General features: G+C 42.4%; 1 protein-coding gene and 1 pseudogene across 1 annotated transcript; both read right to left on the bottom strand.

Moving 5' to 3' along the window:
- Positions 1 to 27,806: 27,806 nt before the first annotated feature.
- On the bottom strand, positions 27,807 to 35,429 carry LOC103345346 (syncytin-2). Its single transcript, XM_017338022.4, has 2 exons — positions 35,121 to 35,429; positions 27,807 to 29,607 (listed from the first exon to the last, which is right to left on the bottom strand). The coding sequence occupies exons 1-2, from the start codon at positions 35,131 to 35,133 to the stop codon at positions 28,400 to 28,402; spliced, it is 1,221 nt and encodes a 406-aa protein (XP_017193511.2). The 5' UTR covers positions 35,134 to 35,429; the 3' UTR covers positions 27,807 to 28,399.
- ORYCUNV1R-PS1646 (vomeronasal 1 receptor oryCunV1R-ps1646 pseudogene) lies at positions 60,405 to 61,277 on the bottom strand (annotated as a pseudogene).

Raw genomic sequence — 67,156 nt, 5'->3', positions numbered from 1 at the left:
TCCCAGCTCACACTGTGACTGACCTCAAAGGACCAAGCACTTCTTTATCTCAGCAGCCTTGCTTTAGCTCAGACCTCCAAGCTCCTTCCCACCACTTTGTGCTATATAAAGCTCTAGTCTGTAAGACAGGGGGTTCTCTCTTTGCTGTGTGTTTGCTGGGAACTCTCTGCCATGCATTCACCTTGGAGTGAATCAACCTTCTGAATAAACCTGGTCTGCCTGTGGCTCCATGCTCTGTCTCCTCTTTCTTGGCACACAGCTTGTCTTGTTTCATGGACTCATGCATGGAGATTTAAGTTTACTACCTCAATCCCCGACCATTTAAAAGCTAATTTATAAACAAGGACTTGGAATGTGGCTCCATTAATGTGCATCTGTGATCTTAGAAATTCTTTTGGCTGCTTTTATTGAGAAGTGACTGTCAGGAAATGAACTGCTCAGAAGAGATTTCTCTCTCCAACTTGAAATTTCTAAAGAGGACTTCATTTAAATGTTTTAGGATTGATGTTTTCAGAAGAAAATACAAAGAACTACCCTTTATTCTTTGACTTAGCTGAACTTAGTTGTGAGAAGGAAGGGGAATGTGGAACCCAGTGACTGTTGATATCTGGAGACCTAAGCTCCTAATAGCTACTCCCATGATTTCCTACAGCTTTTATATCTGAGTGAAATCAGGTGAGAAACTCCAGTGTGTAAGCAAAACACTCTGACAATCAATATGCTGTCCACAGTAGAGACTAGGTACATGAGGAGTCAATATAGTCATTTTTCAGCATGGCAATTGCCTTAGAGCCATGAGCTTCAGCCCCCTGGGTGTAAGAAATTCCCAACTTTTGGGTCCCCCAAATCCAGAGAGGATTCCTTACAGCTTATGACAAGAAAAGCTATGACCAAACATGTGAAGCCTTTTTGGCATTCTTGATAGGATTTCTCAGGATCAAGGTTCTAAGCATTTTGACCTTGAGATTTCTAGCTGGACCCTTGGATATGTCAAAGAGGTAATAGCTACTTAGTCTATTTGGATTTTATATAAAGCTCTGTTATACAAAATTATGCTAAATGTTGTTATATTAACATGGATATGTTATTGATATAAATGTCATAGAAATTATATAGAAGTGAGGCTGGCACTGTGGCATAGCAGGTAAAGCCTCTGCCTGCAGTGCCAGCATCCCATATGGGCACAGGTTTGAGTCCCAGCTGCTCCACTTCTGATCCAGCTCTCTGCTATTGCCTGGGAAAGCAGTAGAAGATGGTCCACTCATCTTGCCATGAGACCCCTCTGGGACACATATATGTGAATAATCATGACATTCAACAAGTGTGTACTAGCAGGCTGGATCTAACAAATGTCCCTTTAGTAGGAATAGGGAACATCCATTCTGTAGGCCATAAAAAGCCCATGAAATCACTTGGTCTGACCCTGCTAAGGCAACTGCAAATGGGATTTGAAATTCAACAAACATATAGCAGGCTAAATCTTTTTTTTAAAAGATTTATTTATTTATTTGAAAGGTAAGGGGAGAGAGAGAGGCCTTCTATCCACTGTTTTACTCCCCACATGGCTGCAATGCAAGAGCTGGGCCAATCCAAAGTCATGACTCAGCAGCTTCTTTCGGGTCTCCTGAGCAGGTGCAGGGGCCCAGGGATTTGGATCATCTTTTACTGCTTTCCCAGGCCATTACAGAGAGCTGAGTCAGAAGTGGAGCAGCCAGGACTTGAAACAGTGACCATATGGGATGTTGGCACTTCAGGCAGCAGCTTTACCCACTACACCACAGTGCTGGCCCCCAGGCTAAATCTTAAGTTGATAATTTTGTATGGCCTGTGAATGATATTACAGATATACAGATGGCCCTTGGAAGAAACATCATTTGCTTTAAAAACTACAGACCAGAAACAATCATGGGTGGAAACAACTTCACAGACAAGAATCACGTGCTGAATGTGCAGCAGTAAGTCCCTAGGAAACTTTGGAAGGAATAGCATTGCTACAATGTATCTTAGCACAGAATGCCAAACTCAAAGCCCTCACCCATGCCTATGTCTAAGAGAAAGTAAGAGTCACAATTTACACTGACTTGAGTTAGAAAAGAGGGATGTTGATGGTTTGAATATTGATTAAAGACATACTTTGGGCCTTCCCTAGGTTCAAGAAAGATGGAAAAGGTATACAGAAATCTGTGTTACCCAAACTTTCTTTGTAGCTAGTCCATATCTCTGTTCCATTCATATGAAAACTAGCTATTCATCTTTGTTCTATAGATAAGACTGGAGAGTGTGATTTTTTCACATTAAGACACCCACAAAGTGTATTCAACATGTCTTAAAATGATATGTCTGGACCAACTCTAAGGGTTTTTTTTTTTTTAATAAAAAGATTCATTTATTTGCATGCAAAACAGAGTTACAAAGAGAGAGAGAGGCAGAAATATCTTCCATCTTCTGGTTCATTCCCCAAATGACTGCAACAGCCGAGCTGGGCTGACCTGAAGTCAGGAGCCTGGAATTTCTTCCAGGTCTCCCAAGTTGGTGCAGGGGACCAAGCACTTAGGCCAACCTCTGCTCTATTCCCAGGTATCTTAGCAGGGAGATGGATCAGATGTGGAGCAGCTGAAACTTGAACCTGTGCCCATATAGGACACAGGCTGGTGAAGCAGGTGGTGCTTTACCCTCCACACGATAGTGCCAACCCAACCACACTAAGCCTGAATTTGTAACTCTACTCCTGGTTTGGACTGGAAGTTTTCAGGCAGAAAGATTATTAATGTCTCTGGCTTTCATTATAGGTATAGAAATAGTAGTGTGTTCTTGGTTTCATTGATATACAATGGTGATGCATCTGCAGGATAAAGCTGTGCAGAGGTGCTGGCACTGTGGCATAGTGGGTAAAGCTGCCACCTGCAATACCATCATCCCATATAGGCACTGGTTTGAGTCCCAGCTGCTCCACTTCCAAACCAGGTCTCTGCTATGGCCTGGAGAGCAGAGGAAGATGGCCTACATACATGGGCCCCTGCACCTTTATTGGAGACCTGGAAGAAGCTCCAAGGCTCATGGCTTTGAATCAGCTCAGCTTTGGCCATTGTGGCCATCTGGGGAGTGAACCAGCAGATGGAAGACCTCTCGCTGCTTCTGCCTCTCTATAACTCTGCCTTTCACATAAATAAATAAATCTTAAAAAAAAATCTGTGCAGAAACTGGCAGTTCAACACTTAACAATGCAGAGGATCTCTACAGCTAAACCCAAGACTAGGAACTTTATTTAAAGAAATGCCTACAGGGGCTGGTGTTGTGGTGTACCAGGTACAACTGCCATCTCTGTGACTCAGCATCCTATACGAGTGCTCGTTTGAGTCACAACTGCTCCACTTCTGATCCAGCTCCCTGCTAATAGCCTTGGAGAGCAATAGAAGATGGCCCAAGTTTTTAGGCCTCTGCATCCAAATGGGAGGAAGATTTTGGCTCCTGGCTTCAGATCAGCACAGCTCTGGTCATTGTGACCAATTGGGGAGTGAACCAGAGGGTGGAAAACCTCTCTCTCTCTCTGTCTTTCCTTCTCTCTCTGTGTAACTCTTTCAAATAAATAAATAAATAAATCTTTTTAAAAAGGTTAAAAGAGTTGTATACATATTTATTTCAGAAATAAGTGATCAGTTTGATCACCTAATGAATATTTATAAAATTCATAAAATAAAAATCAGATTTATAATTTATACAAATTTATAAAATCATCAGATATGAGTAAATCTGGTTTATAACTGGTTGAATCACACTAAGTGGATGGGTGTTATTTCAAAATTAATAGGGAGCTTATTTTAAACCCCTTTGGCATCCCTAACAGATTTCTCAGAATCAAGGTTCTAAATTTTTTCACTTTGAGATTTCCAGCAGGAATCCTTGATGTTTCAAAGGATATATCCTATCTTGTAGAGGTAATACCTGATTATGCAATTTAGATTGTACATAAAAGACTGTCATGAAATTATGCTCGATTTTAAATTATATTAATATAGATATACCATTGATATAAATTTCCTAAAAGTTATTTAAGTTTTAAAATCTGGTAGTCCTGTTGTGCTGTATTCAGTCATGATGGTTATCTTGATAAAAAGGAGACCCAGAGGCCTAAGGGGGACAATAGGTTTGTAAAATCATTCAGTTTCTTTCTTTCCTTTTTAAAGATTTATCTATTTATTTGAAAGACAGAATTCCAGAGAAGAGACAGAGAGAGGGAGAGAGATCTTCTCTTGGTTCACACCCCAAAGGGCCACAATGGCCATGGATGGGCCAGGCTTCGGTGATCATGTCTGCTTTATTAACAACCATGTATTCTTTTTAAAGGGCAGGCAGAGGGAGCATAACTAATTCAGGGCAATACAAATTCTATCGGATGAAGCTGACATTGGCACTGCTATGCTTCTCCATTCAGCTTATAGAGTAGATTTCCAGGTGGGCCTGGGCCACACCCAGGAGCAATTTACCTGATTGGTGGTAGTTGGGGGAAATGTGCCCATGGATCCCATTGCCTGCCAGTAGTGAGGCCATGGGGTCCCTCCCGGGAGGCATGGAGCACCATGCCCTTTCAACCTCCTGCATGGGCAAGGCAGGCAGTCTGACGGGATCACCCATATCTCCCAAATGGGTGCAGGAGCCCAAACACTTGGCCATTTTCTGCTGCTTTCCCAGGTGCATTAGCAGGGAGCTGGATCAGAGTGGAGCAACCAGGACTCGCAGTATAACCCATACGGGATGCCGGCATCATAGGTGGCAGCTTAACATGCTATGCCACAATGCTGGCTCCCTCTATAGTTGCTTTGTAACATGCTGTATGAAATGAACGTAAGTGGCTATGTCAATTAATCAATTTCATAATTTTAACCATGTATATTTAAAGACTTGTGCCATCCATAATTTTGTATTCTCTAAAAACACTTGAAATCAGTTTAATAGAAAATATTCTTAAATACAGATCTTGGGCTACTTTAGACAATAATTTCCAGAACTCTGAGGGAAAGAAAAAACTAAAAACCCCATTAAACTGCTAGTAGAGGGGCCAGTGCTGTGGCACAGTGGGTTAAAGACCTGGCTTGAAGCTCCAGCATTCCATATGGGCACCAGTTTGAGTCCTGGGAGCTCCACTGTTGATCTAGCTCCCTATTAATGTTCCTGAGAAAGCAACAGCGGATGGCTCAGGTCCTTGGGCCTCTACATCCACATGGAAGACCCAGAAGAAGCTCCTGGATCCTAGCTTCAGATCAGCTCAGCTCCAACTGTTTCAGCCATTTGGGGAGTGAACTAACAAATGGAAGTGCTTTCTCTCTGTCTCTGTCTCTCTCTGTAACCGTCTCTCAAATAAATAAAATAATTCTTTTAAAAAACCTGCTAGTGGAATTTAAACAAGAATTAGTTAAATGAGATTGATTTAATCACATTTATGGATTTCTATGCTTTTATTTAAAAATTTTTTGTTCTGCATTTCAGTGTTTCATCTAGATTCAGGAACATTTTTATAATTTCCATTGGTTACTATACTTTAGTATAGTTTTGTAAACAGATGGAAGTGTTTACCTTTCCACATACTTAATTCCTCTAAAATGCAAAACTTTTATGATTTCTTGTGGCAACGTTATTATATGAGCTCAGTAAGAATCCATTATAAGGGCTGGCACAGTGGCACAGCAGGCAAAGTCGCTACCTGCAGTACTGGCATGCATATGGGCAATGATTCAGGTCCTGGCTGCTCCACTTCTGATCTGGCTCTCTGGTATGGCCTGGGAAAGCAATGGAAGGTGGCCTAAGCCCTGGGGCCCCTGCACCAGTGTGGGAGAACCAGAAGAAGCTTCTGGCTTCAGATCAGCCCAGCTCTGGCCATTGTGGCCATTTGGGGAGTGAACAAGTGGATGGAAAACATCTTTCTCTCCCTCTCTGCCTCTGCATCTTTGTAACTCTGGCTTTCAAGTAAAAATAAATAAATTAAAAAAGAATCTACTATCATTATACCACAATATCCTTGAAAACACTAGCATACACAAAAATTATGCACAGAATATCTGGCATCATGAACTCCTAGCCTTGCAATTAGTGAATAGTGTTGTCACTGCTTAGTGAACCCCAAAACTTGAAAATACCAGACACTGCAGTTAAAAAAGAAAATATAAGCCTGTCTTGGATTCGATTTTTAACTTTCAGAATTTTTGGATCAGATATTATACATATTTAATGTAAGTAGTTAGCAAACTGCAATACCTCTTCTTTCAGATCACAACTCTCTTCATTGTTTTTGTTTTATTTTAAGGATTTAGCTTTTCATTTATTTGAAAGGCAGAATTACAGACAAAGAGGGAGAGACAGAGAAAGAGAGGTCTTCCATCCATGGTATACTCCACAAATGGCTGCAATATATGAAATGGGACAAGGCTGAAGCCAGGAATCAGGAACTTCATCTGAGTCTTCCCTATGGGTGACAGGGGTCCAAGCACTTATATCATCTTCTACTGCTTTCCCAGGTCCATTAGCAGGGAGTCAAATCAGAAGTGACTCAAATTGGCACTCATATGGGATGTAGGCATCAAAGATGGCAACTTAACCACTGGGCCACAATACCACCCCATGTTCATGGGCCTGAAAACTTTCACTGAGGTTAATAGTCATTTCTTGTGTAGTTATATGATGTTAATTATGGTATTCTGCTATTCACCTGTAGCCTTGTTCATTGTTTTAATATGTAACTTCTGCACAGCTTATATGCATAGATGTAACTCAATTTGTAAAATTTGTAATCATCTTGTTGGTTTTCTTTTTGGTAATTTTTATTTAATGAATATAAATTTCCAAAGTACAGCTTATAGAGTACAATGGCTTCCCCCCCATAACTTCCATCCCACCTGCAACCCTCCCCTTTCCTGCTTCCTCTCCCCTTCCATTGACATCAAGATTCATTTTCAATTCTCTTTATATACAGAAGATCAGTTTAGCATATATTAAGGAAAGATTTCAACAGTTTGCACCCACACAGAAACACAAAGTGAAGAATACTGTTTGAGTACTAGTTATAGCATTAAATCATACTGTACAGCACATTAAGGACAGAGATCCTACATGAGGAGTAAGTGCACAGTGACTCCTGTTGTTGACTTAACAAATTGACACTCTTGTTTATGGCATCAGTAATCACCCTAGGCTCTTGTCATGAGTTGCCAAGGCTATGGAAGCCTTTTGAGTTCACTGACTCTGATCATATTTAGACAAGGTTGTAGTCAGAATGGAAGTTCTCTCCTCAATTAAGAAAAAGGTACCTCCTTCTTTGATGACCTGTTATTTCCACTGGGATCTCACTTGCGGAAATATTTCATTTAGGTCATTTTTTTTTTTTTGCCAGAGTGTCTTGGCTTTCCATGCCTGAAATACTCTCATGGGCTTTTCAGCTGGATCCACATGCCTTAAGGGCTGATTCTGAGGCCAGAGTGCTGTTTAGGACATCTGCCATTCTATGAGCCTGCTGTGTATCTCACTTCCCATGTTGGATCATTCTCTCCCTTTTTTATTCTATCAGTTAGTATTTGCAGACACTAGTCTTGTTTATGTGCTCCCTTTGGTTCTTAGTCCTATCATTATGTTCAATTGTGAACAGAAATTGATCACTGGGACTAGTGAGATGGCATCAGTACATGCCACTTTGATGGGATTGAATTGGAATACCCTGGTATGTTTCTAACTCTACCGTTTGGGGCAAGTCAGCTTGAGCATGTCCCGAATTGCACATTTCTTCCCTCTCTTATTCCCACTCGGATTTAACAGGAATCACTTTTCAGTTAAGTTTCAGCACTTAAGAAGAATTGTGTATTGATTACAGTATTCAACCAAAAGTATTAAGTAGAACAAACAAACAAAAATACTAAAAGGGATAACGTATTAAGTTGTTCATCAACAGTCAGGGTAAGGGCTGATTAAGTCATCGTTTCTCATAGTGTTCATTTCACTTTAACAGGTTTCCTTTTTGGTGCTCAGTTAGTTGTCACCGATCAGGGAGAACATATGATATTTGTCCCTTTGGGACTGGCTTATTTCACTCAGCATAATGTTTTCCAAATTCCTAACAGGTATCACTTTTCAGTTGAAATTTAAACACCTAAGAATAATTGTGTGTTAATTACAGAGTTCAACCAATAGTACTAGAACAAAAAAATATTAATATGGATAAAGTATTACATTGTACATCAACAGTCAGGACAACAGCTGATCAAGTCACTGTTTCTCATAGTGTCCATTTCACTTCAACAGGTTTCCCCTTTGTTGCTCAGTTAGTTGTCGCTGATCAGGGAGACCATATAATATTTGTCCCTTTGGGACTGGCTTAATTCACTCAGCATGATGTTTTCCAGACCCCTCCATCTTGTTGCAAATGACTGGATTTCATTGTTTTTGACTGCTGTGTAGTATTCTATAGAGTACATGTCCCATAATTTCTTTATCCAGTCTACCGTTGATGGGCATTTGGGTTGGTTCCAGGTCTTAGCTATTGTGAATTGAGCTGCAATAAACATTAAGGTGCAGACAGCTTATGTGTTTGCCAATTTAATTTCCTTTGGGTAAATTCCAAGGAGTGGGATGGCTGGGTTGAATGGTAGGGTTATATTCAGGTTTCTGAGGAGTCTCCAGACTGACCTCCATAGTGGCTTAACCACTTTGCATTCCCACCAACAGTGGGTTAATGTCCCTTTTTCCCCACATCCTCGCCAGCATCTGTTGTTGATAGATTTCTGTATGTGAGCCATTCTAACCGGGGTGAGGTGAAACCTCATTGTGCTTTTGATTTGCATTTCCCTGATTGCTAGTGATCTTGAACATTTTTTCATGTGCCTGTCAGCCATTTGGATTTCCTCTTTTGAAAAATGTCTATTGAAGTCCTTGGCCCATCTCTTAAGTGGGTTGTTTGTTTTGATGTTGTGGATTTTCTTGATCTCATTGTAGTTTCTGGTTATCAACCCTTTATCTGTTGCATAGTTTGCAAATATTTTTTCCCATTCTGTCGGTTGTCTCTTCACTCTCCTTACTGTTTCTTTTGAAGTACAGAAACCTCAGTTTGATGCAATCCCAAATGATAATTTTGGCTCTGACTGCCTGTGCTTTTGGGGTATTTTCCAAGAAGTCTTTGCCAGTACATATATCTTGCAGGCTTTCTCCAATGCTCTCTAATAATTTGATGGTGTCAGGTCATAGATTTAAGTCTTTAATCCATTTTGAGTGAATTTTTGTGTAAGGTGAAAGGTAGGGGTCTTGCTTCATGATTCTGCACATGGAAATCCAATTTTCCCAGCACCATTAATTGAGTAGACTGTCCTTACTCCAGGGTTGGTTTTGGATTCTTGATCAAATATAAGTTGGCTGTAGATGTTTGGATTGATTTCTGGTGCTTCTATTCTGTTCCATTGGTCTATCCATCTATTTCTGTACCAGTACCATGCTGTTTTGATTTCTTATACACTTTTCTTTTGAATGTTGGGCCTATTGAATGGCATATGTCTATGAAGTACAATTCCCAGCAAAATAATCCTGGCTAGGTACTTTGGGATGGACTTCTGTATATGGAACAGATAGATCTAAGTTTAACAATGGACTACAGATAAATTTAGCCTGAAGACCACTCCTAAATCTACATTGTTAATCAATTGTGACTAAAAACATTTACACTGACATCTTCTCATCAAATGTTTCTATCTTGACATGGGTCTTCAGGAAAACCAGGTCAAATACAACTTTGCATCAAGACACAGATGGAACATGATTGATCAGCTGTGATTTCAGAAATAGATCTTGATCACAAGGAAGAAACAAAAGTCAAGATGTGGTGAGTCACTGATGTGAACTCTAAACCAAATTAGATAAAGCAAAGAAATTATAAATAAAGATTTTTAATGAATGATTGATAGTAACTGCCACAAAAAGACTCTGCTAGCACTATAATCTCTAGAGTACTCTCCCATTTTGAAAAAGAGATGGGTACTGGATATGATACTTAATAATCTCACACTTAATGCTAGAATCTATATGTTATTTAAAACAATTGTTATTCGGGGCTGGCGCCATGGCTCACTTGGTTAATCCTCTGCCTGCAGCACTGGCATCCAATATGGGCACCAGGTTCTAGTCCTGGTTGCTCCTCTTCCAATCCAGTTCTCTGCTGTGGCCCAGGAAGGCAGTGGAGGATGGCCCAAGTGCTTGGGCCCCTGCACCACATGGGAGACCAGGAAGAAATACCTGGCTCCTGGCTTCAGATCGGCATAGTGCCAGCCGTAGCAGCCATTGGGGGGGGGTGGTGAACCAATGGAAGGAAGACCTTTTTCTCTATCTCTCTCTCTCACTAACTCTGTCAAATAAATAAAAATAAAAATAAAACAATTGTCATTCTATGAGTCTGCTGTATGGACTTCTTCCAAACTCAACATGTCTTAAAATGCAATGTCTGGCCTCATTCTAAGTCTTGTTTATTTTTGCTAAATATTTATTTATTTATTTATTTGAAAGATAGCATTACAAAGAGAGAGAGGGAGAGACAAAGAGATCTTCCATCTGCTGGTTCACTCCCCAAATTCCTTCAACAGCCAGAGATAGGCCCATCCAAAGTCAAGAGCCAAGAGCTTGCCAGCACCATGGCTCAATAGGCTAATCCTCCACCTGTGGTGCCGGCACACCATATTATAGTCTTAGTCGGAGAGCTGGATTCTGTCCTCATCACTCTTCTTTCTGTCCAGCTCTCTGCTGTGGCCCGGGAGTGCAGTGGGCCCTGCACTCTCATGGGAGTCTGTCTTTCTCTCTTTCTCTCTCTCACTATCCACTCTGCCTGTCAAAATAAATAAATAAATAAAGACTTTGTGTGCATGGGGCTTCCACATAGATAAAGCCACTGCTTGCCTCGGCAGCATCATATGCACATGGGTTTGAGTCCCAGCTGCTCTACTTCTGATCCATCTTTCTGATAATGCACCTGGGAAATGAGTAGAGGATGGCCCAATCATTGGACTCCTGCAACCACTTGGGAGACCTGGAAGAAGCTCTTCACTCTTTTTTTTTTTTTTTTTTTGACAGGCAGAATGGACAGTGAGAGAGACAGAGAGCAAGGTCTTCCTTTTCTGTTGGTTCACCCCGCAGTGGCCACTGCGGCTGGCACGCTGTGGCTGGTGCACCACGCTGATCCGAAGGCAGGAGCCAGGTTCTTCTCCTGGTTTCCCATGGGGTGCAGGGCCCAAGCACTTGGGCCATCCTCCACTGCCTTCCCTGGCCACAGCAGAAAGCTGGCCTGGAAGAGGGGCAACCGGGAAAGAAGGGAAAGAATCCGGCATCCCGACCAGGACTTGAACCCAGTGTGCCGGTGCCGCCAGGTGGAGGATTAGCCTATTGAGCCGTGGCGCTGGCCACACACAAAGTCTTAATCAGTGACTATTAATGGTTTTAAAATGAAAGTTTTCTGGCAGAAAAATCACTAATTTCTCTGGTTTCATTTGAGGTACAGAAATATTAGCATGTTGCTTTTATTACTGCTGTAGAATGTTGATGCACCTGCAAGATAAAGCTATGCAGGAACTGGCTGTGTAAACTTTCTATTTATGAAGATCACTACAGCTAAACTCAGAACTAGGAAGTTTCTTCTTTTTTTTCTGCCAGGCAGAGTTAGACAGTGAAAGAGAGAGACACAGAGAGAGTTCCAGACAGTGAGAGAGAGACAGAGAGAAAGGTCTTCCTTCCATTGGTTCTTTCTCCTAATGGCCGCCACAGCTGGCACTGCACTGATCTGAAGCCAGGAGCCAGGTGCTTCCTCCCAGTCTCCCATGCAGGTGCAGGGACCCAAGCACTTGGGCCATCCTCCTCTGCCCTCCCAGGCCACAGCAGAGAGCTGTACTGTAAAAGGAGCAACCAGGAACTGTACCTGGTGCCCCAACCGGGACTAGAACCCGGGGTGCTGGCACTTCAGGTGGAGGATGAAGGAAGTTTCTTCTTAAACAAATACCTACAGCAGCTGCTGTTATGGCGTAATAGGTAAAACTGCCAACTATGACTCCAGCATCCCATATGAGTATTGGTTTGATGACCCAAGTACTTGTGCCCCAGTCACCCATGCAGGAGACCATGAAGAAGCTCCTGGCTCCTGGATTTGGCATGATCAAGCCCTGGCTGATGCAGCTATCTGGGGAAGTGAAACAGCAGGTGGAAGATGTCTGTGTGTGTGTGTGTGTGTGTGTGTTAATTAATAAGTAAGCAAATAAAGAAATGCCTACAACCTCCTCTCCTTTCATCCTTAAAATACCCCCATATTACCCTATAAATTTCATGAAACACTCTAGGCTCTCTCTCTCTCTTTCTTTCTTTTTTTTTTTTTTTGACAGGCAGAGTGGACAGTGAGAGACAGAGACAGAGAGAAAGGTCTTCCTTTTCTGTTGGTTCACCCTCCAATGGCTGTTGCAGCCAGTGCGCTGCATCTGGCGCAAGGCACTGATGCAAAGCCAGGAGCCAGGTTCTTCTCCTGGTTTCCCATGGGGTGCAGGGCCCAAGCACTTGGGCCATCCTCCACTGCACTCCCGGGCCACAGCAGAGAGCTGGCCTGGAAGAGGGGCAACCGGGACAGAATCTGGCACCCTGAACAGGACTAGAACCCGGTGTGCCGGTGCCACAAGGCGGAGGATTAGCCTAGTGAGCCATGGTGCTGGCCTCTAGGCTCTCTTGATGTTATCTGGATAATTTCTCTTCAAATGAAAAAAGAATTGTTTGACTTTTCCAAACATCTTATGTTGAAGAGACTACTCTTAATCATTATATAGTGTCCCTCTTTGTCTCTCTTAACAGTTTTTGTATTAAAGTTTATTTTGTCTGATGTTAATATGGCTACACCTGCTTTTTTTTGGTTTCTGTTGGCATGGAATATCTTTTTGCAACCTTTCACTTTCAGTCTGCATTGGCCACTATATAATGATTAAGGGTTCAATTCAACCGGAAGATGTAACTATTATAAATGTATATGCACCTAATTACAGGGCACCGGTCTATTTAAAAGATATGTTAAGGGACTTAAAGGGAGATTTAGATTCCAATACAATAGTACTGGGGGACTTCAATACTCCACTCTCAGAAATAGACAGATCATCCGGACAGAAGATCAACAAGGAAACAGCAGATTTAATTGACACTATTGCCCAAATGGATCTAACAGATATCTACAGAACTTTCAACCCTACATCTACAGACTTCACATTCTTCTCAGCAGTGCATGGAACCTTCTCTAGGATTGATCACATACTAGGCCATAAAGCAAGTCTCAGCAAATTTTAAAGAATTAGAATCATACCATGCAGCTTCTCAGACCACAGCAGAATGAAGCTGGAAATTAGCAACTCAGGAAACCCCAGAAAGTATGCAAACACATGGAGACTGAACAACATGCTCCTGAATGAACACTGGGTTATTCAAGAAATCAAAAGAGAAATCAAAAAATTTCTGGAAGTAAATGAAGACAACAACACAACATATCAAAACTTATGGGATACAGCAAAAGCAGTATTGAGAGGCAAAGTTATAGCAATAGGTGCCTATATCAAGAAATTGGAAAGGTACCAAATAAATGAGCTTTCAGCGCACCTCAAGGACCTAGAAAAACTGCAGCAAACCAAACCCAAATCTAGTAGGAGAAGAGAAATAATTAAAACCAGAGAAGAAATTAACAGGATCGAATCCAAAAAAAATTACAAAAAATCAGCCAAGCGAGAAGCTGGTTTTTTGAAAAAATAAACAAAATTGACACCCCATTGGCCCAACTAACTAAAAAAAGAAGAGAAAAGACCCAAATCAATAAAATCAGAGATGAAAAAGGAAACGTAACAACAGACACCACAGAAATAAAAAGAATCATCAGAAATTACTACAAGGACCTGTATGCCAGCAAACAGGAAAACCTATCAGAAATGGATAGATTCCTGGACACATGCAATCTACCAAAATTGAACCATGAAGACATAGAAAACCTAAATAGACCCATAACTGAAACAGAAATTGAAACAGTAATTAAGGCCCTCCCAACAAAGAAAAGCCCAGGACCAGATGGATTCACTGCTGAATTCTACCAGACATTTAAAGAAGAACTAATCCCATTTCTTCTCAAACTATTCAGAACAATCGAAAAAGAGGGAATCCTCCCAAATTCTTTCTATGAAGCCAGCATCACCTTAATCCCTAAGCCAGAGAAAGATGCAGCACTGAAAGAAAATTACAGACCAATATCCCTGATGAACATAGACGCAAAAATCCTCAATAAAATTCTGGCCAACAGAGTACAACAACACATCAGGAAAATCATCCACCCAGACCACGTGGGATTCATCCCTGGTATGCAGGGATGGTTCAACATTCGCAAATCAATCAATGTGATTCACCACATTAACAGACTGCAGAAGAAAAACCATATGATTATCTCAATTGATGCAGAGAAAGCATTTGATAAAATTCAACACCCTTTCATGATGAAAACTCTAAGCAAATTGGGTATAGAAGGAACATTCCTCAATATAATCAAAGCAATTAATTAAAAAACCACAGCCAGCATCCTATTGAATGGGGAAAAGTTGGAAGCATTTCCACTGAAATCTGGCACCAGGCAGGGATGCCCACTCTCACCACTGCCATTTAACATAGTTCTGGAAGTTTTAGCCAGAGCCATCAGACAAGAAAAAGAAATCAAAGGAATACAAATCAAGAAGGAAGAAGTCAAACTATCCCTCTTTGCAGACGATATGATTCTGTACTTAGAGGATCCAAAGAACTCTACTAAGAGACTATTGGAACTCATAGAAGAGTTTGGCAAAGTGGCAGGATATAAAATCAATGCACAAAAATCAACAGCCTTTGTATACACAAGCAATGCCATGACTGAGAAAGAACTGCTAAGATCAATCCCATTCACAATAGCTACAAAAATAATCAAATACCTTGGAATAAACTTAACCAAGGACGTTAAAGATCTCTACGATGAGAATTACAAAACCTTCAAGAAAGAAATAGAAGAGGATACCAAGAAATGGAAAAATCTTCCATGCTCATGGATTGGAAGAATCAACATCATCAAAATGTCCATTCTCCCAAAAGCAATTTATAGATTCAATGCAATCCCAATCAAGATACCAAAGACATTCTTCGCAGATCTAGAAAAAATGATGCTGAAATTTATATGGAGGCACAAGAGACCTTGAATAGCTAAAGCAATCTTGTACAACAAAAACAAAGCCGGAGGCATCACAATACCAGATTTCAGGACATACTACAGGGCAGTTGTAATCAAAACAGCATGGTACTGGTACAGAAACAGATGGATAGACCAATGGAACAGAATTGAAACACCAGAAATCAACCCACACATCTACAGCCAACTTATATTTGATCAAGGATCTAAAACCAATTCCTGGAGCAAGGACAGTCTATTCAATAAATGGTGCTGGGAAAACTGGATTTCCACGTGCAGAAGCATGAAGCAAGACCCATACCTTACACCTTACACAAAAATCCACTCAACGTGGATTAAAGACCTAAATCTACTTCCTGACACCATTAAGTTATTAGAGAACATTGGAGAAACCCTTCAAGATATTGGCACAGGCAAAGAATTTCTGGAAAAGACCCGGGAGGCACAGACAGTCAAAGCCAAAATCAACTATTGGGATTGCATCAAATAGAGAAGTTTCTGTACTGCAAAAGAAACAGTCAGGAGAGTGAAGAGACAACCGACAGAATGGGAAAAAATATTTGCAAACTATGCAACAGATAAAGGGTTAATAACCAGAATCTACAAAGAGATCAAGAAACTCCACAAAAACAAAACCAACAACCCACTTAAGAGATGGGCCAAGGACTTCAATAGACATTTTTCAAAAGAGGAAATCCAAATGGCCAACAGGCACATGAAAAAATGTTCAAGGTCACTAGCAATCAGGGAAATGCAAATCAAAACCACAATGAGGTTTCACCTCACCCCGGTTAGAATGGCTCACATACAGAAATCTACCAACAACAGATGCTGGCAAGGATGTGGGGAAAAAGGGACACTAACCCACTGTTGGTGGGAATGCAAACTGGTCAAGCCACTATGGAAATCAGTCTGGAGATTCCTCAGAAACCTGAAGATAACCCTACCGTTCGACCCAGCCATCCCACTCCTTGGAATTTACCCAAAGGAATTTAAATTGGCAAACAAAAAAGCGGTCTGCACCCTAATGTTTATTGCAGCACAATTCACAATAGCCAAGACCTGGAACCAACCTAAATGCCCATCAACGGTAGACTGGATAAAGAAATTATTGGATATGTATTCTTTAGAATACTATACCGCAGTAAGAAACAATGAAATCCAGTCATTTGCAACAAAATGGAGGAATCTGGAACACATCATGCTGAGTGAATTAAGCCAGTCCCAAAGGGACAAATACCATATGTTCTCCCTGATCGGTGACAACTGACTGAACACCAAAAAGGAAACCTCCTGAAGTGAAATGGACAGTATGAGAAATGGTGACTTGATCAGCATAGCCCTGACTGTTAATGGACAACTTAATACATTATCCCTCTTAATATTTTTTTTTGTCTGTTCTACTTAATATGACTGGTTTAATTCTGTAATTATCACACGGTTATTCTTAAGTGTTGAAAATTAACTGAAATGTGATCCCTGTTAAACATAAGAGTGGGAATAAGAGGGAAGAGATGTATAATTTGGGGCATGCTCGGGCTGACTTGCCCCAATTGGTAGAGTTGGAAACATACCAGGGGATTCCAGTTCAATCCCATCAAGGTGGCATGTACCAATGCCATCTCACTATTCCAAGTGATCAATTTCAGTTCACAATTGATCATAATGAAAGGACTAAGAGTCAAAGGGAGCACATAAACAAGTCTAGTACCTGCTAACACTAACCGATAGAATAAATAAAGGGGAGAGTGATCCAACATGGGAAGTGAGATACTCATAGAATGGCGGATGTCCTAAATAGCACTCTGACCTCAGAATCAGCCCTAAAGGCACTCGGATCTGGCTGAAAAGCCCATGAGAGTATTTCAGGCATGGAAAGCCAAGACACTCTGGCAAAAAGATCTCTGTGAGTGAGATCCCAGTGGAAAGAACAGGTCTTCAAAGAGGGAGGTGCCTTTCTCTGAAGGGAGGAGAGAACCTCCACTTTGACTATGACCGTGTCTAAACAAGATAAGAGTCGGAGAACTCAAGGGGCTTCCATAGCCTTGGAAACTCATGACTGGTGCATAGGGAGATTACTGATGCCATAAACAGGAGTGTCAATTTGTTAAGTCAACAACAGGAGTCACTGTGCACTTACTCCTCATGTAGGATCTCTGTCCTTAATGTGCTGTACATTGAGGCTTAATGCTATAACGAGTACTCAAACAGTATATTTCACTTTGTGTTTCTATGGGGGTGCAAACGATTGAAATCTTTACTTAATGTACACTAAACTGATCTTCTGTAAAAAAAAAAAAAAAAGAAAAGAAAAGAAATTATCAATTCCCAACTTGACTCTCACTGGGATTAAACATGACAATAGTTCTGATCTGATTTCATCATGATTTAAAAAAAAATCATCTATTATTTTTCACTTTATGTTTCTGTGTGGGAGCAAACTGTTGAAATCCTTACTTAAGGTATACTAAGCTGATCTTCTGTATATTAAGATAATCGAAAATGAATCTTGATGTGAATGGAAGGGGAGAGGGAGTGGGAAAGGGGAGGGTTGTGGGTGGGAGGGACGGTATGGGGGGGGGAAGCCATTGTAACCCATGAGTCGTACTTTGGAAATTTATATTCATTAAATAAAAGATTAAAAAAAAAGGAAGAGACTACTCATTTTTCATCATCTGTTCTAGACACCATAAAAATCAATTGATTATAGGTTAATGACTTGTTCTCTATTCTGCCCCATTGGTTAATGTATCTGGTTTAATGCCAGTGATATGCTATTTTGATTACTATAGCTTTGTAAAATATATTAAGTAGTGTGACCACTCCGGCATTCTTCTTTTACTTCAAAATTGACTTGACTGTTTATTATCCTTTACAGTTCTGTACAATTTCTGGGATTTTAAAATATTTTGTTAATGAGGGGCTGGCTGGCACTCTGGTTTAGTAGGTAGAACCACCATCTGCAGTACCAGCATCCCATAAGGGTGCCAGTTCAAGTCCTTGGAGACCTGGAAGAAATCCTGTTTCCTGGCTTTGGATCAGCAACCTCCCCCCCAGCCTTTGTGGCCATCTGGGGAGTGAACCAGTGGATGGAACCCTTCATTCTCTGTCTCTCTCTGCAATTCTTTTAAATAAATAAATCTTAAAAAATATTTCATTAAAGAATAACATATCTTAATACTATTCTATTTTTTTTTTTTTTTTGACAGGCAGAGTTAGACAGTGAGAGAGAGAGACATAGAGAAAGGTCTTCCTTCCATTGGTTCATCCCCAAATGGCCACTACGGTCTGGTGCGCTGTGCCGATCCAAAGCCAGGAGCCAGGTGCTTCCTCCTGGTCTCCCATAAGAGTTCAGGGCCCAAGCACTTGGGCCATCCTCCACTTCCTTCCTGGACCACAGCAGAGAGCTGGACTGGAAAAGGAGCAACTGGGACAGAATCCGGCACCCCAACCGGGACTAGAACCCAGTGTGCCAGTGCCACAGGTGGAGGATTAACCTAGTGAGCCATGGTGCCGGCCAATACTATTCTAATTTATGAACTTGAGTAATGTTTCAATTATTTCTGTTGTATTCAATTTCTTTTATGAACATTATATAATTTTAAGCATTCAGGTAATTATCTTCCTAGATTAAATTCACTCCTATGTATTTATTTTTTCTGCTAGAATTTGTTTTTCAGAAAATTGGTTATATAAATTCTCTTAATTTTGTATTCTATAACAGTTGCAAAAAAAGCATCTGGCAAAAACCAACCCAAAGTCATTATTTAAAAAATTCAAGAGACTGGTCCAGGGGCTGACACTGTGGCACAGCAGGTTAATGCCCTGGCCTGAAGTGCTGGCATCCCATATGGGCACCGGTTCAAGAACCAGTGCCAATCCAGTTCTCTGCTATGGCCTGGGAAAGCAGTAGAAGATGGTCCAAGTCCCTGGGACCTTGCACCCAAGTGGGGACCTGGAAGAAGCTCCTGGCTCCTGGCTTTGACCTAGCCCAACACTCCTGTCAGTTGGGCAGTCATTTGGGGAGTTGAATTAGTGAATGGAAGATCTCTGTCTGTCTCTCCTTCTCTCTGTAATTCTGCCTTGTAAATGAAGTATATAAACTTAAAAAAAAAAGCCTATAAAAACTGCAAGAGAGTCAGCATTGTACAAAGCAGTTAAAACTGCTGCCTGTGATGCCAGAATCCCACATGGTGCTGATTCACATCCCAGCTACAACACTTCAGCTATCACCTTCATGGGACACAACAAAGAACCTCCTGGTTTCAGCCTTTAGCCTGGCCTAGCCCTGGCCATTTTGGCCACTGGGGAATGAATCAGTGGAGGAAAGGTTTCTTTTTCTCTCTCTCTATGCTTCTCTCATAACCTTGCCTTTTAAATAATTAAATAAATCATTAAGAAAAGAAAGAAATTAGGTATAGAAAAATATACCTTATTATAATAGAAGCCAGAAATGACAAGGCTAAAGGTAACACTGTACTTGGTGAAAAGTATCCCTCAAAGTTCAAGAACAAGGTAAAGATACACTCTCACAATTGCTGAATCTAACACTTAGATTCACATCAAATCAATTGAATAAGAAAGTAAAACTTGCAAATAAAAGGGCTAATTTTCTGCTTAGTGATAATATGATCTTAAACATATGAAAAATAAAAGGATCATTTACCACAACTTTTATTTATAAAATGCAAGCACATTTCAAGATATACAAATCAATAAGTGTGATGCGGGGCCGGTGCTGTGGCACAGCAGGTTATATCCCTGGCCTGAAGTGTCGGCATCCCATATGGGTGCAGGTTCTAGTCCTGGCTGCTCCTCTACCATTCCAGCTCTCTGCTATGGCCTGGGATAGCAGTGGAAGATGGCCCAAGTCTGTGGGGAATCCCACAGGAGTCTAAAAAAGAGTCACAAATCACCACTTACCTGGAAAGGAGGTGAACTGTGGAAACTCCAGAGTAAAACATTAAGTTAAAAAGTTACCACTAGCCTGCGCCAGCCACAGTGCGCCAGCCGCGCCGGCCATTGGAGGGTGAACCAACGGAAAAGGAAGACCTTTCTCTCTGTCTCTCTCTCTCACTGTCCACTCTGCCTGTCAAAAAATAAAAATAAATAAATAAATAAATAAATAGTTATCACTAGCCACAAAATAAAAAGTAAAGTGGAGTTGTTGATAATAAGTCAGGAGCTGATGCAATACCTAACGACTGTTAGGGAGTCGCTCCTAATCATACCAAGCAGACATCTCTGGTCAGATAACAGTGCGCTACAGGCAATACCCTCCTACCCATGCAGACTGGACTGTTCAAACATAAGTAAGGAGGAAACAGCATTGACTGGACAAGTCGGAGGATGGCAAGCTGGAGGACTGCCAGAAAATGGGGATAAAAGGGGGAGCCCTTGCACTGCTCTCCATCCTTTTAAGGATCATGGCCCGGTATGTGTAAATCACCGGGAGTGGAAGAAAGAAGAGTGGAGCTGAGACTAGCTGCCACTGAAGAGAGCTGACCCGAGCGGGAAGAGCTGGCCTCCCGAGCCGCAGCTTCCTGAGCTGCACCCATTCTAGAGCCATTCCAGCCACAGTTTCCTGAGCGGCCTTAGCCACATGAGCTGCCCTGTTCCTGTCTAGTTCCTGTCTAATAAGAGTTGCTGTAACACTTTCAGCTTTGCTGCCGAACCAAGGGCCCAGTGTGTGTGAACCTGTGGATCTCCCCACATCCAGAGCTGAAGCCAGAGCACAAGCCAACCTGCAGAGCTGTCCCTGAGCCATAACACCCACTGTCTGTGTGTATGGGGGGGGGGGGGGGCACGGTGCATGTGAACCTCTGGATCTCCTTGCACTTGGAGCCAAAGAGCCAGGCCACTAGCTCTCTTGCTACGCAGCACAAGGCGATGAAGGGATCAAGAGGCCAGTGAGGCTGCTGCATTGCCACCATGCCTGCCCAGTGAAGCCGTCACCTCACTGCCTCACTGCCTCGCCATCTTGCAAGAGTAGCAGAGCTGTCATCGTGTTACCCGAGTCATCGTGCTACCCGAGTCATCGCCTCATCTCACCACCTCACCATCTCATTGCCTACCCATCGCCTCACACTTCCCTGTTTGTCCGAGGACTCCAGGCCTGCTGCCTGTAAGTGACTGATCCAAGATCCTTCCCTGCTGGGATGTTGAACCCTGGACACTGGACACTCCCCACAGGAGAAACACATTTGTGACAGTGATGCAAGCCTAGATATGTAGCAAACCAATGTTATGTATTGAATCGTTTGCTGTGCTTGTGTTGTTCATTGTGATAGTACTTGAGATTACTTTAATAGTGCTTGTTGTGACTTGTGGTATAAGAATATTGATTTTCTGGCCAATAAGTGATATTGTTAAGTTAGGTATATATTAAGATAAGTCGTTATGTTAAGCTAAGTAATTCAGCAAGTGTGTTAAGTCAGCTGTAAGTTATGCTAAGTGATATTATTGATAGTGATATTAGTTATATTGATAAGTGTGTTAAGTAGTTATGTTAACTTAGGTGATCAGGCCAAGTAGTTATGTTAAGTACTTATATTAAGAATGTTAAATGGAAAAATTGATAAGTATAGTGATATAGATGAGTATATTGATTAGTAACTAAGCAGTGGAATAATGTAATAAACCCCAGTGTGTCCCCAGTGTGTAAACAATAAAAATCATTTATACGAAAGGCAATCTTGTGTCAGTGTGTTCCTTTCTTCCCCATGACTGACAGGTCATACATCGCACTTGCTACTGTCGAGCTACGTGACAGTAGGTGCTCATGACAAAGTCCTTGGGCCCCTACATCTGCATGGGAGACCAAGAAGGGGCTTCTGGCTCCTGGCTTCTGATTGGTGCAGCTCTGGCCATTGTGGCTATCTGGAGAGTGAACTAGTGGATGGAAGACCTCTCTCTCTGTATCTACCTCTCTCTGTAACTCTTTCAAATAAATAAATCTTTAAAAAAAGTGATGCAACATGGATGTATTACATCTACATGTGAACTGCATATTGCAAAGTGTTAAAAATTATTAAATCTTGGGGCCAGTTGCCAACTGCAGTGACAGCGTTTCATGTAAGTGCCTGCTGCACCACTTTTGACATAGCTCTCTACTATGGCTTGGGAAAGTAGTAAAAGATGGCCCAACCTCTTGGGCCCCTGCACCTATGTGGGACACCTGGAAGAAGCTCCTGGCTCCTAGTGTTGAATCAGTCCAGCTCTGGCCATTATGGCCATTTGGGGAATGAACCAGTGGATGAAAGATCTCTCTTTTTCTCTCTGCCTCTGCCTCTTGGTAAATCTGATTTTTAAATAAATAAATATTTTTTAAAATTAATTGAAAATAATTCGTAAATGGAAAAAACGTGATCATGCCAATTGATGCAAAAATAGCATTTGATTAAATTCCTGTTTTCATGACAAAAAAAAAAAAACTGTCAAGAGATTAAGTGTACAAGAAATGTATCTCAGGGGCCAGCACAGTGGCACAGCAGGTTAACACCCTGGCCTGAAGCACTGACATCCCATATGGGTACTGGTTGGAGTCCTAGCTGCTCCACTTCCTATCCAGCTCTCTGCTATGGCATATGGGCCCCTGCATCTGTGTGGGAGACCTAGAAGAAGTTCCTGGATGCTGGATTTGGATTGGCACAGCTCAGGCCATTGTGGCCATCTGGGAAGTGAACCAGCGGATGGAAAACCTCTCTCTCTCTTTCTCTCTCTCTGCCTCTCCTCTCTCTGTGTAACTCTGCCTTTCAAATAATAAATAAATATTAAAAAAAGAAATGTATCTCAATAAAATAAAGGCCATAAATGACAAGCTCACAGCTAACACCACAGTCAACAGTGAAAATTTGAAAACTTTTCTTCTCAGGCAGACATTGTGGAATACTGGGTAAAGTCACCATCTATATGCCAACCTCTCATATGGAAGACACCCTCCCTGCCTCTCCTCTTTCTGTGTAACTCTAACTTTGAAATAAATAAATAAATCTTAAAAAAAGAAAATAAAAACATTTCCTATAACAACAAAAAATACAAGGATGTCTACTCTCATCACTTCAATTGTGTATAGGACTGAAACATCTAGTGGGAGCAATTAGTGACAAAAAGAAATAAAACTGGAACTTAGATATTTAGAAACCCTAATGATTCCATGAGAGAAAGCTATTCAGTGTCCTGGATTGTGTAGCATGTCAAGCCATTGTTTGTGTTGTCAGCTTTCCATTTCAGAGCACCAGCTCTAATCCCAGCTGCTTTGTTTCTGATCCAGTTTCTTGCTAATATGCCTGGGAAAGCAGCAGAGGATGGTCCAAGCCTTATGTGCTTGATACCCAATGTAAGAGACAATGATGTATTTTCTGGCTGCTGGCTTCAGCCTGCCCCAGATCTGGCTGTTGTAACCATTTAAAAAATAAACTCTCTCTCACTCTCACTCTCTCTCCTCATCTGTCTCTGCCTATTTCAGAGTCTCCTGCTTTTAAGACAAACAGGGACCAGCACTGTGGCAGAGGAGGTTACGTGGCCTCCTGGAATGACAGCATCTCATATGGATACCAGTGTGGGTTCCATCTGCTCAGCTTCCATTCCAGTTCTCAGGTAATACACCTGGGTTAAGCAAAGGTCCAAGTGTCTGGGCCCCTGAAACCATGGGAGAGACCTGGAAGAAGCTCCTAGCTCCTGGCTTTGGCCTGTCCCAGCCCTGGTTATTGCAGTTCATGTGAGAAGTGAACCAGCAGATGGAAGAACTGATTCTCTCTCTCTGTAACTGCCTTTCAAATAAATAAATCTTATAGCAAGCAAACATAGCAAACAAATATTTTTCAAGATTTATTTCATTTATTTGAAAGGCAGAATTATAGGGAAATAGAGAGAGAGAGAGATCTTTGATTCTGGTTCAGTGCCCAAATGTCTACAGTGGCATGGCTGGGGAGCCAGAAGTATAGGTTGCAGAGGCCCAAGCACCTGAACCATCTTCCATTGATTTTTCCAGTGCATTAGCAAGAAGCTGAATAGGAAGTAGAGGAGCCAGGACTCTCTAACCAGTGCACACATGGTATGTCCAAATGGCAGGTGGTGGCTGGACTATAATAGATATATCTTTAAAAAGAAAAATAAAAACATTAAATCAAAAAATGAATTCCATAGAGTTGCAGGATACAAAATCAACCAGTAATTCTGCTACATCAAAAATGTTTGAAGCAATGCAGATTTATCTTGGAGAAAGACAGACTGAAAGATTAATGCCTTACTAGTGAATAAATGTGGAATCTGATGTTTCAGAGTAAAAAATGGAAGCATTTGAATGTGTATTATTTCCTAGGCTGCCATAAAAAAATAGGTGACTTAAAATAACAAAAATGGTTTGGGCATTTAGCCAAGCATTTTTCTGCCTCCTACATCAGTGGGACTAGTCTTAAGTCCAGGCTCCACTATCACATCATATCCAACTTCCTGCTGATGTGCATCCCTGGGGGCAGCAAGTGAGGCTGGATCTTGCTACCTATGTGGGAAACCAAGATTGACTTGCAAGCTCGTGGCTTTGACCTGGCCCAGCCATGGCTACTGTGCGTTTAGGGAGTAAATCAGAGGATGGTTTCTCCCTCTCATTCTCTACCCCTCTACCCTTCTCCCTCCCTCCTTTTCCCCTTTCAAAATTAAATAAATATATAAAAATATGGAATAAAAATATATTCTTTTTCTCTTCTGGAGGCCGGAAGTCTGATATCAGGGTGTCAGCAGGGCCATGTTCCTTCTAATGGCTCTGGAGAAGAATGCCTCCTTGCCTCTTTCTAGCTTTTGATGATTGCCTGCAAGCATTGGCATTCAGTGGCTAGAAGCTGTATCTCTCTAATTTCTGCCCCTGTTGTCATTCTCCTTTCTGTGTATCTTCATAGGGCTTTCCTTTTTTTAATATTTTATTTTATTTATTTGATGGGTAGAGTTACAGACAGTGAGAACCAGAGACAGAGAGAAATATCTTCTCTTCCATCTGCTGGTTCACTCCCCAAATGGTGGCAATGCCAGAGCTGGGCTGATTTGAAGCCAGGAGTCAGGAGCTTCCTCCAAGTCTCCCACATGGGTGCAGGGGCCCAAGGACTTGGGCCATCTTCTACTGCTTTCCCAGGCCACCAGCAGAGAGCTGGATTGGAAGAGGAGCAGCCGGGACTAGAACTGGTGCCCCTCTGGGATGCCAGTGCCACAGGTGAAGATTAAACTTCTGTGCCACAGCACTGGCCCCTATATGACCTGCTTAAAAAAACAATACATATTGGGGGCCAGCACTGTGGTGTAGCAGGTAAGGCTCCCACCTGCAGTGCCAGCATCCCTTATGAGCACCACTTCAAGTTCTGGCTGCTCCACTTTTGATCCAGCTCTCTGCTGTGGCCTAGGAAAGCAGTAGAAAATTACCCAGGTCCTTGGGCTCCTGCCCCCATGTGGGAGACCTGGAAGAAGCTCCTGGCTCCTGGCTTTGGATCAGCAGAGTTCTGGCCATTGTGGCCATCTGGGGAGTAAACCAGAAGATGGAAGACCTCTCTCTCTCTCTCCCTCTGTCTCTCTGTAACTGTGCCTTTCTATTAAATAAAAAATATTTTAAAAATACACATTAAATTTAGGGCCCATTCTGATCTTGGATGATCTTGGCTTAGCTACTTACATATGCAAAGATTCTATTTCAGAATAAAATCACATTCTGAAATTCCAGGTATATTTGAGGGAAATAATATTTAACCCAGCAGAGTTTAATTTGCAAATCCAAACAACAAACAAACCAATTTAAGAAACAATAAGAAAGACAACATGACACCCCCAAAAGAACAGCATTTCAGTACTAGATTGTGAAGATGATGAGATGGAAGAAAATCAAGAAATGGAATTCCAAAAATTGATCATAAGATTACACAGAAGTAATCAGAAGCAAATGCTGGTTTTTTGAAAAAATAAACAAAATTGATACACCATTGGACCAACTAACCGAAAAAAAAAAAAAAGAGAAGACTCCAATCACTAAAATTAGAGATGAGAAAGGAATTGTAACAACAGACACACAAAAATAAAAAGAATCATCAGAAATTACTACCAAGAGCTGTATGCCAACAAACTGGGAAACCTTGAAAATGAACAGATTCCTGGACACAACAAACCTACCTAAATTGAGCCATGAAGACATAGAAAACTGAAACAGACCCATAACGAAGACAGAAATTGAATCAGTTATAAAGGCCCTCCCAAAAAAGAAAAGCCCAGGACTGGATGGCTTTGTTGTAGGCAGAGAGAGAGAGAGAGAGAGAGAGAGAGAGAGAGAGAAAGGTCTTCCATCTGCTATTTCACTCCCTAAATGGCCTCAATGGCCAGAGTTGAGTCACTTAGAAGCCAGGAGCCATGAGCTCCTTCAAGCTCTCCCATGTAGGTGCATGTCCCAAGCATTTGGGTCATCTTCCACTATTTTCTCAGGACACAAACAGAGAGTTGGATTAGAAGATAAGCAGTCAGGACACAAATGGGAACCCATATGGGATGCTGGCATAACATGCAGAGACTTAGCCTATGTCACATCACCAACCCCCAAAAGATTTGCATTTTAAGAGCCAAACTCTGGAAGGAGAATAGAGACATAGAGAGGAAGAACTAGAGGAGAATTAAAAAAAGAGACCTGACTATTAACTATTAGACAGAGTAGTAAGAATACTGAACAGAAAAGACAGGAAACAAGAACACAATTCAGTACTAATTGGTTGGGCAAAAGATCAAAAGTAGAGTTCAATTCCATGATGTATGCACAAAAGACTGCGTAGACACTGGCACAGGATATTGAAATTGGGGAAAAAGTCAACAAGAATATGATGAAAAGAAGTGAGACTGAAATTGGACACATTGTGTTTGAAGTCTCTGTTGTTAATTATGTCAGGATCAACAACGGGCAAGTAGAAATGTGAGGTAGAGCTCAGTGTAGAGATCAAAGTAACAGAATTTCAGTGATCAGAGTGAATGAAACATCATAAAGAACAAGATAATATACAGTGGAAAAGGAATGTGAACAGGATCTGAGGAAACTCTGACATCTACGGGTAGGGAAGGACATAATAAGAAAAGGACAGGAAAGAAGGAATTTTAATGTTATTCCAGGGATAATGAAAATCTCAATATTAAAAAATCTGGGGCAGCTATGTGGCATAGTGGGTAAAGCCACTGCCTGCAGTGCCAGCATCTTGTGTGGGTGCTGGTTCAAGTCCCGACTGCTCCACTTCCAATACAGCTCTCTGATCTGCACTGGGAAAGCAGTGGAAGATGGTCAAGTCATTGGGGCCCTGCACCCACATGGGACACCTGGAAGATTTCCTAGCCCCTGAGTTCAGATTGATCCAGGTCTTGCCCTTGTGGACATTTGGGGAGTGAACCAGTGGATGGAAGACTTCCCTTTCCTCTACCTCTGCCTCTCTGTAACTCTTGTGTTTCAAATAAATAAATCTTTTAAAAAAAATTTATTGGGTACCCCGGCCCGTGGGGTAATTAACTAGGACACGAGGAGGGCAGACCTGAATGGAGAGACAAACCAGACACGAGAAGGGAGACCAAGACAGTATTCTGATCAAGGTCCCACTTTATTGGAGAAGGAGGCAGCTTATATAGTACAAGGCAAGGATTGTGGCAGTCGAGGGCAAGCAGGGGTCATTTTACAACATAGTTTGAAGGAATGGTTTTACAGGAGTTTTAAATCAACATCAGCTTGACAAGGGGAGTTACCGTGGGGTTTTACAGCCACCAAATACACTTATCAAGATACAAGAGGTCATGAGGTCAGGGGGCACTGAAGCCAGAAGGCCAAGTGCCAACCATTATCAGTGATCTGTACAAATGGAGCTTTCTAGTGATTTGTAGTTGAAGGTTAATCTAAACAGAGGTGTATACAGGGAAACCAGCACAGTGACTCCCAACATCTTCCCCTTCTTTGTATATAGCAAGGTGAGGTTACATGTCATTAGCGCTATACCGCTACGTTTTTGTGAGCGGTGCTGTTTTTTATTTATAATGAAGCAAACAATGGTGCCTGTCTTAGGTTGTGGGATTTACCAGCACATTCTTACCCATCATCAGAATCCATTGTTATTGATGAATCCCTGTCTTAGGTTGATACGTGCGGCAACCCATTTTACCCGTCATTGACTACCCACCATCTTATCTTCTGAGGGAATTCCAATGCCTAGTCAGAAAATACACAAAACACCTGCCGACAAGACCAGCTGTAAGGAGGTGTATGAGGAAGATTACAATCCCCACAAACAGTTCTTTAAGCCAGGAGAAATTTGGCAGCCAGGATGTAAGCCAATTAAATAAGCTCTCGGACCCTTTGTCTTGAGTAAAGTGAGAAGCAAGTTCTGTGAGTTTTTGGATTTCAACAGCAATACTATGAGAGTTATCAGTAAGATTAAAACAACACATATTTTTAACTTGATTGCATTTTTTGTGATGTAATAAGAGAAGATAATCAATGGCTGCACGATTATCTAGAATACCTTGCTGTAATACTTGTTGTTCTTCGTTTAACAAAGACAAGGCTGTTGAGGTACTATTAATATTTTTTACCATAGTGCATGCAAGTTTTGTAACAGTATTATAAGCACCTAAAGCTAAACCAGGAACCCCTACTAATGAAAAGGCTAGAGCGTCTACTTCTTCCTTTGAGAGCAGATTTACTGCATCATCACAGGATGGATCTAATTGGTGTAAAGATTGACTCTTATGCCGATTACGTGTGGTATTCTTATAGTCTAACATCTCAGGGGAAGGAAGAAAGACAGTTAGTCTGCTAAGGCAACAATGAGTCCCATCAGAAATGTTAGCAGGGATATAATTAAAAGTAAAATTACCGCAGGAGAAAAACCAACCTTCTGGCAACAGAATATGTCCAGTGCCATAAGATATTTTTTGAGTCTTATTACAATGTAATCCATTACCCAATTTTTTACATTTTGTGGTACAATTTTTTATCACTGCACAAGTGTCATTTTTTGACACAGCCACATGAGGCGTCATTAACTGAATTATGTCCTTAGGTAATTTATAAGACGGAGTTCCCCAATTGTATGAGTCTGCATAAGAAACAGTCTTGCTTGGGAATTGTGAGAAGAAGGTAAGATTTTTAATCTCTTCGGCTGGATGACAAACAGGCAGCAGACAGGATCCCAAGATAGCTCCTATGTGCACATCCTGCTGGAGGCAGATATTATCTGATCCTGTGATATCTGCAAGTCGTATCCAAATATTATCATGTTTCAGGGGAACACCACAGATGATCACAAGACTGGAGAGGAAGATTAAGATTTTCATCTTCTCTGAGGTGGACTTAAATGCTATCAGGAAAAATGGCAGAGTCTTCAGGATACCTGAAAAGAGAAGGAGAGTAACCTCAGGAATAAGGGCTTTTCCTGGGTTTATTAGTTAAGATAATTACAGGGTGAGAAACCCATTAGGGTGTAAGAGCATTGTCAGGAAGGTGTTTGTTTTGACAAGGGAAATCTTCAATAGGCCTTATCAAACGTTCAGGCAACCATCAGGCAGCATTTTCTTTGTTGTCAAACACACAAACAGATCCTCTTCCCCATATTAGCACAGGATGGAGCCATTCCATTTTGAAGTGAGAGGATCTTTCCACATGACTGTTGCATATTGATCCACTGACTGCGCATGCCAGAAATGATCAGCTGCAGTCTTGCCCTTATTATCAAGTGTCAAAAAGTTTAATACAAATAACGCATGATGGAGAACATTTTTAGGCATTCCTAAAGTGGGATACAAAGTCTGTGTTTTGAGGTTTTGAAGCATGTTTTTAATTGTTTGATGAGCTCGTTCTACAATGCCTTGTCCCTGGGGGTTATATGGAATTCCTGTAATATGCTTAATTTGGAGCTGTTTATAGAAACATTGAAAATTTTTCCCGGTATAACCTGGGCCATTATCCATTTTAATTGTCTTAGGTTTTCCCATAACTGCCATACAATTGAGTACATGTGCAATAACATTTTCAGAGGCTTTACCAGGGTGGGCTGAAGCAAAAAGAAAATCGCTAAAGGTATCAATAGTAACATGAAGGTATTTAAGCTTACCAAAGGAAGGAATGTGAGTAACATCTATTTGCCATAGCTCATTAGGGACCAGCCCTCATGGATTGATTCCCAAATGAGGCACAGGTAGGAAAGTGACACAGTTTTGGCATTGCTTAACAATCTGTCATGCTTGTTCTCGAGTGATTTTAAAAAGAAGGCGAAGGGTTTGAGCATTAAGGTGATGTAGGGCGTGAGCCTCTTTGGCCCGAGTTAGCGAGTCAGCTTCCGCAAAAAATGTTAGTTGAGTGGCCTGATCTATGATCTCATTGCCCTTGGCTAAAGGGCCAGGGAGACCAGAGTGAGCACAGATGTGACATGCATAAAAAGAGGCAACTCTGGCATGAATATAATGTTGTATTAAAGAAAACAAAGGTGAAGTGTTAGTAGTTGGCTTGATATAAGGTACTGTCTCTAGCAGCGGAATAGATTGAGCAGTATAGGCACTATCAGTGTACAGGTTGAAAGGGGAGGAGGGAAATTGGATGAATACCTGCAGGACAGCAAGCAGTTCCACTAACTGCGCAGAGCGATATGGAGACATTAAAGTAGAAACCTTGCCATTAATGGAAAAGGCAGCTCGTCCATTAGAGGAGCCAACCGTGAAAACAAGGAGGGCATTGGAAAGGGGTTTTAGGGAGGTTCGTACTGGAAAAACAACAGGCTGATATCGTAGAAACTGAAGGAGATTGTCAGCAGGATAATGATTACCCAAGTTTCCCATATACGATATGCAAGAGACTGCCCAGTCATCATCATTTTGAATGAGCCATTGAATCTGTGCAGAGTTATATGGTACAATTATTTTATCTGGGTCCTTACCAAATATTTTTCTACTGTGTTCTCTTCCCATTTTGATAATATTAGCCACCCAGGTGGTATAAGGCATTAAAACTTTAGAGAGAGCAGCAGGTAGATGTACCCAATAAAGAGGTTCTTTTTGCCAAAAAACTCCAGTAGGTGAAAAGCTAGTAGCACATATAACAAACTGTAAAGGCTGATTGTAATCAATAAAGGTGATTTGTTGATTAGAAATAGCTGCTTCAACTTCAGAACGCGCTTCCTGAGCAGGGGCATTTAAAGAGCGCTTGGAAAGGGGATCGGAGTCTCCTGTTAGGATGTCGAACAGAGGTTTAAGCTCACCTGTGGTCAATTTTAAGTAGGGACGGAGCCAATTAATGTCACCCAAAAGTTTTTGGAAGTCATTTAGAGTTTTAAGGTGATCAGTTTTAAGATGAACCTTCTGAGATAATACTTTATCAGTGAATAGCTCAAAACCCAAAAATAAGTATGGAGCCTTCAACTGAATTTTATCTGGTGCTATTTGAAGGCCTGCATCCCTTAGGGCTTTTGAGAGTTGTTGAGAAAAACAAAGAAGGCAATTAGAGTCTGGACCAGCAAGTAGAATATCATCCATATAATGGATTATATATATAGAAGAATCCTTTGATCTGAAGGGATCTATGACTTGGGCAACAAATTTTTGACACAAGGTGGGGCTATTGGCCATCCCTTGAGGCAAGACCTTCCATTGGAATCTGGGCATAGGACCTTTAAAATTTATTACTGGTAGGCTGAATGCAAAATATTGACGATCTTCTGGGTGAAGAGGAATAGTGAAAAAACAATCTTTTAAACCAATGACTATTTTATAATAACCTTTAGGAATAGCAACTGAAGTAGGAAGGCCATTTTGAAGGGCACCCATAGGGATCATAACCTTATTAATTTCTCTAAGATCTTGTAAGAGTCTCCATTTCCCCAATTTTTTCTTTATAACAAAAATTGGGGTATTCCAAGGAGAAGTGGTTGGTTCTATATGACCAGCAGCGAGCTGTTTCTGTACTAACGCTGTAGCTGCGGTCAGTTTTTCAGATGTTAGAGGCCATTGATCAATCCACACAGGCTCTGTTCTCACCCAAGAGATTTTATCTGCATGGCATACAGGCATGTCAATGGCCACTAAGGAAAATTTTTATAACCAATACCGGTGCAATCTGTTTTGATTTTAATTGTAACGGGAGTCACGCATCCTTGAGAGTTTTTTCCTAGTCCTTGGCCTGGGCGGTATCCCTGGTTAAGCATCTGTTGAGTAATTAATTCACTTGGGCTGCACATAAAAAGTTTCATCTGAGAAAGAATACTCTGCCCCATAAATTGACAGGCAGGCCAGCGACCACATAGGGCTGCACTGTGCCTTTGTTTCCCTCTTCATCTTCCCACGAAATTATCTTAGAACTTTGGAGAGGATTAATAGTTTGGCCTATTCCTTTTAAATGGGTTAAGGAAGGATCAAGTGGCCAAGCTGAAGGCCAGTCTTTACCAGAAATAATAGTGGCATCTGTTCCCGTGTCGACTAAACCCTCAAAAGTTTTTCCGTCCAGTTTAAGTTTTAACAATGGCCTTTTTTCGGTTATCTGACGCACCCACTATCAGAGGAACCAAAGCTTTGAGAAGATCTTTGTTTTTTATAACTGGGATTATCATTAAGGAGAGGCAGTAGTATTAATTGAGCTATTCTTTGTGCCAGAAGAATGGTTACAGGTCCCTGAGGAGCAGAGACCACAAGCTTAATTTCTCCAGTATAATCATTGTCAACAACACCTGGAGAGACATGGAGGCCCTGGATAACAGAACTTCCTCATCCTAAAACCAAACATTTTTGGAGGCAGAGGGCCGAAAATTCCAGTAGGCAAAATTTGAGTTCCGGATTCTGGGGTTAATACTGTGCAGGAGGTGGTACAGAGGTCCACTCCTGCACTTCCTGCAGTTGCCTGCATGAGGGAGGCAATATTTGTGGAGTTGGAGGCTGGGGGACAAACCTGACAGCCCCAGGGTTTGATCCCATTGTTGGTTTGGGCCCTGGGGCGGGCCCCTCATCCAGTTTCCCTGTTTCTGGGGCAGTGGGTTGCCTTGGATATCAGTTTTAGACTTATACTCAGATGCCCAATGTTTGCCTCTCTTACAACGAGGGCATAAGGAAGAGGGGACCGGCTTTTCTACTTTTGGGGTGGAACATTCCTTTTGAAAATGTCTGGGTTGTTTACAGTTAAAGCACAACCCTGAGTTTGATTTCCGGGACTGAAGTTGAAATGCGGCCCCAACCGCCAGGCCAATTTGAAGAGATACTGGATCGACATCCGAGCACAAACAAATGTAATCAGAAAGTGATTTACTTTGTCTATGAGGACGTAAAACTGCCTGACACGCAGTATTGGCGTTTTCAAAAGCCAGTTGTCGAACAAGATCACTATCTGTTTCTTTTGGGCCCATAAGTCTCCCAATGGCTTCTGTAAGGCGTCCCACAAAATCACTGAACGGTTCCTGAGCTCCCTGTCTTATTTTGGATATAGAAGAAACAATGAAGCCAGGAGATGGAAGGCCTTGCCAGGCCTGGGTAGCGGCATGTTGAATTTGCAGCAATAATCCTGATGGGAAAGAGCCTGTTTCTCATTAGTGTTAAAGGGATATTTTCCTAGAAGTTTGTCTAAGGTCCAGGTCTTACAATGGCCTCTAGAGGCCGTATTACGATCAGCAAGTCTTGACAGCGTTGTTTACATTCAGCTCTCCAAGACAGATACTGTCCCCTACTTAGGGAGGCGCTAGCCAACAATTCCCAATCATTGATAGTAAGCCAGTCCTCAGTTAGAGATTCCAAAAGTGATAATGTAAATGGTGCAGTCAGGCCATATTGAGAGACAGCACTCTTTAATTCCTTTAGATATTTATTTTTAAGGGTCGATACCCCTGCCCTTTGGTTAACTGTGGCTCTGTTTCCTCATCCTCTTCAGAGGAATCTTTTGCCTGAGAGGAAGGTCGCTCAGTTTGTCCCTCATCTTCATTTTCATTAGCCACATTATCCTCATCCTCGCCATGCCCCTCCTCAATATCTTCAATAGATCTAAGACCACGACCCTTTTGTTCCCTGAGAGATATTTTTATCTTTGACTGTGCTCTGGTTACCGGGAAGGCTTGCAGTGTGGGTCTGTGCGCCTCACCAGCAGATGACTCTTGCAACTCCAAGTCCAACAGTTGCAACTCCTTAATTAAGCTATTTTTCTCCTTTTTTTTGCTTGTAATAACATTCTAAGTTTATTGGCCTCATTTGTAACAGCCATAATAGCCTGACTAGTAACATCAGTAGTGCCAGGAAGAGAAGGTACAGAGGCCATTACAGGGGCAAGTAAAAGGGTGGGTGGTAACGTATTGAGGTGGCAGGACTGGAACAGGTGGCCAGTCTGGATCATGGTATTTAGTGGCTTCTTCTTCTAGGGAAACTTGATCCTCCTGGGGTAAAGGACCCCCTACTTTCTCCAAAGACTTAGAGAGTGCTGGGTAAATATGGGATTTTTGACTGAAGGGCTCCTCAGGTACAGGATTAGAGACTGAAGGGCATGGGGAGCAAGCCTTATTAAGTGAAGTCTGACTGTCCTTAAATTTCCTTTTTAAGAACGATTCTACATCCTCCACTGCCTTAGAGGCATCAGTGCGCAGATGATGGATCTGAAGAATATCGTTTATAAGGTTCCAATAGGAGAAAACCTGCACAGGAATTTTTTCAGGACCAAATGTATGATAATACTCTTTTAAACAACCGCCCACTCTTTGCCATTGTTTCTCATCTATCGTCCCCTCCCTCGGAAACCAAGGACACACGTCCTCTAGGAGTATAAAAAATGCTATAAGGTCTTTCGTTTTAACCCTGGCTCCTCGTGTCTTGAGTGATGCTTTTAACCCCTTCACAAAGAGTTCCTGCTTACTTAGTGTTTGCCCCATAGTTTCGTCGCTCCACTTACCCTCATAGCCCATATCGCAGACGGGTCAGCACGCGGTGGCCACTATGCAGGTCTTTACTCACCTTCTTCAGGCCCGTATCACAGACAAATTGTCAGTGGTGGCTGTTATGAGACAAGGCGGCGACCTAAATGAAACAGCCAGCTCTTCCAGCGACGTTCAGCTCAATTCCCATTCTTTGTGCCCCAAGTTGGGCGCCACTTGACCCAGCCTGCGGGGTAATTAACTAGGACACGAGGAGGGCAGACCTGAATGGAGAGACAAACCAGACACGAGAAGGGAGACCAAGACAGTATTCTGATCAAGGTCCCACTTTATTGGAGAAGGAGGCAGCTTATATAGTACAAGGCAAGGATTGTGGCAGTCGAGGGCAAGCAGGGGTCATTTTACAACATAGTTTGAAGGAATGGTTTTACAGGAGTTTTAAATCAACATCAGCTTGACAAGGGGAGTTACCGTGGGGTTTTACAGCCACCAAATACACTTATCAAGATACAAGAGGTCATGAGGTCAGGGGGCACTGAAGCCAGAAGGCCAAGTGCCAACCATTATCAGTGATCTGGACAAACAGAGCTTTCTAGTGATTTGTAGTTGAAGGTTAATCTAAACAGAGGCCTATACAGAGAAACCAGCACAGTGGCTCCCAACAATTGGGTATGTATGGTTTCAAGATTTCCAGGACCAAAAATAACTCTCATCTCAATTCTATTTCCCAAACATTTATGAAGTACCCCTGTCATATTTAATGATATTCAGAGGTCTACTGAAAAAAAATTCCATGATCATCAACAAAGACATTGAGAAAATATATTTTAAAATATATCTTTGGGCCGGTGCCGTGGCTCAATAGGCTAATCCTCCACCTTGCGGCACTGGCACCCCGGGTTCTAGTCCCAGTTGGGGCACCGGATTCTGTCCTGGTTGGCTCTCTTCCAAGCCAGCTCTCTGCTATGGCCCGGGGGTGCAGTGGAGGATGGCCCAAGTCCTTGGGCCCTGCACCCCATGGGAGACCAGGAAAAGCACCTGGCTCCTGGCTTCAGATCAGCGCGATGCGCTGGCCGCAGCGCACCGGCCACGCCGGCCATTGGAGGGTGAACCAACGGCAAAGGAAGACCTTTCTCTCTGTCTCTCTCTCTCACTGTCCACTCTGCCTGTCAAAATTTAAAAATATATATATATCATTGGCAAAAAATTATTTATTTAATGGAAAGTCAGGATTAGAGAGAGAGGAAGCGAGACACAGAGAGAGGTCTTCCATCTGCCAATTCACTCCCAAAACAGTCGCAAAAGCCAGGGCTGGAACCAACTGAAGCCAGGAGTCAGGAGGCTCTGCTGGGTCTCCCACATGGCTACATGGGCCCAGGGATTTGGACAATCTTCCATTGCCTTCCCAGGTGCATTAGGAGAGCTGGATCAGAAGTGGAGCAGCCAGACTCAAACTGGTACCCATAATGGATTCAGGCTATAGCTTAACCTTTAACTCTTGAAAAAAATTATTATTTGCACACAATTTATACCTGCAAGACTCAATGAAAACTACTATTTGTGTGGTTCAATAAAATAATATTTGAGCCAACATTGTGGTATAGCAGGTTAAGCCACTGCCAGCAACACTGGAATCCCATATAGGTGCCAGTACAAAGCCTCTCTGCATGACTTCCAATCCAGCTCCCTGCTAAGGTACCTCAGAAAGCAGAAGATGAGCCAAGGGTGTGGTCCCCTGTACCCATATAGGAGATATGGAAGATGCAGCCAGAATCCTGGCTTCCAACTGTCATAGCACCAGTCACTGCAGCCGTTTGTGTAATGAATCAGCAGATAGACTCTCTCTCCTCTTTCTGTAACTCTTCCTTTCAAATTAATAAATAAATCATTAAAAAAGATGAAATATGACCACTGCTGGACAAGTAACAAGAGTCAGAGTATTCTTATTTTATATATTATTGTTTAAGTTTGCCTCCTCCAGTTCTTACAAAAAGTACAAGCAATCCTTTGGGAATCAAGAGCAATCTGTCATCTCTAAAATAACTGATAACTGAAGGTTATGACAATGACAACCACTGTTAAATATGTGAATGGATTAAATAGACCCCAAGTAAATGCTTTCAAATGCTCAAAATTGGCCAAAGGAAAGGAGAATGAACTATACATAAAACATGATTGTAAAAAATCAAAAAAGGCAAGATTAAAATATCATGTCTCAAAAAGTTGACCCCATCTAAAATTATGAAAACATATATCTAAGTCCACTTTTTATTTTGTTAGAAGCAATGTTACTGACAAAAAGTATGGAGGGTTTAAGCTGTAAAGAGGCCAAGGGTGATACAGAGGAAACACACGCCTAAGCAATCTAACCCTGAGTCTTTGCCAATGGGTACAGTGTGGATTGCAGAGGAAGGTCACTGCAGAGGGCAGAGATATGTGCAGCAAGGGTGCATAATCAAGGCCTCAGTGAAGAGTGTCTCGTGTGTACTTAGAGTCTCTCCCTACTTCTGCCCCCAAAATGGGCAGATTGCTATGATTCCCCTCCATGCTCTAAGCCTCTACATGGGGTACACAGAAAGCACATAACTTATTTCTCTGTGAGCAGGTCTATGGACCAAGGGTAGCTACCTCTGGGGATAACAAGGGCGCCTGGCATTATTCAAGATTCTGGATTTGAGTGGAATATGGGACATTATGACTATTGAATTACACCATAAAATATGAGTATCATTTGGATTACCATGAGAAAAAAAGGAAAGTTGGGAACCCTATGAATGTCGAAAGAAAACAAAAAAGAGAGGTCTGAAGGTTAAGTTCTACTAAAAACAGTGCCACAATGAGAAATACAGATGAAAAAGATTATGAAGAACTGGTGCTGTGGTGTAGTGGGTAAAGCAGCTGCCTGCAGTGCTAGCATCCCATATGGGCACTGGTTTGGTGAGTCTTGGATGCTCCACTCCCAGTCCACTCTCTGCTATGGCCTGAGAAAGCAGTAGAAGATGGCCCAAGTCCTTGGGCCCCTGCACCCACGTCAGAGACCTGGAAGAGCTCCTGCTCCCTGGTTTCAGATGAGTGTAGCTCTGGCCGTTGTGGCCAATTGGGGAGTGAACCATCGGATGGAAGACTCTCTCTCTCTCTCTCTCTCTCTCTCTCTGCTTCTCCTGTGTAACTCTGACTTTCAAATAAATAATAAATAAATCTTTTTTTAAAAGGGAACTTATGGGATATGTACTGCATGGAATACTGACAGAGGTTAAAAAAAATAAAATCATTTAATTTGCGACAAAATGGATAAAACTGGAAAACATCATGCTTAGTGAAATAAGCCAGTCCAAAAAGGACAAATACCATATGTTCTCCCCGATCTGTGATAGCTAATATAACACCTAAGGTAATCTATAAAAATGAAATTTACACTTTGAGAAGCAATGATTGAATAGCCCTTGTCTCAATTATTGAGGAAGAAGTTTTTTTTATATTGAAATCTTTAATTAGTATAGTTAATCATATGTGTATAAAGTTATTTGCAAATAGATCTTAGTGAAAAGTAAGAATGCAAATAGGAGGAGAAAGAGGGGTGTAGGAGTGTGGGTGGGAGGGTGGGTATTGTTGGAAGAATCACTATGTTCTTAAAGTTTTAATTAGGAAATGCATGAAGTTTGTATTCCTTACCTAAAAGGTTTCTGGGAAAAAAAGAAGAGCATTCCAGGAAAATTTTTGTTTTGATTATTTGAGTCAAGGCTACTTGGTAGCAATATTTAAAAAGAAAATAAATTATGTTTTTCATCTTATTTATTTTTAGTGATTAATTGATTTGTTTTGAAAGACATAGTTTTGGGAGAGAGGAGAAGACAGAGAAAGATCTTCCAGCTGTTGCTCTACTCCCCAAATAGCTGTAACAGCCGGAACTGGGCCAGACTGAAACCATGAGCCAGAAGCTTCATCTGGGTCTCAAACATGGGTGGCAGGTGTCGAAGCACTTGGACCATCTTCTGTTGCTTTCACAGGTGCCCAAGCAGGGAGCTGGACTGGAAGTGGAGCAACCAGGAAACAAACCAGAACCCATAGAGGATGCTGGCATCCTAGGCAGCTGTTTAACCCACTATACCACAATGTCACAATGTCAGCCCCAGGTTTTCAATTTAAAATTGTGTGGCATTAGGTACCATTTGGACAGCTACAAAGAAACACTCAACAGGGAGTAGATATAGTGGTAAACATGCTGTGCAAGAAATACAAGCTGGAAGGAAACAGACATGTCAGACCAGATCGGGTCAAACCTATCAAGGTAAATTGTAGAGTGGAATCAAAAGGATACCAGTAAAAAGAGAAGAAACCATCAGTGATGTCATGATACAAACAGGATAGCTTCCAGAAGGCTTTCTAGTAGTTTCAACAATGGCAAGGCAAAAGATTCTAGAAGTGAGGCAGTCATTTAGGCTAGTGCCCTAGTGCTACAATAGCATTTCTGGCTGTCTTTTCAGCACTGGCTCCTAATTCTAGATTTTTGCAAATCTAGACACCAGAAATCAGTGTTGACAACTCAAGCAAGCAGGCTTCTGCAACTCAACTGAGAGGCAAGGACTACATTGGCTCTCAGCTATGACTTTGTTCCAGCCTTGGCTGCTGTGGGCATTTGAAGTGTGAATCAGTGGATTAAAGGTCTCTCTCGCTCTCTCTCTCTCTCTCTCTCTCTCTCTCTGTGGCATAGTAGGGCTAAGACTACACCCATGGTGCCAGCATCCCATATGGGCACCAGTATGTGTTCCTGGATGCTATTCTTCTTCTTTTAAGATTTATTTATTTATTTATAAGAAAGTAGAGTTACAGAGAGGGAGAGACAGAAAGAAAGGTCTTCCATCCACTGATTCACTCCCAAAATGGTCACAAACACTGGAGCTAGGAGTCAGAAGCTTCTTCCAAATCTCCCATGTGGACGCAGGGGCCTGATGACTTTGACCATCATCTACTGCTCTCCCAGGCCATAGAAAAGAGCTGAATCATTAGGGGAGCAGCTGGGACTCAAATCAGTGCCCATATGAGATGCCAGCATTGCAGGCAGAGGTTTAACCTACTAAGCCACAGCACTGGCCCCAGTTGCTCTTCTTCTCATCCAGCTCTCTGTTTATGGCCTGGGAAACCCAGAGGAAGCTCCTAGCTCCTAGCTTTGGATCAGCCCATCTCCAGCAGTTTGGGCCATTTGGAGAGTGGACCAGTGGATGGAAGACTTTTCTGTTTCTCCTCTCCCTGTAACTCTGCCCCTCAAATAAATAAATAAAATCTTTTTTCAAAAAGGTCTCCATATATTTCCATCTACTTCTTGTTCTCTCTCAAGTGTATAAATATTTTAAGATGGCAAAATATTCAAGTAAAGCAAAGACTAGAGAATTGTCTTTGGCTCTGACTATGGTTTATGCCATTGATAAATGTTTCGAAAAATGGAATAATTTGGCCAGCCACCATGGCTCACTAGGCTAATCCTCCACCTACGGCGCTGGCACCCCAGGTTCTAGTCCCAGTTGGGGCACCAGGTTCTGTCCCAGTTGCTCCTCTTCTAGTCCAGCATTCTGCTGTGGCCCAGGAGGGCAGTGCAGGATGGCCCAAGTGCTTGGGCCCTGCACTCATATGGGAGACCAGGAGAAGCACCTGGCTCCTGGCTTCAGATCGGCAGAGTGGGCCGGCCATAGTGGCCATTTTGGGGGTGAACCAAAGGAAGGAAGACCTTTCTCTCTATCTCTCTCTCACTGTCTAACTCTGCCTGTCAAAAAAAATGGAATAATTTACCTGAAAACATAACTTTGAAAGTATGAAATATTCCTAAGTAATCTAACTATGGAGAGTTATTTAAGTATGTGCAATAGATTCTATCCTCCACACAATTTCTGATCTGATCCATGAAACAAGTTCAGCCTCCAAAAAGCTTTTAAGGATACCCTACATTAACAATTCAAAATATAACCATTTTAATTAATTGTTTCTGAGGTAGCAAATTCTGTAAGTTTCAACTCAAACCATGCATGTAAAAAGTCTTGTAGCTATGGCAATAAAAAATTGAGACCAATGTACATTCAGCTCAGATGGCTTTAAATCTGGCAGCCATGCTTACTTTATCTTATATAAATCCTGATTCTGAATTATATTTTTATGCTTTTCCAATTTATTTAACAAAATCTCATAAAGCTCTTAAAGCACAATGTGAAAGAAGCTAAGGAACAAATAAACAACTTGCTGGCAATATATTTATTTTCATTCATTGGACTTGGCCACATGTAGATGTCTCTAGAATCTTATCTGCAAGAGAAATTACTTGCAGGGAGGGGTGAGACAGTCTAGGTTCTTCCTAGATTCTACTGTGCTAGCAAGATATTGAAGGAAATGCATATAGAAAATTGGGCATATTAGCTGGGCAATAAAAATAAAGTACCCTCCCTATGTGGGAATATAGGCTTTACACATGGGAAGAGCAGAAAAGATCCTGAAAGAGCACACACAACTCTACCAATCACTCAGGTTAAACATAGACTATTGTTAGGCTAATTAAAATATTAATTTGTTACCAATTCTGTAAAAAAATAATCAATGCCTGGGCCATCACTGTGTAGTAGTGGGTAAAGCATCAGTTCCAGTACACCTGCTCCACTTCTGATCTAGCTCTCTGCTATGGACTGGGAAAGCAGGGGATGAAGACCCAAGTCCTTGGGCCCCTTGTACCCACATGGGAGACCTAGGAAAATCTCCAAGCTCTTGGCTTCAGATTGGCCCAGCCCCAGCCAATGAGGCCATCTGGGGAGTGATCAGCATGTGGAAGACCTTTCTCTTTGTGCCTCTGTCTCTCTGTAACTCAGCCTTTCAAATAAATAAATCATAAAAACATCAATGTCAATGCATAGAAATAATTTATAATGTTCATCACGATTGTTCTTATAAGTAGCAGTACAAATTATGCTTTCACTAGTATCTATATTACAAAGAAAATTACTCAGGCAATACTGTTTTCCTTACAGTATTTTATGTATCTAAAATTCCATAAAAGTATGCAGCTTGAAAATCAGTTTTTGGCCACAATTATATCTATAGGAAAAACTGACATAATATACTAGTACAGCTTTCTGTAACTGTTCCATGTGACACTCCCCCCTGTATATAAACCTTGATATAATCCTTAACCACAGGGAACCCCCTGACATTTTCCAGTTCACTTGTTCTAGTCCATGAGACAACAGTAAATATGATACCAACATAGTTCAAAAAGTATTTAGCCTTTGGGAGTTTGCCTTCTTGCATAGTAATCATGTGGAGAATCCTGAGACTTGCCTGTTGGACACATGGGGCCTAGGTCTCAGGCTGCACAAACCAGACATTGGAAGGGTAGGCTTTATGGTACAGTAGGTGAAGCCACTTCTCTGGACATACCACATCACATACCAGAGTGCTTGGTGTGTGTCCTGGCTGTTCCGCTCCTCCAACCAAACTTCCTGCAAGTTTGTTTTTAAGATCTATTTATTTATCTAAAACAGAGTTACACAGAGAAAGGAGAGAAAGAGAGACAGAGAGAGGGAGGTCTTTTATCCACTGGTTCACTCCCCAATTGGCAGCAATGGCTGGAGCTGCGCCAATCCAAAGCCAGAAGACAGGAGCTTCTTCCAGGTCTCCCACGTAGGCACAGGGGCCATAGGACATGGATGATCTTCTACTTTCTCAGGCCATAGCAGACAGCTGGATTAGAAGTGGGCAGCCAGGACTCGAACTGATGCCCATGTGGGATTCCAGCACTGCAGGTGGTGACTTTACCCAACACACCACAACACTGCTCCCACGAGTGTCCTTTTGAGTCAATAGCTCATGGCTCAAAAACTTAGTTTCTGCTATCTGTATGGGATACCCACATGGCATTCTTACCTCCCTCGCTGTTGTGGGCTTTTGTAGAGTTATCCAGCAGAAGGAGGGTCTTCTCTCTGCCTTTCAAATGAATAAATTAGTAAAACAGTATTGATATGTGATATGGAACCATGGGTTGCTACCACCACTGGTTAAAACCCTCATTCCGGGCCGGCGCCGTGGCTCACTAGGCTATTCCTCCTCCTAGCAGCGCCAGCACACCGGGTTCTAGTCCTGGTCGGGGCACCGGATTCTGTCCCGGTTGCCCCTCTTCCAGGCCAGCTCTCTGCTGTGGCCAGGGAGTGCAGTGGAGGATGGCCCAAGTGCTTGGGCCCTGCACCCCATGGGAGACCAGGAAAAGCACCTGGCTCCTGGCTCCTGCCATCGGATCAGCGCGGTGCGCCGGCCTCAGCGCGTCGGCCGCGGCGGCCATTGGAGAGTGAACCAACGGCAAAGGAAGACCTTTCTCTCTGTCTCTCTCTCTCTCACTGTCCACTCTGCCTGTCAAAAAAAAAAAAAAAAAAAAAAAAAAAAAAAAAAAAAAAAAAAAACCAAACCCTCGTTCCTTCAATTCTGATCCAGCTCCCTATTAATACACCTGGGAAAATATCTGAAGGCAGCCCAAGTACTTAGGCCCTTTCTATCCACTTGGGAAACCTGGATGGAGTTCCTGGCTTCTGATTTTGGCCTGGTCCAGTCCTAGCCACATCCTAGCCACTGAAGCCATTTTTTTTGGGGGGGGGGCAGGCAGAGTTAGACAGTGAGAGAGACAGAGATAAAGGTCTTCCTTCCACTGGTTCACCCCCCAAATGGCCGCTATGGCCACCACACTGCACTGACCCGAAGCCAGAACCAGTTGCTTCCAACTGCTCTCCCATGCGGGTGCAGGGCCCTAGCACTTGGGTTATCCTCCATTGCTTTCCCAGGCCACAGCAGAAAGCTGGACTGGAAGAGGAGCAACTGGGACTAGAACCCGGGGTACTGGTGCCGCAGGTGGAGGATTAGTTTAGTGAGCCACGGCACCGGCCACACTGAAGCTTTTGAGGAGTAAACCAGCAGAGAGAAGATCTGTCTCTCCCCATCTCTCTATAACTCTATCTTTCAAATGAACAAATAAATAAATCTTTAAAAAACATATTGGTGTGAGTTAAGCAATCTTGAAGGCAGTAGCCTCAATTAAAGCACTAGATAACTAAAACCTCATTTTTGATCACAGGTACCAGCAGCATATGAACTGCCTAGCTACCCAAAAATGCTTATTAAGAATTACAAGCCAGTGCCGCGGCTCACTAGGCTAATCCTCCGCCTTGCGGTGCCGGCACACCGGGTTCTAGTCCCGGTCAGGGCACCGGATTCTGTCCTGGTTGCCCCTCTTCCAGGCCAGCTCTCTGCTGTGGCCAGGGAGTGCAGTGGAGGATGGCCCAAGTACTTGGGCCCTGCACCCCATGGGAGACCAGGATAAGCACCTGGCTCCTGCCATCGGATCTGCGTGGTGCGCTGGCCGCAGTGCGCCAGCCACGCCGGCCATTGGAGGGTGAACCAACGGCAAAGGAAGACCTTTCTCTCTGTCTCTCTCTCATTGTCCACTCTGCCTGTCAAAAAAAAAAGAATTACAAATAAAATGGATGTATTTCATACCTGTATAATTTCTATTTATTTGCTGAAAGTCAAATGCATATGTGTGTATATATATATATAATGTATGTATGTGTTTTTATGTGTGTGTGTATGTAAGAAATAATTGAGTTTTTTGCTGCTATCAACAGAACTTAATAATCACATACAGATTTCCTGAGCATGAAATATGTCAACTACATTTTTTGTTGTTGTTGCTATTTTTAAGTTTGAAGCCAGAGTTGAAGAAAGAATCTTCTATCCACTGATTCACTGCAAGTGCCCACAATGGTCAGCACTGGGTGAGGCCAAAGCCATTAGGTGCTCCATCTGGGTCTCCATTGTGAATTGCAAGAGCCCAAAAACTTGAACCACCTTCCTGTTTTTCCCAAGATACTAATAGGGGGCTTGATCAGAAGCAGAGCACTCAGGACATTAACTGGTGCCACACAGCATGCCAGGGTCACAGGCAGTGGCTTTATCTGCTACACCTCAACACAGGCTGCAAGACTTTGTTTTAATCTCATACATCTATTTGGGCACTGTATTGTGATTTATTTGTATTTTATCAACCAAAAAGCAGTAAAAGTGTGATTAATTCACATTTTAAATAATAGAAAATAAATTACACTAAATTTTGTACCATGTATTAAGTGTGGAACACTTGTATTCTGCCCATTTATGGATAAACAGTCCACAGAAATTATTAGGGAAAAAAGTGTAAAATATTTGTATTATGTTATTAAGTGTGAAAAACTTGTATTATACCCATTTTTAGATACACGATCCATAGAAATTATTATGGAAAAAGTATAGGCATAGCCAAAGCAAAGTCTTTCAAAAACAGTGTTTAGTCCAAATCAAGTGTGGTTCCTGAAATGGATTGAAAAATAAACATGACGGGGCTGGTGCTGTGGCTCAGTGCATTAACGCTCTGGTCTGAAGTGCAGGCATCCCATATGGGCACTGGTTCAATATCCAGCTTCTCCATTTCTGATCCAGCTCTCTGCTATGGCCTGGGAAAGCAGTAGAAGATGGCCCAAGTCCTTGAACCCCTGCACCCACATGAGAGACTGTTCTCCTGGCTCCTGGCTTCAGATCAGCACAGCTCTGGATGTTGCATTCATCTGGGGAGTGAACCATCTGATGGAAGACCTCTCTCTCTCTCTGCCTCTCTTCTCTCTGTGTAACTCTTTCAAATAAATAAATAAATAAATCTTAAAGAAAAAAAAAGAATGACACTGCTGCCTTGCCATAACAACAACAACAACAAAAAACTTAAACATGACTACATGACTTGTAAATTAACTGTGGTAAATTAAATAACACTACTCAAAATTAAATAAATAAATCAGGATGTGTGACATTTACAAATCATTTGACATGTCAATGTACTTCATCATAGTTCTAGATATTAAACATGACAAACTAGGTTTCAGACTAATTGTAAAACAATAAAATTAAAAAAAAAAATCACAGTAGGCAGGACACATTCTGGTATTTGATGTGAGCATCCCAAATAGCAGTTTAAACTGATGTAGTACAGTTCCTACCCCATCAGCTCCGAGTTTTGATTTAGTGTTTAAGCAACCAGCATATGAAAGCATTGTGTCAGTTTGTGTCTCTGCCTGAAAGAAATAAAATAATAAATAAATTTGGCCCCCTTCTGCTATCTTCTCCCTACTTCCAAACTTGGCAACACAAAGCCACCACAAATGTGCTCCATTAAAATAGATTTGCTTTCTGTGGACATTGTAGGGAGCTTTAAGGGTGAGAAATGCCCCTTGTGATAATGGCATTGCATACTGGAGTACCTTGTCAGAGCCTGGTTATTCCACCTGATCCATCTTCCTGCGAATGTTCATCCTGAGAGATGATGATCCAAGTACTGAGTCCCCTGCCTATCTATGTAGATGCAAATACAGCTTTTGGGTGCCGGCTCTAGCCTTGCCTAGCCATAGCTGCTGCAGGCCCCTGGGCAGTGTGCCCGCAGATGGGAAGGTCTTTCTCTGTCTCTACCTTTCAAAGAAATAAAAATAAATAAGACATTAAAGAAAATGACAGCTAAAATGTTATTTTAATAAATTCAACCATATCAGTTTAAATGTGAATTATCTAAATGCAACAAAAGACAGGAATCGACACAGGAAAAATAAAACCAGACACAACTTTTGTGTGATCCATAAGAAAAAAATTTTTTTTCACATCATACCATTGAAATATTTCATGCTCCATGAAGATAACAAAAATCTAACACTTAAATAATAGAACAGCATTTCTAAGTAAGTTGGCAAAGCATAAGTAAAAGGCAACAAGTGGGGCCAGTGGCTTAAACCTCACTTTGTGATAGCCTCTGATCCCACGTGCTTCACTTCCAATCCAGCTCCTTGCTAATGCACCCAGGAAATTAGAAGAATATGGCCCACATATTTGAATTCTTGTCATGCATCTGGGAGATCCAGGTGGAGTTCCAGGTTTCTTGCTTTAGCATGGCCCAGCTCCAATTTTTGCATTCATTTGGGGAGTAAGCTAGCAGATTAAAGTTCTTTCTCCCTTCTCTCTCTACCTCTGTCTTTCAAATAATAAATATTTTTAAAATAAATAAAAAGCAGCAAGTTTCTACAAATGTATTAGAGAATGAGCTCTGGGTAGCATTCTGCTTAACACGAAGTTCACAAGGGAACCCGTGTAACCATAATAAAGTCATGTTCCTTACCCTTTTCAGATTTTTAGCTTAATGCAGACATTTTCTCTTCTTCTGCTTTTGTGAACATTTGAATTCAGAATGTTGGGAACATACTGAAAGTTGATTTAGAATGTCAGGCTTGGAGCTGGCACTGTGGTGTACCAAGTAAAGCTGCTGCCTTCAGTGCCGGAATCCCATGTGGGTGCCTGTTCAAGACCCGGCTGCTCTCCTTCTGACCCAGCTCTCTGCTATGGCCTGGGAAAGCAGCAGAAGATGGCCCAAGTCCTTGGGCCCCTGCCCCAACATGGAGACCCAGAAGAAGCATCTGGCTCCTGGCTTTGGATCAGCACAGCTCCAGCCATTGAGGCCATCTGGGGAGTGAGCCAGTAGGTGGAAGGCCTCTCTCTCTCTCTTTCTCTGACTCTCCTTCTCTCTGTGTAACTGTGACTTTCAAGTAAAATAAATAAATCTTAAAAAAAAAAGAATGCCAGGCTTTTGATTCAGCTAACAAAGAAGCCCCACTTTAACTGATAATGACCTCCATTTTTAAGAAATACCCAACTGAATGATGTCGTTGAGTTCCTGATGGGACAGAGGGACAATCATCAACAAAGCCTGAAAATTGGCATAATAAATAGACTCATTTTTTTTATTTCTAACCTTACCTTGCATTTATTTAATTTTGAATCCTGAAAACAGTTGCCTTGGCAGGGCAAGACCAAATGATTTTGTAGGACTTACATGTTTTGCACCACGATCACGAATCACAGGCTCAGGGCTCAGTCCCACCACATAGCCCAAAGAATGCACTTGTTTCTCTGGCCACATGTCCCCATTCTGAAGTTATCTAGGGATCCCACCCAAAGCTATCTCTATAGCAAAATCTTGGCTGATGTCTGAAATGGGTGTGCTTTGCAGAATCAGAGTAACTTCTCCCAGTCAGGAAATTTCAAAGTGAAAAGGACAAGGGCTTGCATAGTAGGTTAAGCCTCTGCCTGTGATATTGGCATCCCATGTGGGTGCCGGTTTGAGTCCTGGCTGCTCCACTTCTGATCCAGCTCTCTGCTACGGCTTGGGAAAGCAGTAGAAGATTGTCCAAGGCCTTGGGTCCCTGCACCCATGGGGGAGACCTGGAAGAAGCATCTTGCTCCTTGCTTTGGATGTATAGCCAAACCTTGGTGTGTACCAAATGCATTTGCTTGTCAGATTTGGCAACACTTAGCTAAGGTGGATTTCTCTTGCCTTTGCAAAAGTTTTGTTCCCTACATAAGGAATCCAGGATCAACCCAGCTAACAAGGAAACTTTTCAGCTGATGCACCTGACACAATTCAAATTACAAACAAATGCTTGACTGACACCTTGGGCTGCCCAGTTAATCATCAGAACACAAAGCCTGAAAAATCTGCCAAATTATCAATTAACTAGACTCAAATTTTCTAATCTCACTGTAGCTACTCCTTTTCCATTTTTTTACTAGCTTATTGGGCAGGAAGAGCACATTTTGGATCTTGAGATCTCTTTCCCCAAGACTATTCAGTCCTTGAAATAAATCTTTATCCTCTTGCCAACTCTCTGGGGAATTGGTCTAGTAATAAAAATTATTTGATTAATAAAGAAATTACTTAAATATCTTAATAACAAAACTATCTTTCAACTATTAAATTTAAGTATGGAAACCTAACAAAAAGTAGAGAATGAAGGCACTGGTGCTCCAGCTTAGCAGGTAAAGCCACCGCCTGAAGGGCCAGCATCCCATGTGGGCACCAATTCAAATCCCAGATGCTCCACTTCCAATCCAGCTCTCTGCAGTGGCTTGGGAAAGTAGTAGAAGATGGCTCCAGTCCTTGGTCCCCTGCACCCATGTGGGAGACCTGGAAGAAGCTCCTGGCTCCTGGCTTTGGATTGGCACAGCTCTGGCCATTGCAGCCAATTGGCAAGTGAACCAATGGATGGAAGACCTCTCTCTCCCTGCCTCTCCTTCTCTGTGTGTGTGTAACTCTGACTTTCAAATAAATAAATAAATACATCTTAAAAAACAAAAAAAAAGTAGAGAATGAGATTTGACAAAACATAAAATGTCTTTTCCTCATTTAATAATCAGAAATGTAAAATATTCTCTTGTAGTCTGTTTATTTTAACAAGCTGCTCAACCAGATAACATGAAAATCAAACCTGATGATAAAGTACTAAAATTTAATTAGAAATTAGAATAGTGTTGTTACCAAAGGTTTGGACTCTGTCCCAAGTGCCAATTAAAATAACGAGGACATGGTTTTGGGGTGAATAAAACAGAACAGTTAATCTTTTACAAATGAGGACATAGAAGTCTATCAAATCTTGATGATAGTTACCAAATAATCAGGCCCTTGCTGCTTGCTGCTCAGATGGTCAATTCATAGAGTGTTGGTAAAAGAAAGGTTTAATTTAAAAAACCCAGTAGTCTTGGGGGAAAGAGATCCCCCAATCCAAAATGAGCTCTTTCCCAACAAGCCAACAGGACAGCTGCAGAGTGAGGTTAGAAATAGAACAATGAGTCTATTTGATTAACAATTATGCAGATTTTCATGCTTTGTTCTGATGAGGGTCCTGCCTTGGCAGGGGGGTGCAGCTTGGATCCCTCAGCTGGCAGTTTCTTGATAATGGAGCTCAACATCAGTTGGGAGGAGACTTTCTTTAGCTGGGTCAAAAGTCTGCCATTCCAAATCATCCCCTTTCAGTGGACTCCTGAAATTCTTATGAAAACAATATTCACAAGACTAGCATTAGATTAGATGCCTTCACGAAGGTAAAATGTGGGAAGGGAAGGTGCCTTTATTATTGCTAATAATTCCTCACTGTCAAGTTTTCTGATCCATATGTACGGATGGAATAGGGGAATTGACTCCATTCTGGCTACTTTCTGCTGAATGAAAGTAATGTAGGGGAATTTTTTGGAATGGAAAATTGACATTGTTTTGACCCTTGATTTATCCTTTTGAAGAGAGATAAAGGCAAAAACATTTGTTTAGCTTCTGGCTCATACGTTCATTTGTAAAGTTTCTGTAACATAATGACTTTAAACCCTAAGTAAATTCCCAATAATATTATTAGAATGTTAGTCCTGATTTAAAAATTCCTCCTAAGATAGACCTGGCTCCAGATAGTATCCAGGAAATGAATTTGAATACCAGTCTCTACCTCTTTGGGAAAGGGGAGTCACACAGGTAGTTTCTGCATGTTTTATCATGCAGGTGCCTTATCATTTCACAGTAATAATAAAAGCAACAACATATTAACATTACTCTACCTAAACAGCAAATCATAAAACTGTTAGCAGTTTTCACTAAGAATTTTTAACCTCAAGTAAGTAAAGCCATTGACTAGGGCTCAGTTTGTAGGTCAGACATAGTATTAAACTGGATGAGCATGTTAGAGCTATTAGGATTTTATACAAAATATCTTGTTTTGAAGGAGGCACAAATTTCTTCTTTGGATGGCCATGAGGGTGTTTAAAGCCATTTGGCTTTTGGGGGATTGCCTTCCTCAGTAGGGAAATTTAAGCACAATCATCTCTTCTTCACCATCCAATAGGCACCTGCATAATAAGAAAAAGCATAGTTTCCTACCTCTTTCTCTCTCTGTAACCCTGATGTTCAAATAAAGAAAATCAATCTTTAAAAAAAAATGAATTCCAGATCCGAATTTCTAAGAGGATGTCAATCACATACAGGCTTGCTGGACTACAGTGTTCCAAGCATCCATGCACATGTTCCTCGGAAGGCTTTAGAAGAAAGGTGGCTGACACTCATCATTTTTAGATTAATGAGCAGGTAGTATGACTGTGAGCTGGGAACCTCCCTGTTGTTTATGAGGTTACAATAGTGTGAAGGGCTGTCCAAGGGTGAACTGCTCTGCCTCTCCATAGTACATCATAAGTGGCTGTCATTCTTACATGCATTAGGCAGTCTTGGTTAGCAATGTCCAGGTTTTTAAATATTTAAATTTTCTAGATTTTTGAATGAGTATTCTAAGTCTTATTTCTTGCTTCTTGATTACCAAGAATTCCAAGACCTATCTCAGATCTGAAAACCCCAGTATGGGTGCTGTATATAGATTCTAGCAAAATGTGAGAGTATAAGATGAGAGAACTCCAAACATTGTATTTAGTTAGCATACCTTAGAAATAGTGGCATTCTGTAGAGGTTGCAAATCTACCTACCAGGGTGGTGAGATGTTTAAGGGATTTTAATAATTCCCCAAAATTTATTAAAAGGAAAAATGGCAACATGATAAAGGCTGGTTTCCCACGAGTCCTAACCCTATTCATCTTCCTGCACTACACACCCTCACCCATCCGTGATCCCTGCCCACCATGCATGGCTCGTCTGGGCCGCACCTGAGAGAAATTTGATGGGGAGCTGATGACAAATGCCCTAAACAGCACATTGACATAGGAATCAGCCCTTAAGGCCTTTGGATCTAGCTGAAAAGCCCATGACACCATTTCAGGCATGGAAAGCCAAGACACTGTGGCAAAAAAAAAAAAAAAATGATCTACATGAAGAATCTCTATGAGTGGAACCCCAGTGTAAAGAAGGGGCCATGAAAGGTCGTACCTTTCTCTGAAGGGAGGAGAGAACTTCCACTTTGTTTATGGTCCTGTCTGAATACTGACAGAGTTGGTGGACTCAGAAGGCTTCCATAGCCTTGGCAGCTCATGACAAGAGCCTTGGGTGATCACTAACTTCATAATTAAGAGTGTTAATTGCTAAATCAACAACAGGAGTCACTGTGCACTTGCTTCCCATGTAGGACCTCTGTCCTTAATGAGTTGTACTATGAGAATTAATGGTAAAATTTGTCATCTTCAAAAGTACTTTAGACACTGTGTGTCTGTGTACAAGCAAACTGTTGAAATCTTTACTTAACATAGAGTTAGTCTTCTGTATATAAAGATAATTAAAAATTAAACTTTATGAAGAATGGAATGGGAGAGGGAGTAGAAGGTGGGACAGGGAGGAGTGCGGGTAGAAGGGTGGGTATGGGGGGAAGAACTGCTGTATTCCTAAAACTGTATCTATGAAATTTGTATTCATTAAGTAAAAGCTTTATTTAAAAAAAAGGAAAAGTAAATAAAAGAAAAGAAAAAAAAGAAAAGAAAAGAGCCAAGAATGGGACAAAAATCCCTGAAGCTCCTGCATTTTCTAAATTGACAAGGACTCCTAACCTGTCTCCTTGGGCATCAACAGCCACAGACACAGTTGCTGGATGGTTTAAGGGATTTAAATGCTTACTCCATCCCATTTACCAGATCTCTCACAAAACCTTTACTATTGGAAATCCACTTAACGGGGCTGATGCTGTGGCATCTTCGGTAAAGCAGCCACCCGCAGTGCCAGCATCCCATTTGGGTGCCAGTTAGGGTCGGTCCCCGCTGCTTCAGTTGTGATCCAGCTCTCTGCTGTGGCCTGGGAGAACAGTGGAGGATGGTTCAGGAGCTTGGGCCTGCATCCTGGGTGGAGGGGGTCTGGGAGGTAGCTCCTGACTCCTAGATTCAGATCAGCCCAGCTCTGGCCAATACGGCCACCTGGGAAGTGAACCAGTGGATGGAGTACCTCTCTCTCTCTCTCTCTCTCTCTCTGCCTCTGCTTCTCTGTAACTCTGCCTTTCAAATAAAATAAGCATTTAAAAAATCCACTTAACAGCCACCTTCTCTTAAATTAAACACACACAGAGGCCATGCAGTATTACAATAGAACACCACTTTCTTCTTAGTAATAGGATTGTAACTATAAGCTGTTCAATCAGCCACAATACAACAAGGTGCTTTTGGATGGAAATTAAATTGAACCACTCGTATTTCACCAAATGAGAACTCTTCCAAACCATATCCAAATCTTCCTCACAGAGGGGCTGAGATAAAAATCTTAGAATCTTGTCTCCCACACACCAGTACCATAAAGAATGACCGAAGCCAGGTCCAAATGCCATGAACGCAAAGAGCAGAGACAGAAATTTCAGATACGCTCCTGGTTCAACTTACCCAGACTCAGAGCTGTTTGACTCCGTATACAAATGGAAGCCATTGTGCTAATAGGTAGCTAATGCTGCAGCAGGAAGAGAAAGGAAAGTCCCAGGAAAAAAGTGCTCTCAGCAGCTGCTGGGATGTCCCGAGTCCCAGCCACCATGTTAGCTCACATGCAGCTCTGGGGGTGGAGTACATCGGCCATTGCTCTCCTTGTTAGGAAACTGGCACAGTTTTAGCCAGGTAGCCGAATGGCCCAGATACCTGAGCCAGGCTCCACCCGCATCCTAATGGGATTCGCTGCTTCTGCTTCCCTGCCTGCCCTCAGGCAAAGTTTTAAAAGGGTCTGTTCCTGAACACGCACTCTCTTGGCTCTGCTCTCTGGGCTCTTCTCTCTTGGTTCTGCTCTCTCTCTCAGCTCCTCTCCTCCTCTCATCTCTCTTCTCTCTCCTCTCTGCTCTCCTCTCTCCTCTTCTCTGCTCTATCTTCTCTCCTTGCTAGCTCCTCTCCTCTCTGTTTCTTTCTTATACTCTCTCTCTCTTTCCCTTTGCTGTCCCTTCACTCTGGTCTGTTGGGTGTTCCCCAATAAACCCTTTCCCTTACTCCGGTGTTCAGTGTGTTTTGTGATGGCTAACATTAATATATAACACTCCTTACCAATGTAAGAGGGTCAGGCCACTTGAAGAATATACCCCAGACTTCTGGGCTAGCTCACCAATGTGTTTATTGAGCGAATAATCTGGCTCTTGATGCTCACTGCTTCAATTCACCAATTCACCTGGCCAGAGGAAAAGGTTTGTTGCAGGAAGGCAGCAGCAGCCTTGGGGAAAGAAAAAGAAGTTTCTCTCAATCCAAACAAGTGCTTTTTTACCAAACAACCAAGCACAGAGGATTTTTAAAGAGACAGGGCTAATTGGAGGGTGAATCTTCAAATAAACCAATGAGCCTATTCAATTAACAATTATGCAGATTTTCAGGCTTTGTTCTGAGGAAGGTCCCACTAGCCAGTCCGGGGAGGGGAGTCCAGGGTGTCAGGTGGGAGGTGCTTTCTGCCTCACTTGGGGGGAGGGTTCTTTGTCAGCTGGGGCAAAAGCCTGCCATTCCGAATCATCTCCTTTTTTCAGTAGGCTTCTGAAATTCTTATGCAAATATTATTCACAAGATTACAGCAACAGAGGGTGCCTTCATTAAGGCAAACATTTGAAAAGGAAAAATGCATTTATTGTGGTTACAGGAGTACCATTCTGTTGGAGGAGGATATTTTGGGAGCTTAAATAGAGGTTATAAGGAAGGGCATGCTGATGTGATGACCTAATGGGGAGTCCTTTTAAGAGTGGACAAGACACTTGCTTCTCCCCAGAACCTGTCTATTAGCAAGACAGAAGTGGAGAGCCCACTCCTCTGAGTTTCTAGTTTTATCATGAGAATAGAAAGGAAGTAAGGATCCCACCCTTCTGAGCTCCTAGTTTTACCCTGAGAATAGAAAAAAAAAAATTTGCCTATCTTACTGTTCCCAAGGTTTTTTTCTTTTAATAAGAGCAGGCTAGACAGGATTATGATTCTGGCCTTCTGATGGTTTTTGTCCCTGCCCTCTGATAGATTGTTAGCTGTTATTATTCTGCTCATCTGTGGAGAATCCCACAGGAATCTTAAAAAGAGTCATGGATCACCTACCTGAAAAGGAGATGAACTGTGGAAACTCCACAGTAAAGCATTGAGAAGTTACCACTAGCCACAAAATAAAAGTAAAATGGAGTTATAAGTCAGGAGCTGAGGCAATGCCTAATGGCTGTTAAGGAGACACTGCTAATCATATCAGGCAGACATCTCTGGTCAGTCAGATAACAGTGTGCTATGGACAATACCCTCCTACCCACACTGACTGGACTGTTCAAACATAAGTAAGGCAGGAACAGTACTGACTGGACTGTTCAACTGCAAGCAAGGAGGAAACAGCATTGATTTGACAACAAGTCAGAGATGGCAAGCTGGAGTACTGTCAGAAAATTAGGATAAAATGGGGAGCCCTTGCATCACTTTCCATCCTCTCGGGGATCATGACCTGGTGTGTGTGAACCTCTGGGTCTCCACACACCTGGAGCTGAAGAGGCAGCCTGCTACTCTGCATGGAGTATGAGACCTGAGCCTGGATCAAGGTGCAACTATTTTAAATTAGGCCTCCATCTTGTAACTTGGGCCTGACCAGGCCCTGAACCCTGAGCCAGAAGCTCCTTAAAGTAAATAAATGAACTCCCCTTGTGATAAACTCTCCTAGCAACAGCTGATTGGCAGATAACAGAGAAATACCTAGAGTTCCTGGTGTCTTCTCAGGGCAGATAAGGTGATTGATAGCTACCTGAGACCCTGAAGTTTGGCACGTACACCCCATCAGCTCAGACCCTACGCTTTGGCCAATCAATTCAAAAGGCATCAACCCCAAAGCCATCCAACCACCTTTAGTAGGTCCATTCCCGCCACTGGATGCACTAATCAATTCTAAGAGATGTCCTTTGAATTTCCCGCAGGATGAGATGATTTGCTAAATGGTACCATGATGTATAGAATGTCTCTGAAAACCCTATAAAAACCCTGTTAACTGAAGGGTCGGAGCTTTCAATTCAGACCCACTGTGTCAGTGTTGATCGAGAGACCAGGCCTGGACCTGCAATAAAACTCATGTGCTTTACAGCGGTATCGGCTCCTTGGTGGTCTTTGGGGATGACTGAACTGGGCATAACAGGAGCAGGTAGTGGCACAAGCTGACCTGCAGAGCTGTCCCTGAGCTGTAACCCCACTGTCTGTGTGAGTGTGTGTGTGTGCATGGGCCCAGTGTGTGCAAACCTCTGATCTCCTTGCACTTGGAGCTGAAGTGCCAGCTCACTAGCCCCTTGCTAAGTGACACAAGATGACTACGGGATCAAAACTCCAGCTGAGATGACACCTCACCACTTTGCCTGGAGTCCTTATCAGCCTACTGCCAGGGTTGACCACAGAACCAGACCAGGCCTCTCAGCAGGGGAACTCTCCAACTTCTCTTCACCTTCCACTACAGTTTAGTTCACAGGTACCAGTGCAAAGAAACAACCTGATATGTGTTAAATATCCTCCAAGAACAAATCTGACTGAAACCTACATTTGTTCTCAGGAAAATAGACTTTTCTTCACCTTCCACTGCAGTTTAGTTCACAGGTTCCAAGGCAAATATGGAATAGGAGATAATCATCAAGAACATGAACATAAAACTCACTTGCTGGGACTGGCATTGTGGTACAGCACATTAAACTATCACTTATTATGCCTGCATCCCATATCAGAGTGCCAACTTGAATCCTACCTATGTTCTTTCTGATCCAATCTCCTAACTTGTGCCTAGGAATTAGCAGAAAATGGCCTGATTACTTGACTCCTTGCCACCCACATGAAATACTCAGATGGGGTTCCTAACCCCTGGCTTCAGTCTGGCCCAGGCCCAACTGTTGAAGCCATTTAGGGGAGGGAACCAGTGAATGGAAATCAATCTCTCTCTCTCTCTCTCTCTCTCTCTCTCTTCCTCCTCTATGTATGTGTATCTTCTTCCCTCTCACTCTGCCTTTCGGCAAAATAAATGAATCTCTAAAAAAATCTCCCTTCAGGATAAAGCATCTGGGGGATACTACACTTTAGGGGGAAATGGATTGATTTGTTCAGAGTACTCAAAGCAGCTTCTTTATATCCCAGTTCTTTCTCTGTTCACACTTACATTTTTATAGCATTTATTATGGCATCAGTGTGAGTTTTCATTCATTTTCTCATATCTAGTGTGTGGCCTATTAAAAAGAAGCCTTCTTGAATGAACAAACTGAACTATTTATTAAATGTTAATGTATAATCAGTCCATTTATAAATTAAGCTCAGACAACTTTGAAATGTTTATATTGTATATAAAATATATATGAATTTGCAATCTGCCTTTGAACTTGGTCATAAGCATCAGCATCCTTGTCTCCTTAATTTGTTGTGGGCAGTAAGAAGAATTCTGTCTGCTCGGTTTAAAGATCCCCATGCTTCTCAGTGTTCAGAGAGCTTTTCTACTGGTGACCTTCCACGTCTACCTGGTTTCTCTTTGTACCAAGCCTGGACTTGAGGATTGTGATTGCAGCTATGGATCCCAGCTCAAAACTCAAAATGCACCCACTGAAATATTTTCTGATTTCCTTTTTAGTTTCCTCTTCAAGCCAATGGATGTTTGACACTGTGTAGATTGACATCCACATATGTGTGACTTTTCCCATTTTTCTGGAATTAATTTCTATTTTTATTCTATTGGAGTTATGAAAGACAATGATATGACTCTGATTTTCTAAAAATTGTTGACACATATTTTCTGAATTAACAGATGATCCCACCTGGAGAATTTTTGACAGCTGTTGAGAAGAACACATGTTCTGCTGCTGTCAGTTAGAATGCTCTCTGTGTAACTATTAGGAAAAGTTAATTTACAGTCTTGTTCAAATCTACCACTCTTGAAAGTGGAGTATTGATATGTTCTGTTTGTTCCATTGCTGTTTATCCCTTCAGAGCTCTCAACATTTGCTTATATATTCTGGTGTTCTGAGGTTGGGTATGCGTGTTGTTCAACTAGAAAAGTACACAGAGGAACACTCAAGAATAGCAATAATATGGGAACAAAATGAGGAATTCAAAAAACACATAGAACAATGAAGAATCAATTTTCAAGATGTAGAAAATGGTGAATAAAAACAAAAAAAAATAGAAAACTTCTACTCCAAACAAACCTAATAAAAAAAAAAATTGTTCTGTAGAAATGGGATTGGACTTGCATGATCCTCAAACTCTGATACTTTTCCCTGGCACAAGTCCATGTCTTCTACTGAGAGTATCATCCCAGGATTTCTTCAGAGAGTGATCCATCCCACCTGTCAGTGCAAGTGGTAAGTGAGGATAGAACTAGCTCCTGCTGCAGGGGCAAGGGTCATGCTTGTTCTTCCTGCTGTGGCAGTGTTGGTGCATGAGGAGTTGGGGCTCAGGTGTGCACATTTTATGAGGGAATGCGCAGGCCCCAGGATTTAGCCCAGGCTGTGGACACAACATCTCTCTGTTCAGCACAAGGTACACCTGCTTCCACCTAGTGTAAGATGCCCAGGGGTGACCAAATTATGTCTCCCTCAAACACAGCCAGGAGGGAGGGAACCCAGGCCACACCCACCTTGAACATGGCTTCTGCACTCTGTCATCAGTGTCTTTAGTGAGAGAGGATGGCATCTGATTCCTATTTCAAAAAAAAATGACATTGCAACTCAACAAAATGGAATCAGGAATGTTATTGTTGTGAAAATGGGCAAATATAAGATACTGTACAAAATTAGTAAGTATTAACTGCACTTCTGAGAAAACATAACATGTTAATTTTTATGAGATGTGTATTTGGCCACTTTTTTCATATCAACTTTTTTTTAAGATCTGTGTTATTTGTTTGAAAGGCAGAGTTAGAAAAAGACAGGTAGAGACAGAGAGAAATCTTCATTGGCTGGTTCACTCCCCAAATGTCCACAATGGGCCAAGCTGGGCCAATCTGTATCCAGGAGCCAGGAGTTTCTTCCAGGTCCCCCATGTGGGTGCAGGGGCCCAAGTATTTGGGCCATCTTCTACTGCTTTCCCAGGCATATTAGCAGAGAGTTGGATGGGAAGTGGAGCACCCAGGACTTGAACCGGCACCCTTGTTGGATGCTGACATTACAGGCCAGGGTTTTAGCCTGCTGTACCACAGCTCTGGACCCTATTTGACCACTTTTAAAATGTACTGTTATTGTGGTCCTGGAAAAACAAAATATAGCTGATGAATTTTATAATCTTAAGCATTTCTAAGTGTATGGCTGAGTAGTGTTGAGTATATGCACATTGCTGTGGGACCAATATTCAGAACTGTTTTTCCTTATGAGACTGAAACTCTCTATCCATTGAATGAAAGCTTTTACAATTCCACCACCACCAACTCCCAGTAACTGCCATTCTACTTGCCATTGCCCAGACTACGGAGCCTTTAGGAAGTACAATGATATTTCAGGGTCACATAACTGAGAGGGTAGAGGGAACTATGTTGGAACTCAGTTCTGTCTCTGCAAAGCTGGGTCTTGATTGTACCTGGGCACTCCCTGGGGTTTTGGATTGAGCTATGTGGCATACATGTGTGTGATTATGGACATGACATGAGGCAGATGGAGGATGAGACTTTGGAGAGGTCTTTTCTGCTGAGGAATCCCATGAAAGAGGATCCCAAGAAATGAAATCAATTTCTTGATGAAAGTCTACAATAGAACCTGGAACTCAGGGTGTGTAAGCTTTCTTTGCTGAAGCCCCACTGGAGAAAGCCATCTGTTCTGCTCTTCTGTCCTGACTTTCCAGCAGCCCAGCCTCAAGAAATCCTGGATGTGAATACTTTATAACTCTGAGATATTGGCTCAGTTCTTGATATTGATACCTCAGGCATTTGGGCGGAAAGGACCCTATGGTGACATGGGTTGTCCCTAAGAAGGAAATTCTAGGCAAGGTCACCACTCTGATCCCACCTGGGCATTGCAACACTATTTCCCCTTTTGTGGGTATTTTTTGGAGCCTCATATAGGGTGATCTATCCCATATAGGAACAATTTATTGGAAGAGTTAAAATCTGGGTCAGCCTGTTAGGTCTACACTCTAGGTCATGTCAGGCAGAATGGGTAGAGGAATGTTGTGATGGCACTCATCTTTTATGTGAATCCTAAGCTAGAGAAATGTTCAGACAGAAATCTGTGCTTGACCTTGCTAACAGAAAGTTACCTGGAACAGAAACAGTATTGATAGCCAGATGGGGTTATGATACCTCCAGACCTGGCTTTAGAACCACTGCAGGGGTTGGTCCTAGGTGTGTAGTGATCTGTTTTGCGAGTGCAGGTCGGGTCTGAGGGGCCGGACATAGTGCGGGAGGAGGGTCAGAAGGTCCAAGGCTGGGCCATGCTGTAGAGTTGACCTGCGCCAGGGGTGTGAAGGAGACCACAGTGCCTGGGTCCCCATTTCGCACTCAGTCCGATGGCGGAGACCGAGTTGAGAGTCCTGGCTCAGGGAGAGCAGAACTGTGAGATTCAGGAGTCAGTGGCGAGAAGCACAAAGGAGCTGAAGGCTGGGAAAGATGAACTCACAAGCACAGAGGTGGGCACAAGCCACTGGCATGGATTTACAAAGGAGAAGCAGAAAGTCAAAATGGAAGAGAGAGAGTAGAACAAGATAAAGGAGCTCACAAGCATGAGGATGGTGTGTGTGGCCCTGGCCTCACAGTGGGGCCTGGGAGAGAGGCAGCTGCTGTGTAGGTGCTGCACGCACCGCTTGTGCCTGTGCAAGACGAGGACCATGGAGCCACTGGCCCAGACCATGAGGCTCAGATTTAGTGTATCAAAGGACAAGAACATGACTCTGTGCAGTCTACTTAAAAATGAGCTTAGAATGTGGGCAGAGCAGTAGCCAAAGTTTTGTCTCATCACACTTATGTTTTTGCTATTTAGCAACTGAGTCATCTTCAAAGGAACGATTGTATTTAGCAAGAGATGCAGGATCCAGAGGAGGCTACAGCAGAAACAAATGGACTTTGGGGATCTTGTTGTGATGTGCAGCTGAGAGTAACTGGAGCAAAATTTAGTGGCCTGGAAAACACTCAGGAGGCAGGTGGTGCTGAGGGAAACCCCCCTGCCCACCCTGTGTAGGTAGAAGACAACTTTACATCCAGCATCATCCAGAAAATACTTCCATCTGAAAGCTGCCATTGTCTGCATGATCCCTCTGGAGAAAAGCACTGTGGAGTAGGCTAAGACCAGCTGGTTGAGAATCAAGTCTGTGGACCTCACCTGATGTCAAGTGAACAGAATGAAGTTATAGAGACAAAGCAGAGCAGAGTTTCCCAAGATTCCAGCTCCCGTCTGAGTAAGGAGGATGCTCCCCATTCCCAAGTAAGCTGAACTCATCACTTCAGTTTCTGGGTGATGCTGATTTTAGCAGCTGTCAGAGAGGTGGGCAGAGGAAGGAAAAAGCAGTACCACGATCATACCTGGTAACTGTGTGGCTAAAGGAAGATGGTTTCGCACCCTCTGTGATATTTGTGCAAATGGGTGAAGGATTAATTAGTGAAGTGCTGTGTTACAGGCAATCTCTTTGTCTCTGTTAATCAGCTAACAGAGACACATCCACATAATGTGCAAAGTTCTTATTCTGATAGACAGTTGTTTTCAGAATTTGTTCATAAGATAAAAACAAAGATGTAAAAAATTGGAAAAATTCCCTTCCCTAAAATTGTAGAACTTTAAATGTGTTTATGTACTTGTTTATGAACAAAGGGGGGCTCATACAAGAAGTTATTAATGTATTTCCCAATAGCAGCTCACAGCAGCAGGAAGGGGAGGAGCAGGATAGAAACTGCACCGCATGAATTAATCCCATGCTGCTATTTTAATATTTCAACAAATGTAAATGTTTTATGTAATTATAAGACAATATTGAATAAAATATTTTAAAATATTAAAAAACCACTGCAGGAAGTTGAAAATGTACTTAATGGAGTCATACACTTCTCCCTGGGTGGTGGGCAATTTCACCACACTGACAATGAAGCCCAATGCTGATTCCCCTTGAGTGCAAGTTGTCGCTCCCCCTCTTCGTGGAGGAACGACACTAAACCCTGCCTAGGTTTCCTATCTGAGTCACGGCACCATTATGTCGCTCCCCCTCTTCATGGGGGAACGACACTAAGCCCTGCCTATCTCGGGCTGGAAATTTCGCCCTACATTCCCTCATTAGATGCCCTTCTCGACCACATCTAAAGCATATTCGTCCCCTCATGTTCTGTCTAAATTGTCGGGTTACAGCTACTGCAGCATGTGATCCAGAAGCTACATCATCCATGACATCCCTACACAAGTGCAGAGGGATGTTCATAACCATGGCCTGGTAATGGCCAATAAGACCTCCTGTTCCTATTCTTTAAAAACAAACAAAAAACCCAATTGCATAATTTGATGAAGATATAAAAATTCTCAGCTACATTTACAGTGTTGCTGGTAAAGTAAAATGATTCAACCACCACTGAAAACAGTTTGTTCTTCATTACATTGAAAATAAAATTTGTATATGATCTGATAATCTCAGTTCTTATTAAATATCTAAAAGCATTGAAAGTCCTATGTAAGTAAAGTATTAGCACTGTTCACCACAGCATATTGCACTGGAGCCGAGACTTCTAGTGTGGCCTGCACGCTCAGTGGAAAGTTAAGCAGGCACAGAAGAAAAGAAAATCCTGTGCCATGGATGAACAGCGAGGTTACTTTCCTAAGTGAAATTAGCCACAAATATCAGTCCCCCAAGGACAAATACTGTAAGATTCCAACTTATGAAGTATGTAGGGGACAGCGCTGTGGTACAGTAGTTTAACGCCTGCAGTGTCAGCAATGCCATATTGGTGCCTATTCGATTCCTGGCTGCTCCACTTCTGACCCAGCTCTCTGTTATGGCCTGGGAAAGCAGTAGAAGATGGCCCAAGTCCTTGTGCCCCTGAACCCATGTGGGAGACCCAGAGGAAGCTCCTGGCTTTTGGCTTTGGACTGGTGTAGTTCCGGCCATTGCAGCCATCTAGGGGGTGAACCATCAGACAGAAGACCTCTCTCTCTCTCTGTCTCTCCTCTCTCTGTGTAACTCTGACTTTCAAATAAAATAAATAAATCTTTAAAAAAATAAAATATGAGAAGCATAAATTAGAAGGGTAGTTATGGATGGTAGGAAGGGTATGCTATTCAGTAGAAATAGAATTTTTAGATGAAAAAAATCTTAGAAATCTTGTGTGTGTGTGTGTGTGTGTGTGTGTGTGTGTGTAGACACATGTATATGTCACTTACCTTAGAGTGACAACTGCCCTTGTGAGATACAGTAATCAAAGCTCTCTTCTACCTGACCCTGGATAAGAAAAGGGCTCCCTCTGTTGGTCTTTGGTCACTCTTCAGGTGCTTGTGAGTAGGGCTGGTGGCAGGCTATTCCCAAATGAAGTGGAGCTTCATGACTGGTGTCATCTAGGAATGTTGGGAAAGACCGCAATGCCGTATCTCTTTTCTCTCCCCAGCTTGGTCTCCTTAGTTACCATACTGTATTTCAGTGAGAATACAGGAAGATACAGCAGTCTCTGCTGAGTCTATGACAATGCAATTGTAATTGAATCCTATGAATGGATCCTCCTTTATAAGAAAATGGGCAGCCTCTCATATTGGCCTGAGACTTCTAAATGCATCCAACAATATTAGTTCCAGCTTTACTTATTTTATTTTTTTTAAGATTTATTGATTTATTTGAAAGTCAGAGTTACACAGAGAAAGGAGAGGCAGAGAGAGAGAGGTCTTCCATCTGATGGTTCACCCCCCAATTGGCTGCAATGGCCAGAATTGCGCCCATCCAAAACCAGGAGATAGGTGCTTTCTCCAGGTCTCCCACATGGGTGCAGGGGCACAAGGACTTGGGCCATCTTCTACTGCTTTCCAAGGCCATAGCAGAGGGCTGGATCAGAAGTGGAGCAGCCAGGTCTTGAACTGGCACCCATATGGAATGCTGGTGCTTCAGGCCAGGGCATTAACCCCCTGTGCCACAGTGCTGGTCTCTTCAGCTTTATTTTGGTAGGACCCTTGTCCAGGTATAGCAGGCCAGAGAATAATCAATAATGTCCTTCCAGCTGGTGCCACAGCTCACTAGGTTAATCCTCCCCCTGTGGTGCTGGTACTCCAGATTCTAGTCCTGGTTGGGGTGCCGGATTCTGTCCCAGTTGCTCCTCATCCAGTCTGGCTCTTTGCTGTGGCCTGTGAGGCAGTGGAGGATGGCCCAAGTGCTTGGGCCCTGCACCCACATGGGAGACCAGGAGGAAGTACCTGGCTCCTGGCTTCAGATCGCCACAGTGTGCCAGCCATAGTGGCCATTTGGGTGGTGAACCAATGGAAGGAAGACCTTTCTCTCTGTCTCTCTCCCTCTCACACTGTCTATAACTCTCTCTCTGTCTCCCTCTCACACTGTCTATAACTCTCTCTCTGTCTCTCTCTCTCACTGTCCAACTCTGCCTGGCAAAAAATAATAATAAAATAAAAAATAAATAAATTAATAAATAAAATGATGTCTTTCCAACATTTACATTAACATTTCTTTCTCCATGAAAGGTTTCCCTACAGAGAAGCAACATGAAAGACTTGATTTTTCTCTTCTATATCATGGAGTTGCTAAGGAAATAATTTCCTCATTAACCATTGGAGTGATTGCAGTGAATTTAAGTGAGTGGTGAACACAGGAGATGGAGCTGAGTGAAGGCAGAAGTTCACAGTGCAGTGAGGAGACAGAAACTTCTGCAGTGAGCACAATCAGTGTTAGAGGTACTGGGAGAGGCTGAGCAGCACTGAGTGAGGGATAAATGAGAGGGTTGGATAGAAGAGCAAGAGGAAATTATTAATTTGTGGTCACCATTTTATACTTAAAAATTTTTTTCTGGGATACACTGGAATATTTGGATAAATTATTTTTTTCTCTTTCAATATTTTGCTTATATTTTCAGTTTCTATTCAATGATAATCAATTCCATAAAAAGTTGAGTTACTATGAATCAAAGCACAATTACAAAACACATATATAATCCAAAATAGAAGGACAGTATTTAGATATGAAGCAAAATCACGTTCATTCACACACACAGTGGACTCAGATCTGGTCAACCTGGTTGCTCATAGGAAGGTTTGTAAAGATGGTAAAATGTGACTGTGGAGAATAAGATTTCTGCCAAAGCACCCTTGGAGAAGACATTTTCTTCCTAGTACAGAGTGTGGCTGCAGGGACTAAGTATAGTTTATGGCCCACTAACAAGAAGAGCATTGAGCCTTGTGGGAATGTTGGCTTCCCAAAGACATGCAGCTGCTTCCCTAGACATGTTTATCTAATATGTCTTGCTAAACATGTTTCAGAGAAACCTTAGAGTTAGATGAGCACATGCATGAGCTGTACAATATGCGGCTGTAATCCTTATCAATAAAGAAAACACACTGGTTAGTCCGGCGGCACTTTTCAGAGGAACAGTTCCCATGTCCTGTCTCTCCTTTCACTTGCACACCCCAACATCTGGTGCCCAAACAAGGACCCTTGGCACAACACACAGGGGGTGGCTCACCACACCTGGCAAGGGTACAGAAACATTGCTCATCTCTTCAAGATCCTGGTGAGTCATAAAGATGGAGAATTCCCTGTACTTGGGCAATGGAAATACAAAGCTAGGCTGCTTTATCTCCTTTAGAAAGAGGGACACTCTTTTTTTTTTTATTTCACAGGTAGAGTTATAGACCATGAGAGAGAGAGAGAGAGAGAGAGAGAGAGAGAGAGAGAAATGTCTTCCTTTCATTGGTTCACTCCCCAAATGGCCACCACAGCTGGCGCTGCACCAATCCATAGCCAGGAGCCAGGTGCTTCCTCCTGGTCTCCCATGCAGGTGCAGGGGCCTAGCACTTGGGCCATCCTCCACTTCCCTCCTGGGCCACAGCAGAGAGCTGGACTGGAAGAGGAGCAACCTGGACTAGAACCCAGTGCTCATATTGGATGCTGGCACTGCAGGCAGAGGATTAGCCAAGTGAGCCACGGTGCTGGCTCCAAGAGGGACACTCTTTACCAAAAAGTAATTGGATGCTTGCTGTAAAAAATTAATAGTTGCTATCTTTGGAACCCTGATGAAGGTATTTTAAAAGTAACTGATTGTTGGGTAGGCACTGTGGTGTAATGGGTAAAGCCACCACCTGCAGTGCTAGCATCCTGTATGGGCACTGGTTGAAGTCCTGGTTGCTCCACTTCTGATCCAGCTCTCTGCTATGCCCTGTTATGGCAGTAAGAAGATGGTCCAAGTCCTTGGGCCCCTGCACCCATGTGGGAGACCCGGAAGAAGTTCCTAGCTCCTGGCTTCAAATCAGCACAACTCTGGCCAATTTGTCCAACTGGGGAGTGAACCAGTAGATGGAAGACCTTTTTCTCTTTCTCTCATCTCTCCTTCTCTCTCTGTATAACTCTGACTTTGAAATAAATAAATAAATCTAAAAAAAAGTAACAGAGAAAGTTGGTCAAAAGTAACATCAGGAGCCTTGAGCTCCTCTTCTGTTTTTGCACATGTGATATCTCTGCTGGGATGCCATTAGTAAGGTTACAATTCCCTTGGCCACTGTCCCCGGCCAGGAAGGTCGGTCAATGGGCTTGCCCCACTGTGTCACAGAGAGACCTCTGCACTCTCAGCATCTGCTGTTGTGGTGGTGATATCTGAGTCCCCTTCAGGTGTGTCAGTGTTGCTAGGTACGCTTCTGCAAGCCAAGGAGCAAGGGGAATCACCAGTGTTAACTGTTTGTCCTTTAGCTTGACCCCAAAATGCAGCTCCCTGGCATGAACATCTTCCTTATAATGTTTCTAGAGGGTTAAAAAAGGGTTTAACGGAGTACAAGATACAGAGTTCTTATACAGTGGGCATACTGGAGGGAATTGGAGAAGGATGTGAGATGGTGCCATGGAACTGGAAAACTTTAGTTAAAATCTTGATTACTCCAGCCCAGTACACTGTTTGGGCTCAGGAATACAGAATGGGCTTCTGTACAAGCCATAGATTAACTAAATAACAATGTCCCTGCCACTTTTGAGTAGTTGTGAAGAAAGGATCTTGGTCGACAAGTTGCTTATCCTTGAAGGAAGGTTTATGCAAAAAGTTCTAACATTAATTAAAACCATGGAAAAAGATTCTTGATGATAAAGACCTGTCCACTTCCTTTTCTTCAGTCCATCAGGGGCTGACTGAGGGCTATATGTCCTT

This window comes from Oryctolagus cuniculus, chromosome 1 (genome assembly GCF_051225735.1).
Source record: "Oryctolagus cuniculus isolate XC-2025 breed Fujian yellow rabbit chromosome 1, ASM5122573v1, whole genome shotgun sequence".
NCBI lineage: Eukaryota > Metazoa > Chordata > Mammalia > Lagomorpha > Leporidae > Oryctolagus > Oryctolagus cuniculus.
This window is presented reverse-complemented; position numbering and strand designations above follow the sequence as displayed.